Raw genomic sequence first — 72089 nt, 5'->3', positions numbered from 1 at the left:
ACAACCGCTGGATTATAGTCTGCGTCGACCACCTGACGCGTTATGCGGAAACCGCAGCGATGCCAACGGCCACGGCTCTTGATGTTTCGAGCTTCCTCCTGTCCTCCGTTATACTGCGTCATGGACCCCCTCGTGTTATTGTGAGCGATCGCGGTCGCCAGTTCGTGGCCGACGTAGTCGAAGAGCTGTTGCGTCTCTGTGCTTGCCACTTTCGCCACGCGACCCCGTATCATCCGCAGACAAATGGTCTAGTCGAGCGCACTAACAGAACTTTGACCAACATGCTTTCGATGTACGTGGATTCCAGGCACAAAAATTGGGATGACATCTTGCCTTTTATCACATACGCCTACAACACCGCAAAGCATGAAACTACAGGCTACAGCCCTTTCTATCTTCTTTATGTTAGATCACCCCGCAACTTCCTTGACACCATTCTACCTTTTACTCCTCATGCGGACTCTTCTCTTGCCCAGACTCTCTGCCGCGCTGAGGAAGCACGCCGCATAGCTCAGCTCCGTACATTGGCATCCCAGGACCACTCCAAGATCCGCTATGATGCACGACATAAGAATGTGTCCTATGACAAAGGGGACATTGTATGGCTTTGGACACCACTTCGCAAGCGCGGCCTGTGCCAGAAGTTTCTGGCTCGTTACACCGGGCCTTTCGTCATCACCGATCGCCTCAGTGATGTAACCTACTTGATTGCTCGCCTCGTGTCCAATGGCTACCGGTCTAAGAAGACGCAGCTTGCTCACGTCGCTCGCCTGAAACGCTGTCATCCACGTGACTCAGAGTGGACGTAACAGTTACTCGCCCAGCGGGCTTCGTCTGTGAAGGGAGGAATGTTACGCAAAAGCTACGGAAGGACAGAAGAGGAGAACGAAGTGCGCTTGTCTTTGGAGCGGCTCGGTGTCGGCGCGGCAACCCTTTGTCCTTTTTCATCGGTTCATCTTTAAATAAACGCACCCCATCGTAACAATATAATTACATTTTATTTTGTCACCTTAGATTAAAAGGCAATATGGAAGATTAAAGTTTCTTACTCCTTCGCGTTTATTTCATGACTGCTGATAGCAATAAATAGATGTGGCGACAAAAACACGCGTACGCGCCGAAGCACATGTGGAGGCTTTCCAATATAGCTTATGCAAGCAGCGCTTAATGTATTTGGCTCCATTAGCGGTAGCGGTGTGCCGTACTGTATAGCCATACTAGTCATCGCTGTCCAGAAGTGCCGAAAGTTCGCATGAATACGCCGAAGACGGCAACGCTCCTAGGTATTTCTTCGTCCGTGGTGCGGTGCGTGGTGCACAGCGTTGCAAAAAGCCGCTTTTAGACCCACTGCTCTTAAGCCGCGTTTACATAAACGCGACAACTGGCGCATCGCATCACATTAACTTTCTAGCGCATCGCATCCATGTAAACGGGGATAATGCGCTGGGAAAGCGCGTCGCATTAATGCGCGTCAGACAGGGGCGGATTGAGACGAGCAGTTCGACTTTCGCAGTGCATCTAAACGCGATCGCATCGCAGTAACAGGCAATTTGGTGTGGATCTGCTGCGCTCGCCGAACTGCGGCGTGGCGAGACGCCGGATGCGTCTGCAAGCGCTGCTTTCGATGTGCGCCCCCGCTACCTTCGCACCAGGGGTGATGCGCTGCATGTTAAGCGCATCGCATTACTCCTGATGCGCTAGGAAATGTGATGCGCTACTGTCGCATTCATGTAAACACGGCTATAAGACGCCCGTTCCTACACTCCTTCTCACAAGCTGTTGTCAGCACGGTGGAAGCTGCACAAGCTCTTAGCCAATATAGGAAGGTCGAATGCTCCTCGAGATGTGCTCTTCCGCGCCGTGCCGTCTGCTCGGCGTCGGCTTGCCATCCATTTACATGCTCCATGGTTGGTGGATTGACGCCGTAACCATAACCTGCGTTTGCATGCATGTCACTGCGGGGCTTCGCTTTACCAGCCCGCTTTCCAGGCCTGCAGTTACCTTGGAGCCTCCTTAGCAAGTAATAAGGACGAACGTCCTCATAAATGTTGACCTGCGGCACCACGCCTGTTCGGCATCTATACTTGGCGTTTGCTCGCTACCGTCATTCAGTACCATGCTAGAGCGGGGTAATAAATCAGTCATGCAGTGAATAATTAGGCTTTTATAGCGTTCCGCATCGTCAACGCATCGTCAACGCATTACCAATGCTAATGCTGTGGCGCCATCTGCTAACTAGAAATAAAACCAGTTTGACGGCTGGGTGCCGTGTCTGTAGCCCTAGCGGCGTGAAAACAAACAGCCGATCTCAATAATTACGACATAACATACCTAATGTTTTGACCTCAGCTTGAGATTAGACTTCGCGATGACGGATATTTCCAATTATTTCTCGCTGACATGGCGAAGAGTCAAGAAAAAGCGCGGATTCGGATCGAAGCGGATGGTCGGCGCTGCATATGGGTGCTGCCATGTTTCTATAAGTTATCACGGTTAGGGTGGCTATTACGGTCACCGGCGGTAACTGCCACAGTAATTCTTCGTATACGACGTGCATGCGCAAAGGCCATAACATGTCACGTATGGCTGTACCGTATCATGTAGCGAGCAAAACTAAAACTCTCTAGTGTGGGGAATAATCAGCCAGTTACTCCCGGAGCTATATATACCGCTGCGCAAGAATGCGGCCTGTGTACACCTCGTACCTTCGACAGTGCTGACAACAGCTGGTGACATGGAGTATAGGATGAGCGTCGGCGTCCGTCACCGTAACGGCGCGAAGGCGCTCGTGCCACTGCTCGTGCGTTCATCTTCTTACACAGCTGGCTCCGATGCCGCTCATTATGCCAGCGTTTTCATATCACCTCTCCCTCTGCGATGGCGCTGAGGGCACTGGATCACGGCCAGTGGATGCGGTGATTTCTAGCTCAAATACCTTGCCTAAATAAATTACGAAATGAAAAAAACGTATACACCTGCGCTCAAATTTTGCATGAGGGAGTATCGTAATCGTTTTGGTGCATTTCGCCTGAGATATTGGATGTGTGGAATGAGGGTCAGTTTTGGGTCCTACACGAAGCCTAAAAACGTGTGCTTCTTGTTCACAGGCATTCGTTGTGCAGACAGTTCGATACTAGGATCTGCAACTAGCCCTCTCTTTCTTGAGGAAAGAACGCGGCCATTTTTCTGGGGTTCCATTTGAAGCAGTTTTCTTCTGCCCGTTTAGATCATGCTGTACTTGTCGCCAGGTTATAAGATTCAATAGCTAATTCTACATTGTCTACGTAGACAGAATAGAGAATTGTTGGAGGTAACGACGCACGGAGTGAGGACATCTTAATAATGAAGAGCGTGCATCTGAGCACGCCTCCTTGAGGTACGCAAGTTTCTTGCGTAAATGAGCGCGACCATACATTGTCGATTCTGACTCGGAAAGTGCAGTTGGACAGGTAGGTTTTTATATTGTTAAGCATAATTTTTTCCAATGCCCATCTTCGACACGCCTGGCAATATCCTGTCGTGTCGTATGCCTGTTCCATATCGAGATATATGGTCAAGAAGTATTGCTTGTGGAAAGATGCATACCGGATGTTTGCCTCGATGCACACGAGATGGTCGGTTGTCGGCCGACCTTGTCTAAGGCCACATTGAACTGGCTCAAGCATTTTATTGGACTCGAGGAAATGTACGAGACTGCGATTGATTTTTTTTTTCAGAAAGCTTAGAAAGGCCACTCGTGAGTACTTTAGGTCGCTAACTGGCCACCGAAGAAAAATATTCAGTGTGCTTCAACACAGGGATAAGAACAGCCTCCTTTCATTTGGATGGCGGATACGCAGCATCCCAGATAGTATTTAAAAGTGTGAGTAGCGTTATTTCTGTGTCCGGGTGGAGGCGTTTAATCATGACGTGCATGATTCTGTCAGGTACCGGTGCAGAGCTATGACTTAAGGGCAAGAAAACTCTAACTCTAAGCTTTAAGCTCGGAAACGCTGAAAAGACGATTATAAGGTTCGTTGGGCTACATTTACGATTTTGTGGCTTCCATTCTACTAATTCTTTGTATTTATGAAAGGACCCCGAATAGTGGATAGAACTATGCACGCGCTCGTAGTGTTCACCAAGAGCGTCATCTTGCTCTTACAACTTGTTTTCTTCTTCCGACACCAAAACAAAATGCTCCAAAACAAAATGCTGGTGAAAATGATAAACGTATTCTGAAATTGGAAAAGAAAAACGCGCGACTAAGAGAACAGCTCTCAGGAAAAGAACGCAAACGAAAATCACTTGAGAAACAAATGTCAGAGTTAGAGGCACGCCTCAATAGCACAATACAAGAGCTGGAAACGCCGCGTCAGTCTAAAGAAATAGCCAAAACAAAGGCGGCGGCAGATATAACCTCGGTCTCCGCGCAGTCTCCAACAACCCAAATCTCAAATAGCGCACAGATAAGGGCAACGCAGATCCAAACAATGATCGCGGAAAACCTGAAAATATTCATGCATGATATGATAATGTTAGTTAACCAAAAGGTAACGAAATTTCAGCAACTATGCAGAAATTGCGATGGGATCGTCCTACGCGACGAGACAATACCCTAAATTAGACGAAGAAATAACGTACGCGGAAGTGTATGAGGCGGCACAATCCGCAGTTAAAAACTCGGCACCGGGCCCAGACTCGATCACAAATTCTATGATTCGAAACATGGATTCGGTAACCCTAGCGAAAATAACAAAGGTTTTTAATAGCGAGTGCTGGGCCAAGGGAGACTTGCCCCAAGAGTAGAAATTGGCTAAAATAATCATGATCCCCAAACCAAAAAAGAATCCCTTGATCGATACGCTCCGGGCGGTAACGCTCACGTCCTCCCTGGGTAAGCTCTATGAAAGAGTGATCCATAGCAGATTGCAGCGATACCTGGAAGAGCGGAGCTGGTTCCCGACTCCATGATAGGATTTCGCACGGGTTTATCTTGCCAGGACGCGTTCCTCCTACTTAGAGACGAAATTCTAACTAATATACCGTACGGCGACGAGAGATTAGTCCTAGCACTAGACCTCAAAGGAGCCTTCGACAACGTCTCTCACGCCGCAACATTGGAGGAACTCGAACTCGCGGGTTGTGGTAAGCGCACATATAATTACTTAAGAGCGTTTCTTTCCAACCGCGAGGCGAGCATCAGTATTGGCCAAATCACATCGGATTTATTTAAAATGCCTAACAAAGTAACACCTCAAGGAGCGATAATATCTCCTCTGCTCTTCAACATGGCGATGTGTCGTCTCGCGCGAGATCTGGATCGGATACACGACCTAGGTTACACGCTCTACGCGGACGACATCACGCTGTGGACGAGCAGAGGTTCACTAGGGGCTAAGGAATATACGCTCCAAAGCGCAGTATTAGCAGTGCAGAAATTTTCCAGATGGAGCGGCCTGAAGTACGTGCCCGAAAAATCTGAGGTCATCCGGATACACGCGAAAGGCTACAAATCCAGAGGATCCATTAACATCGTAGTTGAGGGCCAATGAGTCCGAGAGGTACCCACGACGCGAGTCCTGGGTTTGTGGCTGCAGAGCGATGGGAGAGCAGTACAGACGCTCCAAAACCCTAAAATGCACAACCCACAACATAGCTCAAATGTTACGTCGCGTGACGTATCGAAAAGTAGGAATGCGAGAAGACGATACCCTAAGGCTCGTACAGGCCTTAGTGGTTAGTCGAATCACGTACGGCTTACCGTACCAAATCCTGAACAGGGAGGAGGAAAGGCAGGACCAACACAATAATCCGAACCGCTTTCAAAGCTGCTGTGAGCCTGCCTAAATGTACTTCCACGGAGCGCATGTTAGCTTTGGGAGTGTACAATACTTTCGACGAACTGAGGCAGGCCACTCTGATGCGACAGAGGGAACGCCTCAGCTTCACAAAAACTGGTAGAGCAATATTGGCTAGACTCCATATACCAGCATACCCCATGTAGCTCACCGAACAGGCCGTACCTCTCCATCCTTCAGTGAGATCCAAAATTACAGTAGCACCAATTCCGAAGAATATGCATCCCGAGTACAACAAAGAAAGGCGCAAAGCACGATCACAACAGATTCAATCAACGTACTCTAATAACCATAGGTACAACACGTACTACACGGACGCAGCTGTGTATGCAGAGGCGACCGGCCAGCGCTATCAAAGGAGGTACGTACTGGCAGTCGTGAACGTGATCTGCCAGCAGCAAATAACCGCATCGGCCACGGCGGGATCCCCCACCTCGGCCGAAATATTAGCAGTGGCGATCGCACTCGCTTATGCGGAGCGTTCGCAAAGGGGCTCGGTCGTTGTTACGGACTCGCAGGAGACGTGTCGCATATTTCTTAAAGGGCATGTGACTGCGGCTAGCCCTCGCGATAATCCCCAAATCCTTCAACCACCGTCATCGCCTACTCTGGTGCCCGGGCCACGCGGGTGTACAGGGGAACGAAAAGGCTAACGCGTTAGCTCGAGGGTTTACTAACCGAGCGACGACGTCCTCTTCTAACCCCAACCACTCGCACTATCCCTCACAAAATCCTACCAAGCATGCCAAAGACATGCTTGCTCATCAGCGCGGAGTCCGCAGAAAATACCACCCGCCTCACCCACAACTTAGCGGGGAAGAGGCTGCCGATTGGCGTAAAATACAGACTGGGGTATTCCCCCATTTAAAATTGCTAAACGCCATGTATCTCACTCGTTATAGGGCCAACTGTCCTTGGTGCGGTGGCATACCTACCCTAATTAATCTAACTTGGGAGTGCACTAAGCACCCTCATAGACCAAATACCAGTGACACAATAGAGCAGTGGGAGGCACAGCTCGCCCGCTCCGACCTGGCAAGGCAAAAGTCTTTAATTAGCCAGGTCAGGCAGGCGGCAGAGGCCAGTGGGGCCCTGGACTGAGTGGCTCCGACCACCCCTCCTTAATATCTTTTCCATTACAATAAAGTTTCTATTAAAGTTTCTATTTCTTCCGACACCAGGGACAACGAATGGATCTGCTGCCCCTTAATGCTTCGTAACCCATATCATACTTTTGCCTCCTATTTATTAGAATTATTGTCGGAGATGAACCTCTCGGAGCGCTGGCCCTCCTAGTTTGCCGTCGCGTCCGCCTTCGCTGTGATTTAGTATGTTTGAGCCGAAAGATTTTAGCAGTTGGCGATCGACGGAGTATGCCCCATGGTTCATTATGTTTCTTTTGCGCCTGCTTGCAGTCGTTATTCTACCAAGGCACTCATCTTTTGCATGCGCTACTACTTGTTTGTGTAATGCATTTCTCTGCTGCGTCAAAGCTAAAAGCGGTAAAATAAGCTATTGCGTCGTCTATACCAAATTCGCTGATACAATCTAGTGCTTAAAAAGTCGACATTCTTTTTATTTATTTTATTTTATTATTTATTTATTAGTTATTGATTATTTATTTATTTAGTTAATTTATTATTATTTATTTATTTATTATTATTTATTATTTAGTTATTTACAAATACTGTGCAGCCCCTGGAGGGCTATTGCAGGAGTGGGGGAATACAATGTGACAAATACAAATTCACAAAAAGAACATATAGAAAACAAGGGTTAAGGGATTCTCAATAGCATCTCCAAATTCTTTAGGTGGTAAACAACGGAGAGAACCAGGCAGATCATATTCCAGAGTTCAATAGTCCTAGGAAAGAAACTGTATTTAAAAGTGTGGTGCGAGCAAAAAAAGACTGATAAGTTTAATTTATTGCTGTTTCTCCGGAGTCAGGGGCTTTGCACGGGTCAGATATGTGTTAGGGGAGGCATAGTACGGAGAGTGAAATAAAGAGTGCAGAAGTTTCAGGGAATTGATGTGACGCCGGTGGGAGAAAGGGGTTAAACCAAGCATATGCAGATGAGATGAGGGTGAAAACATTCTGTCGTAGCGGCGGTATATGAAACGAACCGCCTTTTTCTGAACAGATTCAATTTTCTGATTGTCCGAAATTTTGTAAGGGTTCCATATGGTAGCCGCATATTCAAGAATAGGTCTTACAAGTGATTTGTATGTAAGGAGTTTAGTTTCTTTCGGGGCAACACGTAGGGTTCGGGTCAGGTAACCAAGTTTTTTCAATGCTTTGTTGCAAGTTGTTAGAATATGATCTGACCAGGATAACCTTGGAGTGAAAAGGAGGCCTAAATACTTATATTCATATGCGCGCGGCACAAAAGTGGATTTATAGGAGTAATTAAAAAATGAGCAATTAGCATGCTTGTGAAAGGACATGACGACTGTTTCCTATCGGCGGAGGCTAGTTTCCGCCTAGGGACATGCGGGGGAGAGTCATGTTGTGTTAGTAAGTTTAGAATTACGGGAAAGTGGTCACATCCGAATGGATTTTTCATTACAATCCATTTTAAGTCAAGGAAATGTGAAGCTTGTTCTCCAGAGATGATACTATGGGGTATATATATATACAGGGTGTCCCAGCTATCACGCAGCACGATTTAAAAAAAGAGGAACGGCGTTACGCGAAGCACACCTAGTGCGTATTGCTTCCAGTGCAGTGGAGTAGCCGCCAGTACTTTTTTCGTTACCGAGATTTAATTAGTTAATTGTAGGTAAGTATCTAACACGAGAAGTAATGTCCTAATTATCAAAGTGTCAATGAGAAAATTGTAGAGAAACATGAAAAACTCCCGATACAGCTTTCTGTTCCTCAATACGTGCTACATAAATGTGTGTTTTCCTAGTGTCAAAGGAGCCCTCGAATACACCCAGAATTGCCGCGCGACTGGCCGCTTGAGGTGCTTTGCGTGTATTCGCGGGCAACTAGAATATCGGTTATCCCTGTTTGTTCTCTGATCCACACCGCTCACCTCCTGCCTCTTAACGTTAGGCCTATCATTTTTCGTTCCATCGCTCATTGTGCGGTCCTTAACTTGTTCTCGAGCTTCTTTGTTAACCTGCAAGTTTCTGCCCCATATGTTAGCAACGGTAGAATGCAATGATTGTACACTTTTCTTTTCAACGACAGTGGTAAGCTCCCAGTCAGGATTTGGTAAAGCCTGCCATATGCACTCCAACCCAATTTTATTCTTCTGCAAATTTCGTTCTCATGATCAGGGCCCCCTGTGAGTAACTGACATAGATAAATGTACTCCTTTACACACTCCAGAGACTGACTGGCGATCCTGATCATTCTTGTTTTCTTGCCAGGCTACTGATCATTGCCTTTGTTTTATGCATACTAATGTTCAACCCCACTGGTGGTGGTGGCGTGGAGCAGAGGTAGAACACCCGGTTTCTAATCTGAAGGTCGTAAGCTCGAATCCTTCTCCAGTCCACCATATTTTCAGGCATGGAGTGGCGCCTGACACCGGCAAAAAATATTGCCAAGAGTTAGTGGGGCTATACTATTCCAGGTGCAACCAAACTAGGAAGGCCCACTGAAGCTACCACAAAGATACTCCCTCACCAGAACAGAAATTGGCCTCCCTGATGCAGTATTCGGCCACTACCTCCCTCATGACTCCTACAATAAACAGTTAAGCCCTTGCAATCAGCGTCACATCCCTTGCCTACTGTAATGGGACTTCGCAACATCCACAACACCTTCACGTTTCCCTCATCGACATCGAGGCGAATAACAACTCGTGCTGAATGAATGAATGAATGTTGCTTAGGGGCGCAGGGGCCAGGTATAGTCAAAAAACACCATGCCAGGGTTAGTAAATTTGCAGTGGAACGATGAATTCTGAGAAGTAGATGAGACGTAGCTGTAAAGAGGCCTAAAAATGGTCGCTGTAAAGTGCGTAAAATCTACATGTAATAAAATCGTGGCAATGACAAATGAGGTCTACTACGAACGATCTACTACTACGCCTCCTCTGGAGAGAGGATGCGCTACGAACTTATTGGGCTAATAACCTGTTGGACATCGTTCAAGAAACCTAGGCCTGCTTTGGCGTTGAAGAACGGTTCTTCACCAATAAACATAATTGGGTGGAGAAGGATATGATAGTGGTGTGCTAGGGGAAAATGTTTTTTTCTCTCTCTTTCGGCTTCCCGACACTCCAGGAGGACGCGGAAGACGGTGAACCTCTCACCACATCTACAACAGGTTGGTGGTTCATCGCCAGTCAGCAGACAAATGTGGGTGTCATATGTGTGTCCTATTCTGAGACGACTAAATAGGACACCAGTTCGACGTGTCTTCGTTGCAGAGGGCCAGAAACCTAACTTTGGCTTAATCAAGTGAAGCTTGTTATTTCTTTCGGCGTCCTCCAAGCGTTTCCAGTGGCTTCGCCGTTTCTTTCGCAAGAAAGGTTTCAAATTTGCTGCAAGGACAGCAGCTGTAGGATTACTAGTGTGCGATGTAACTGACGTGGCCATTCGGTCTGCTAGCACATTAGCCTCGATGCGACTATGGCCAGGCACCCAGCCGTTGGACACAGATTCGGCGTAGATTCGGCTAAGAGAAAGAAGCCTAAATTGTAAGATCACTGTAACTCTTGACTCGTAGTCTTTGATGTCTGTGTAAATTGTTTCCTTCTATAGCTACCCTATTCCATGTTTAATAAACAGTTAACCCCTTGCAATCAGCGTCACTCCTTGCCTGCTGTAATGAAACTTCGCGACATCCAGAACACCTTCAAGTTGCCCTCACCGACATCGAGGTGAATAACAACTCGTGCTATCGCTCGACAAACTAGGTTCAACCGCGTTCAGCCACGGCAATTTTTTTCATGGCCTCCGCTCTGTCGACGTGCTACAACGGAAGTGGCTGCATGTATTTTTTTTCTTTCAGACCCCATAAGGTCAGTGGGACAAATGAGTCACCCTTTTATAGAAAAAAAAAGCCATGTATTGTCAGTGGGACAAAAAACGTCCCACTTTTTTACAAATAAACCTTGTATAAAGGTGAAATCAGTTGCGAATTACTTTTAAGTTCTTGATTTCTCGTACCACACACAAAATTTCAAAACGATTTGTTTCGTAAGGGAAGTATTCGAAAATAATTCTGCGTTGAGACTGCATAGGGTTAATAGGACATTTGCGTGCCAATTTGGTGAAAAAACATTTAGTGCCCCGCAGCGAAAAATATGCCCAGCTTACTAAAATAAAGGACTTGTTTTAGAGAACTGAAATTTCTTGTAAACAATTCATAAGCGCCTAATTTACTCGTACCACGAAAAAAAATTAACGTTTTTGTAAAAATAGATCCATGCTGCAAGGGCTAAGCAGCTTTTAAAAATCGCCTGTGGCAGATAGCACAATTCTGATCCCTGAGCTGGTATACTCGAAGAGGGGAACATTACTATCACGAGCAATCCAAATGCATGCTCGGCTAATAAGCCAGAAATCACTAAATATGTTCTAACTAAATACTTTAGAGCACGTATTGATAATTAAAAATTGTATCCCTAACACTTATTTCCAATTCTTAACATATCCTACCGCCTACACCTAGGTTCTATGAAGGAATGCTCATTTAGATTTATTTACGCTTACGAAAGTGTAAATTTCTTCACACCTGTCTATAATTATAACCTATGAATGATAATGCGCGGTCCTGTATACTTCACAGCTCATTCTCAACGGCAGTAACTCATAAAAATCGTCCTGTGGCATCTCCATGCTTAGAAGCAGAGGCCATAGACTATTTTAATGAGTTATTACCGTTGATGATAAGCTGTGTTTTAAAGTATTCGAACTATTAGAATAGGAAGGCTTAAGATTAACGTCGATTATCTCAGAAACCTTAGGTTGGCAGATGACATTGTCCGGTTCAGCGACACTGAGGATGAATTACAACAAATGATTAAGGACCTTAACCGAGAAAGTGTAAGAGTGGGGTTGAAGATGAATATGCAGAAAAAAAAGATTATGTGCAATTGCCTGGCAAGGGAGCAAGAATTCAGGATTGCCAGCCAGCCTCTAGAGTCTGTAAAGGAGTACGTTTATCTAGGTCAATTACTCAAAGGGGACCCTGATCATGAGAAGAAAACATTACACAAGAATAAAAATGGGTTGGAGTGCAAACAGCAGGCATTACCAAATCCGGACTTCGACATTACCACTGTCGTTGAAAATAAAAGTGTACAATGATTACATTCTGCCGGTGCAATATATGCGATAGAAAGTTGGAGGTTATCAAAGCAAGTCGAGAATATTAAGCAGATCGAGAATAAGTTAATTAAGGTCCGCGCAAAGAGCGATGGTAGGAAAATTATTAGGCGTAACGCTAAGAGATAGAAAGTGAACAAATGTGGATAGCCGATATTCTAGTTGACATTAAGAGAAAAAAATGGAGCTGGGCAGGCCACGTAATGCGTAGGGTAGATAACCGGCGGACCATTAGAGTTACAGAAAGGGTGCCCACGGAAGGGAAGAGTAGTCGAGGACGGAAGAAAACCAGGAGGGGTGATTAGATTAGGCAATCTGAATCAGCTATCAGCTATTAGGTTAGAATCAGCTATCGCAACACAATTGAGATCACTGGGAGAGGCCTTCGTCCTGCAGTGGTAACATTATTCATAAACATAGAATGATGATGATGGTGATGGCATCTGGAATTTCGGCTTCTCTCACTGACAATAAATATCTATCGCATCAAATTGTGGTGCTCGTCAATAAATACGGCAATCATACAGATTTCTACTGTGAATTTAACTGTAACCAATGCTACGACCAGTGATGTATATTTTATCTTGTAGACATTCGGAAGTCATAAATCCCAGCTATAACAGTGTCGTAGAACCCCCTACCAAGGTAATAACGAAGGGCAAGATATAATTGAAAACGAACGGGATCATTAAAAATACGGTACCAGGAGAGCGTCACGCATGTTCATCCGATACTGCACAACGACTAAAATATAATCAGTACTATGGAGGTGAACGATGCAATGTTGAAATTTTCAGAAAGTTTCAAATATGGACAGAGTATAGCGAAATATTAGGAGAGCCGCAGAGCGGTCTTAGAAATGCTAATGGCATCTGCAGTAGCCTGTTTAAATCGTACACTGTGTAGCTATAGCCAAGAAAGTGTTTGTGGATATAAAGGACACCCTATAAATCCACATATATGTCATCCGACATAGTGATGTACTCAACAGCCAGGCAGCCGCGCCAATCGCGGGGAAGGAGGCAAAGAAAACTTCGCTTTAGTAAATAAATAAATAATGTCTTCCTGTCACTGTACAATAATCGACCTTCTTATGCATGGCGTCTCAGGTATTGACCCTTTTCGGGGAGGAATTTGTTCTTAAGAAACGAGATGGCGCTTTCGGCGGCGTGGAGCACTTTTCCTCAGCGAAAGCGCACGAATACGAAACCATTGCCGCATCTGCCCTGTTTCTATGCGATCAGCTGTCGGAAATGCAACTGCGTTTTCGATCACGCACTGCGCTGCATTCATGCAGCAAAATATGGAGTGGTTGAATGAAGACGTGTGCAGTAATTTGCTGCAGAACTAGTGACTAGCATATTAAGGCATGGGATGAATATGTGTGACCAAGTTCACAGACCGTTGCTACACACGGACAGCTTGTGTTGCCGGCCCTTCACGATCGATGCACGACTTTCCCCGGGCATAATAAAAATTTCCCTCATCCGCCAGCGTTGTTTCACTAACATTTGAAGAAAAGACTTCAACCTCGTAACGTCGGCAAGAGTGAGTACCGCTCGTTAAACAATGACAAAGGGAGTAGCGCCGCTTCCTGGCATATAGTAAGCTTCGCGCACAATATCTACACACATCTACCCCAACTGGTACGGAAACTTACGCATACTCTATCGCCAACGTATTAAGAATATGTGAATCAGCTCACACTTGAATCTGTGCACCAAAACATGGGTGACAGCGACTACACCGACAGCTCACGAATGGTCGAAGCTGAATGTTTCGTGACGGTCCACTGGAATAAGCGAGTTACTAGCGATAATACATCTTTGCTACAAGCTATTACAAAGTACAGAACAGCAACGTTCCAAGCCTTGTGTGCGGCAAGAACAAATGTATTGCAACTGAGCACACCCGCGAGCAATTGGGCAGAAACTAATCGAAACGTGACAAGCCGCTGCCTCAACGTATTTTCCAAATAAAGAACAAAAAGTGAAAATTTTGGATAGCATTTCTAGCCTCGCTTTTAGAACAAGCCCATATACCCTGCTCGCGCCATTTGGACAAAGCCTAATGAGCTCCCAAAGCGCATTTACGAGTACATGTCTTCTGAAGCTGTCGCCAAACTTTCGTGCCGTCCTCCAAGTCAGCGTCTACCATATCTCCCGAAACGGAGGTTTCCTGAGCCGTACCGGGTGTCATGTACAACCATTGCAAACATTGAGGCAACGGATGCAGTTGACGCAAGCGATGGACACGCCACCACGTGATCCAGCATGACAGCTCCCACGAGATCGCCGCTAAAAGGGTCAATACTAGTTGACTCCATAGGCGTATATTGCGAGTTGTAAGCCACAATTACCACTTATTCTTCGATCACAACGAATCGTTTAGGTTCCGCTGCGCCACCACCACAAGACTACTGTGTCAGTCCGTAAATAAACGAATACGAATTCCTATTTTCCCGGTACTCTGTTATATTCTTGTAGTGCCCGCTTATTAGGCCTTCACACCAGAAAGCGACGAAGGTGCTACTGAAAGTTCCTCCGGCGAAGCGACCTAGTTGAATTACTCTGACACTCAGCCTTACACTCTTTATAGTGCGGTCATATGTATGTTTTTTTTTCTCTCTCTCTCTCTATTTCTGTGCCTCTAAGTGTGCTTTCTTTTTTATCTCTTTTTGTACGCTTCCCCGATGCAGGGTAGCAAACGGATCTTCGGGATAACCTCCCTGCCTTTCGCATCTTATATATAAATATATCTCTCTACTTGCTGTTCCTATTCGAACTATGTGACATCTCTCGAATGGGAATTTTACCGTAATCGAATGTAACGGTTATGGCAAAAGAATAACAGAATTTATTTGAGCAAAAATTTGGTTCTGTCTGTGAAAGAGCTGTGAACTTATAATGTATGTTCCATATATGTTTTCAGTTTATGTTGATTTTAGATTGAATTTATATTGTTTTTAATTTGTCTCACGCCTATTTTTTTTCTTTGCAGTATTTAGTATCGGGCCGGCAACTTACCACATTACTGATCGGTGCAAATACTCGTTTTATCTAACTGTCGAAAATATAGTTATGTTGCTTGTTTGCTTGCTTGCTTGATTGATTGATTGCCAACTGAAAATAACAAGGAAGGCTCACCGCGTGTCTTCTTGGGATCGGCTGTGTCCTCCGGGATCTCCATGTAGCTATCGAGATCCGCGTTGCCTCACCCGGTCGCCGTGGTTTCCGCTGCTCCCGGTGCTGCTTTTGTAGCCAGATCTAGCCGAGCCAACAAAGCAACAGTGTCACGCATCCGTCTCTTGTGGTTTCACAAGTATCTGTTTTCTCCCAGCTCATACACAAACAGGCTGACCCGTTTATAAGCTATGTACCAAATGAAAGCGCGGTGGCTTATCCGGAGCATTAAACAAACCAGCACTAATAGAGCTATCAATGCATTGCCCTGAAGACCCGAAACAAGCGAGTGTGCTCGACGGTACCTGACGTAAAGCAGCTTACAGTGAAACGACGCGTCGGCACTACTAACATATGTAACATTATTCGCGAAACCACTGTTTTATAGCAATGGTGACGTCAAGGACAAAGGTAGCGTTTCTGAACAGTCTCGGTGGTCTCATACGACGGCGATGGTAAAACTAAGTAAATGTAACATTTTTGCAAAAAAAATGGTTGAAGTACACTTTGTAAAAGGAACGCGAAATTTAATTACAGTTTGTACAAACAATCAACGAAGTGGGGTAAATAATAATAAAATTGCTCTGCAGGTGAACGAAACGAAAATTATCCAAAATATTACAAGAACAACAAATATGGTATACTTCGCAGATGACAGTACACCAATTTTTTAACTAATATCGTGCGATCGTCGACAATTCTAGCACGGTGCGAACCGGCGAAATTGGTGAGAGGTTGTGCGCAGTAAACATCAGTCGGAACGTCGTCAGCTCGTAGGAGTGACCGATTGCTTACCGGGCTTTATACGCAAGCGATAATTCTTGAGAGATCTCGCCGGTTGGCGCCGTCATCACGTGCTGAGAATTGTCGAAACTCGCGCTATAATATTTAAAAAATTACGAAGCTGTACACGTCAAGTTTAAACGAAAAATGAGCGAGAGACAGCTAGGGATTGCGAACGAAAACAGAAAGAACAATTTAATAAGTAGGGGTAAGAGTCTGTAAGACTATCCGCAAGTGGCTCACTCAGGGTAAAACAAAGCACGAAACAATCCTCAGCGAAACAAAGCTGACACCAGCAATGTTAAACCAAAAATGGTAAAACTTCTAAAATCACGAAAAGTCTAGATCGTCATTCGTGTAAAGTCCCCGAAGAAGAAATCGTCATGGTGTAAAGTCCCCGAAGAAGAAACGAACGAAATAAAAGTAGTACAAGCTTGCCTGCAAAGCAGAGTCAGAGCGAGTCCAGACGAGGGGAGTCTCAGATCCCTTTTCAATATTGATGGGTGGCATGGAACCCTCCAGCGACCCCACTGACTTTAAGTACTGGGCTTAACAGAAACATCTTTGCGAACTTTGGAATCTCTAAGTGCTTGGATAGCGAAGTAGCTGCTATGGCGCATCGAGAACAGCCACTGTGCTAAGTTTAACGGTTGTTTCAAGGAAGCGCACATTTTTGCGAAAACAGAAAGAAGAGTGTGGCAATTCTAGCCACATAATGTTTAGGTTTCTTTCGTTATCTGCACTGCTACCTAATTATTATGTTGAAGTTGTTTTCTTCTATATGAAAAAAACAAAGCGTGTTATATAATTCAGCCTTATGGGAGTTGAAAAAGTTCTCTTCTCTTGACGGGAGTGTTTAGGGAGTACGAAAGTGATTTAGTGGAGGGTCTAAATCTTTCCGGGAGTTCGAGACATATTTAGTGGAGTTAATGAGAGTTTTTGGGAGTACTAGCGTTTTTCAGTGGAATTTAGTTTTTAAATGCGAATCATTTCTTGGCGAACATTTGCTACTTTGACAGTATCTATCTATCTAACTATCGATCTATCTATCTATCCATCTATCTACCTAGCCACCTGCGTCTTGGTGGTCTCATGGTCGTTTCATTAACTTGGTATGTACCAAAATAGGCATACTATGACAAGAGCATATGACGAACATAAATTATATGTCATGAGATGCGTGTCACGTAGGTCATGAAACAGCCGCCTACTTCTTGACGCTCTCATGGTCGTTTCGTTAACTTGGTAGGTACCAAAATTGACATAGTATGACAGGAGTGTATGGCGAACATAAGTGAATTGTCATGACACACATGTCATGACATGCATGCCATGTAGGTCATGAAAACGACCAAGCGAAAAAGATTAACACTCAAAAACGACTGAAATGGGTTCGAACGTGGCTACAAACTGAAGGCAAACACTAAAACGCTGGTAGAAGTCATAGTCATAAGCATGACTCAGCAAAAATGACAATGACTCAGCGAAAAAAGATTAACACTCAAAAACCACTGAAATTGGTTCGGACCGGGGCATTAAGTGAAGGAAATACTAAAGGATGATGGTAGAAATCATAGTCAAGAGCATGACTCAGCATAAATGACAATGACTCAGCGAAAAAAGATTACCACTCAAAAGCCACTGAAATGGGTTGTGACGCGGGCACTAAGTGAAGGTTTTTTCACTAAAGAATGATGGTAGAAGTCATAGTCATGAACATGACTGAGCAAAAATGACAGTGACTCAGCGAAAAAAAAACATTAACATACAAAAGCCACTGAAATGGGTTCTCACGCGCTTGCCTATGTTTACTGCGGCCACTACTGCAGAAAATGCTTACATCATTGTAGAGTGCAATTGTTGTAATTGGCTCGCATTTTCTTGAAGAGGCAAGTTTCTCAAAAATGGTCATGTAACAAGGTCGTACTATATCGCGAACCATGCCTTGAGCGTTTAGGCGTGGCACGTTTCCGAACAACTCGAAGATGGCGCAAGAAGGAGCTTAAAGAAAACAGATATCAAATTTTTGGCGGGAACAATTAGTTTTCAGGCGACTTCTTGCCAATTGAACTTAATGATACGATATGTCACAGTGTAGCGACTCGCAACAAGCAGAAGCACTATTGTGAGAGGCAGTGATGAATGAACAAAAATTAGAGACGTAAAGTTGGAGTATTTGCTGCGTATTCAAGGACACAAGCATTTTTATCTAGCCTTAAAATGACACAGGACCGAAGAGCACATGCTTTAGAGAGCTGTTCGCGCATATTTAAGCTATCGGGCATGTCGCTTCCTGCCTGCCGGAATGCTTCTATTAGTGTACCAACTGGCATCAGTGAATTCTTCGGCTTTCTTGGAGTTTACTCTGCTTCTGCGTGTATTAATTACTACTGCGCGATTCTCTAAACTCCCTGAAGCGAAGCACGACTAATGTTTCAACCATTCTTCTTTCTGGGGTTTTACGTGCCAAAACCAGTTCTGATTATTAGGCACGCCGTAGTGGAGGACTCCGGATTAATTTTGACCCCCTCAGGACCCAAAAGAATCGGTCATTGTCAAATATACGTACTCGGCTCAATTGTGTCCGCTGTTCATTGCTGGAACGCCCAACCTATCTTACTTGATCCGCTGTTTTTGTAACGCCAATAAAAAAAGAAAAAGAAAATTAACTTTGGGGCTTTACGTGCCAAAACCACGACATTGATTATGAGGCAAGCAAGAGTGGGGAATTCTGAATTATTATTCACCACCTGGGGTTGTTCAATGTGCACCCAACGCACGGCGTTTTTTCATTTCTATCCCTTGGAAATGCGGCCGCCGCGGCAGGGATTCAAACCCGCGACCTCGGGCTTAGGAGCGCGCAACGCCAATGCCACTACGACACCGCGGCGGGTGATAAGTAAACATTTTGAACCGGAAACTTGACGCGTAGGTAATTGTAGTGTTTTTTTAATGCTTAAACGAGTCGTCAGCAGTGTATGATTCAGCAGACTAATTACTAGTTAGTTAATTACTAAAGTAATTAGGTCAAATGAGATTTCAGTGTTTAGTTTTTCCAAATGCATTTTCGATGACCCGAAATTGAGGTGACCAAGGTATTTTAATTTTGCCCGATATAGAACAGGGCTTGGGTGAGAGAAAGAGAGAGCTTTTCATTGAAAACCAGAATGGTTTGCAGAAAGATTGAAAAGCGGGCCGAGTTAGTCTGGGAATTACAAGGATGCACACGCGACACCGTACATTTCGAGGCAGTCAAAGGTACCCGCACATATTGAAAATTGTGCAGCATCATTCGCGTTGTGCATGCAATCTGATTAGACTGTCGCTATCATATTGGCGTCAACGTTCGCGAAGAATGCGATACACGAAGAGCGTCTTGCGGAGAGTTATAACCTGATAAGAGCGACAATCCAGAGAAAACGGCCGCCGGAAGAAACCGAAAAAAAAATGCACGCGTAATAATATTCGTACCTCCAAAAAAATATTTTGATGTATTCTTATGACGCCGCAGGGTGGCCCCGGCTAACGTTAGAAAATCTGATAAAAATAATAAACGATACAATCTACGGTTATTGGACCAGCCTTTTTCGGTCGCCAGTTCTCTTCGGCCACAGGGACAACGTTTGCTCTTATTGCCAGTCTAATTAGAGAAGACACATTAAACAAGACTTAACTGCTGAATTGAGGGCGTGACTTCTGATGGGAAAGCGTTAGCCAAGCTGAAACGTACGGCCCCGGTTTTTATGGTTAACCATCTGCACACGAAGTGCTTGGGCGATGATTTTTTTTTTCTTTTGCACAGCTTGGTTAACGGTAGACGAAACACTGTATGAATAAGTGTATACATCATTTTGGTGCCTCGTTTTATTAATGCTCACCGGCGCTAAGCACCCTGGCCAGTATACTATCTTTTACGGCTGCACTAAAGACAACTGGAAATGTTGAAGACTCCAGGGCCACGCTAACCGCTTGAAATTAAGCATCGCTGATAGTAGACGCTATAGATAGGCATCTTGCTCTAGACGGAATCGCGTAATAGACATCGTGTCTCAATTCCGTTGGGCTGCCACAAGTTACACTAAAAGTAACAGTAAAGGTTACACTAAAGTTTCACATGACGAGCAGACAGCTACAACTGCATCTATGAACCTTGGTGTTGCGATTCTTGACCGGGGACAGGGAGGGTTGAGGGATGCAGGGTGGGGGAAAGGAGAGGGGGGGGGGGGGTTCAAAACCTTTCGGTTTCGCCACTGCTCATCAGTATTCAAGTCAGCAGAGTTTCCACAGTTCTACTTCACGAGAAAAAAATGTGTGCCTAATGCGAGGCCTAGCGAAATATTAGTCCTCTAAATTTCGTGCTAGACTACCGCTGCTGTGATTGTCTTGAATACAAACGAGGTGTTTCCCAAAAGATTTCCCGACCCTGTAGCCGCACCGCTGGTAACCGATGTAGTGTGAATACGCCCTGAAACACTGATCCCCTGCTACTTCGAAGAAAAGAATTTCAGTGCCACTTACCACACTTGCTGCCGTGCCATCCGCAGCCACGTCTCACAGCATTCTGCCACATTGAGCAGCGCACTGCGCATGCTCAGCCATTGCCTAGGCGACCGAGCGCAGTGGCCCTGCGTAGCATAGGTCGAGTCACATTTTTTTTTCTATATTTTTGTGCGCGGTCTGCACTTATCGCTGTCATTTATCTGATTTACTACAGCGAACAATTCCTCCAGTTCGTACGAGTGAAGTTCGTATTAAGGCCACTCCCGAGATTAACTGGTGAAAAGAGCGGGACTGAAACGTCCGGCGATTGGTGTAACTTGCAATGTTGCGTCCACTATATGCGATTTTTTTTTCGAGACACGCTGCATGTTCAAAATGCGCTCATGCGTTCAATTGATGCGTTCAATGCTGGACTTTTAAAGGACAAACGATAAAATAATATAGCCACAACTTATCACGCTTGTATCGCGAACAAAGTGTGATGCCGATATCACAGTGTTTCAATGATCCTGCAGCTCGAGCAGACAGTAAGGCGACTGCATACTGCTTCCGCATGCGCATGCGTTAAAAATGCCTTAACAAAATAAAGACTGCGTGTCTTAGGTATAGAGACACAATCAGGGTGCACGCAAGTTATACAAACGCAGGGGTTATGCCAATGAAGAAATGCTGACACCCGTGAAGCACGAAAATATGTGCGTACACGTCTCAGCTCTCGTGTTGCAGGTGAACACCTTTCACCCCCTTTGCGGTATTTTAGCATTTCACATATTGCAGAGTCGTACTTCACGCCTTCCGCGAATCGCTGCGTGATGCGGCCATTTCTCCCGGCCGAGGCCATCGTCATTAAAGGAAAGTACCACCATCTACTCTTTCCTCCGCCGTCTCCTCTCCTAAAGCGCTTGTTTTTTTTTCTTTACTTTTTGCTTGCGAAAGCACGTCGACGGTGGCGCACCTAGAAAGTCCACGTTGAAACTTTCAGGCCAGGCGCGCGCCGCCGCCGCCACCGCCGGCGACTGCGGCTGCGCAGAGGACTTTCAACATGGCTCTGAGGCGGTAAAAAAGAAAATATAAATAAGTGAAAAATGCGCGCTATCATCGTCCAATCGGAGATACGGGAGAGAAGTGGCGTTTATCAAAGTATGGCGATAGTTTTCTTAGATAGGGACTTTAACCATCATGCGTTTCTTGCGCCGCCTGTTGGCGACTCCCCGGCCAGTTCAGCAAAGGGTCATTTGGACATTACTCCTGGCACGGTCCAGGGCATACTAACTACTTACGAGCTGTGAACATTGTTGGTAATTGCTGGGCAGCAACATGTGGGAAATAAAATAAAAATATTCTGATCTAACGCACGTGTTGGAACCTATATGGCAAGGTAATCTTTAGCGAAGCGTTTACTTATAAATGCTATACAACCAAATGCAATGTGCTGTCGTTATCGCTATTCTATGCAACGTTTGATCTCATGGAACGTTTATGCACCGCAGAGGTCACAGATTTAATATCGTGCTATGAACCATTGGCAAAGTGTGCCGAAATGCAAACAGGAGTTCATTTTAATGCACACTAGGCGTCAACGCAGTGAAGTTTCCATGACGAAGGCGATATTTCATGTTTGCCCAGAGAAGAACAGCGAGAAAAGGTACACGCAGAAAGGAGACCGGCATGAAAGACTATAGATAGTTTACACCGACGTCATCGGGGTCGCCATATCAGGTGGGTGCTAGCGCGTCGAGAAGCTGCAAGAAAGGCGGAACAGCGAAACGGGGGCTGCGCGCTGGCGCGCACACGCGCCTTGCGTACGTCGCCACGTGGGCTCAGGGCTTCATTCCACATCGCTATGGGTCCAGCTCGGCTTTCGCCTCCACATTCTTAGAAAGCTCTAAGAATCCCCCGTAATTTTTCTTATTGATTAGTACCAGCATGAACAGCTTGACTCAGGAGTGGGTTACAAGTACATTGTGCAATCATTTCAGCTTAATCAATCACTTTATTATATTTCTTTCGTTTATTATTTCAAGCTGGAACGTCCATTCTATTTTTGCCTGTGCCGTCCTATTCTCGGCCGACACCCGATAACGGCCATGGTCCACAGTCTTTGAGGTCACCATCATAATTGTCATCAGGCTATAGTCGCTAAGATGCTTGTTGCACAGTGGTTGATTCTTTAGCTGAAACAAGACGATTATCCTGCTAATTACTGTAGTTTTATTCTAGCTATCAGATCATTCATTTCACTGAAATCGGTTTCTCCAAATTCTTTATCAACAATGTATTTATTCTCACCTTGATTGTAACCTCATTTAAAGCTCACCCTTCAGTTAGTCCGACTGCTCGCTGTACCCATAGGGGGCCGGGCGCCAAGGACGTCTGGCAACAATGCCGCACGAGAAAAATACATAATGGCGAACGCCTAATAAAGAATGTTTTTCTCACAGTTGCAACCTTGTGTGAGTGTCGCTGCTTGATACACTCGCTGCCATACTAGTCTAGTTATTCCAAAATCTTCCTTGGTTTTTTTTTTCTTTTACTTCGCGTTTCTAATTTTCAAGTAAGAATTTTCTTTAGCTATCTACTGCCGCCCGACTCTTGGCCTATCACCCTTAGTGGGTACGAGCCATGATAGAGGTTCATCATCATCAGGACCCGCGACTCGCGCGACCCGCGCGCCCACGATCCAGAAGAAGAACGGTCTGATCGTCGCATAGTCGTGCCCTTCGCTCCGAGCTGCGATTTTCTCAAACGTTTCTTCACAGTAAGCTCGCCGAGTACAGCCAGGACGATGCACAGTCGCAGCGCACGGAAGAAGATGGAGCGGGAGGTAGGCGTCCTCGCTGATGACGGCTAGAAATTTCTATAGTCTTGCGATCCAGAATCGGGGAAGCAATGCCCGGTGTGAGGCATAGTTCCCTAAAATAACCGCTAGAGAGAACGCTGGTGCTGCGGTCGTTCAGCCATCATGGGAATGGTGGTTAGATGTGGATTTCTCCGATCTTCGTGCTTGTAGGTTCAGACGTTCTTGTGGATTCGTTGATTACGCTCAGAGTAATATACACTTTTCGAAGTACGGAATACGCTGCGAACACGCACAGTCGCTTCCTAATTGCAACGGTTCAGCTTATCGAGGTGGCCAAATCGAAACGCGCCAAGCGTCTCAAAGCGCTGGCTTACCCCGCGATAAATTCATAAGGGCGCTTTATGTCGCTTGTCGACGCATGCGTCCGTGACGTAGTGGTTTCAATATCGGACCTCATGTTAGAGGTCCGGTGTTCGAATCTATGTCGCGTTCGCATCGGACACACATATCACACAACGTTTTATTGAAAAATGAAGAACAATGCCAAGAATCTCTAACTGTCAATCACATTTTAATAACATCTCCCGCGTTGGAGGAAAAAAGAGAAATATTTTTATGAGCTTTACAAAACACTCTTTAGGTGAGGTCTCCGGGTCCGCTTGTCTGCGTCGCCGTGCTGCAGCAGCTTTGCGAGCCCTCGACTCCGCTTGCAGTTGAGCCGCCACTCTCGCCTTTTCATCCATAGCGGGTGCGCCGTTATCAGAAGCGACGGTTATCACCCATGGCTGAAGCGGGAAAGAGAGCGCGCGTCGGGAACGAACGCCCTTGTGCACCGCAGCGCCCCTAGCGGACTACATGCAAACCAGAGCTACGGACGACAGAGAAAGAGCGCGCGTCGAGAACGAGAGAGAAAGAGCGCGCGTCGGGAACGAACGCCCTTGTGCACCGCAGCGCCCCTAGCGGTCTCCATGAACACCACTTCATCCCTCCCTGATTCTAGCTGAAAACGCACTTGTATCTCTAGACGATGTTTTTAAGTTTTTAGATGAAACAGGTTTCTTAAACAAATTTTAATGATCTTTGTTGCTTGAAGCTCTTTCATCAAATTATATATTTTCATCTTGTGCATGGCGCATCATAGCCTTAGTTGCTTTTGCGCCATAAAACCTTACATAACTATCTTGCTGTCGGACATATTTAATAATGTTTACTTAATTATTTATTACGCAGTACTTTCTTTACAATTACGAGTTTACAAAGCCACGAAGCCGTTTGAAGCGAGAAGGAAGAAGTTTCGGCAAATTCATGTACTTCCTATAATTTCCACGCTTGCTGGACCGCCCCCATTGCAGCTTCCGTAGACACTAGAGCCACAGTTACCTCTAGTGATCATTTCATGAAACTTTCGCACCGCTGGTACATGCTGCCTACCGACTCTATCGGAAACCAGCGCTGGCCAGGAGGCGTTGCGGCAGTTTGAGTGTGCAACTAAAATACGCTGACACCGTCTGGTAGGGAGGCCACGAATGGAGGGCTCGTAGTGGAGGGTTCCGGATTCATTTTCACCACCTGGGGTTCTTTAACGTGCACTACAACGCAAGCGCACGGGTGTTTTTGCATTTCGCCTCCATCAAAATACGGCCGCTGCGGCCGGGATTCGATGGCGGCCGCATTTCGATGGAGGCGAAATGCAAGAAAAAAAAAAACACCCCATATCCACAAAGTGAATGATGATGAGTGGGCGAGGCACCGGGGGATCATTGGGGTAACCGTGAATCCCCCGTACGTGTGAGAGCGCGGGAAGCGACGCCAAAACGCCGGAAGCGTTCTCTACCTGAGGTTGGTGGCGCTGATGCTCGGTTCAAGCGCGACGCCGGCAAGCGGACCCAGAGTCGTTGAGAGCGCGGGAAGCGGTGGCAAAACACCGGAAGCGCTCTCTACCTGAGGTTCGTGGTGTCGGTGCTCGGTTCAAGCGCGACCTTCGCGAGCCCTCAGCTCCGGGTCCGCTTGCCGGCGTTGCCATTTTGCTGCAACTTCCCGCGCCCTAGACTCCGGGTCCGCTTGTCTGCGTCGCCGTGCTGCAGCAGCTTTGTGAGCCCTCGACTCCGCTTACAGTTGAGCCGCCACTCTCGCCTTTTCATCAATAGCGGGTGCGCCGTTATCAGAAGCGACGGTTATTATCCATGGCTGAAGCGGAAAAGAGAGCGCGCGTCGGGAACGAACGCCCTTGTGCACCGCAGCGCCCCTAGCGGTCTCCATGAAAACCAGAGCTACGGACGACGACGAGGGACAAGGCTCGGCCCTAAGGTGCTTCGCCCCTAAAACGCCCGTGTGCTTGCGTTGTAGTGAACGTTAAAGAACCCCAGGTGTCAAGATCAATCCGGAGCCCTCCACTACGGCGTGCCTCATAATCAGAACTGGTTTTGGCGCGTAAAACCCCAGAAAGAAGAATTGCTATCGCACTAAAAGACTTGAAGGGAAGCACACTGAAAGGTCCCGCGAAGATGCTTGCATCTAACGTACATAAGGCGACGACCGCTTTGTAAACATGTCTATCTTCTCCAGACAAATATCGGGGCTCTGGCTGCCTCAGACAGATACGAAACGATGTGTACGAAGGCGGAAATGTGAGCCAAGTGGACGCGCGCAGGCGCGCGTCTTGTAGATTCAAACCACCATTCCTCGCGAGGCGCGGCAGACGACAAGTGCACTGGCGCGAGCTTTAGCGCGCCGGCAAGCGTACGTGTAAATTGACCTTAAAGCTAACCTTTCAGAGGCACACGGCGAAACGCAGCGCAAATTGAACACGGAAAGAGGAAACAAGCGGGCGAGCGCTATCTTGCAAATGATAGCGAGACAGCAACTGCGAGATAGTAGCCGTATACGACGTGCTGTCGGTACAAGTAAAGAACATAGTTTCTTTCTTCCGATGTTCTGGAAAAAAATAACGGCGCTTGGTAGACAAGTACACGAGGAAGAACACGACACTGGCGCTGAGACAGTGTCGTGTTCTTGCTTGTCCTTGTCTAGCCAGCGCTGTTTTTTTTTTTTTCCAAAACATGAATTCCCACCAACTCGCCCAAGTTTCCCTTCTAGTACCGTTAATTTCGATGTTAATCCGCCTATTCGGGTGTTCTTTACCTTAATCTCTCTCACGTGACGTTCTCTTCTCTCTATTACAGGAAAAGAAGGTGCATGCTGCGTTGGTAAGACCGCTCGCTCTATTACCACCAGTTATCGGCAAGCAGCAGACTTAGTGGTCATAACGGGTTTTGAGGATGGCACCAGCTTCGATATATATGCGTCGTAAACTTGACGTAAAAATGCGCAGTTGTTCCACCTACGTTTTCATGAAAACACTGTTTTATGCAATGAAGCACAAAAGTAAAAGGAGCGCCAATGTATTTCGTCTGAGAATTTGGATTCGCTCCTTCAGCAGTGGTTCGTACCTTGCGAGGAGGCGTCACAACGTGTACCGAAGAGTAAACGCAGGTATCCAAACTACGTGGCGCACCTCTCACATCCCTTGACACGGGGCACATGATACGACGTAAATGCTACATGTCGTGATACCTACTGGTGGAATACAATGCAATTGCAATGCAGAGTTTGCACGTATCGACGCTACGCGGCGCGCATCTCACATAGCATAATAAGGGGCACGCTACGATGCTGTTGGTGATGATGATTTATTGGCATCTTTGAAACGGGGCGGTGAAAAAAAGTTAGCCTGGTTGATTTAATCAGGTATGCTATGAGCGTTTTTAATTCTAGCATTTTTGTATGCATCTCCTAATGTTCTTTTTCTTCCTCAAAGCTTAACTTTGGACCTTGCGCCGCCACCTACGGAAGAACTACATGGCGTGCCACCTGGTGCAATAATACGCAACTGCAATGCAAAGTGTACACGTATCGACGCTACGCGGCGCGCACCTCGCATCGCGTGACTCCTCGCGCGCTAGGACTGCGTGTATGGGGCAGTGGCGCACCGACGGGGGGGCGGGGGGGGGGGGGGGGTTTACAACCCCCCTCCTCCACGCGTCCAGCCCCACCAGTCCAACGTGTACCTCCAGTGCTTCACTGTTAAATTACTTTGAGTAACACGCTGAAGAAATAAACATCGTCATCATCCCTGGTGTCATTATATTATTATAATTATTAGGCATTTTATTTGCTGTTGGATTCCTCTATACCTAAAGCAAGGAAATTGCATATTATGCAACGTGCTTTTATCCCCCCCCCCCCCACCCGACCACAAAAATTCACCCCCCCTCCCCCCCTGGCAGAGATCCTGGGTGCGCCACTGGTATGGGGCATGTTTCCGCAGCAACTCGCAAGCGCTGGCCTGGCGCAGTGATAGAGTAATTAACTCCCGCGCAGAGGGCTCGGGTCCGATCCTATCGGGAACTGTATTTTTACAGCGAAGCTGTTAAGGGCTATGTACCCGAGGATCGTGTCCGCGTGTAGAAAACGAACCGTCATCATCATCATTGGCTCGAGCAGTGCCGTGTTGAGCGCATGGCCCCTCCTCCCTCTCGGCCGGCTGAGCCTCAGCTATCATTCTCTTGCGCCAGTCGACCTCCTTTTACGTCGCGTTCCCCCCGTGAGTAGAGTTGGGCCTGGCTGCGAGGCTAGAGCGGCAAGCCTGCTGGAAGCTGGGCCCGACGGGAGTTGAGGCCTGCTGGGCGGCTAGGAAGGCGGCGCTACTCGGCTGCTGACGCGCGCTCTTTCCTTGGTGCATCCGGCTGCTCCACGTGCGTCTATTGACAGGACCGCTGATAAAAATTGGAGGTCGCTCAAGCTTCGCCTTTAAGAGTAGAACGCGATAGCGTTATCGGGACCCGTTCGCATCGCATCGTTCGCATACGGCAAGTAGGCTTCATTCACTGCAGCACTCAACGTGGGAAAGCCAGCTTACAAAGACCAAGCCTACACCGATCCCCTTAAAAGTCGGCTTCGCTTTTGAACTGAAAAGCATTGCTGGAAAGACGTTTTCCCAGGGGCAATATAAGTGGTCTTATACTAAAATGTGAAGGCCATAGCACCTTTTTTATTATTTTAATAATTGTTTGCTATTGCCCCGGCGCACGCAGGTCTGGTAGAAAAGCTAAAAAAGGGGTTCGTGTTTGTGTTTCCTCGTAGCAGGTTTCTCGTACATTCAAATTACAATCCGACGCCGATTGGTAAACAATACCACGGCGAATCCGACACCGAATGGTAAAGTCGTACTTTACCATTTTTCTGACGGATTTCACTGAGAAATTTAATTTTTGTTCACCAAAACCTTGCACCACGCGGAGGGCCTGCACGGTCGATGTGGTTGGACGATTTTCTCCGCTACCCGCGATCACACGCCGGTTGCCGACGCTGAATTTTCTGCGACACAGGGGCCCTAAACGCTATCGTGTTAATAGAAGGAAGGCGAGGAGGGCGCGGCGCGGCGGTCTGGTGGCGGGGAAGAGGGAGGCGGCTGCCACGCATGACTGTGCGTGTGTGTGCCCACTCTCCGACTGCGGCGCATGCGCGTAGCCCTGCAGGCCTCGGCCGCCTGTGCCGCCGGCTCTTTCTGGGCTCCTGCCCGTCTGCGAAAAAAGTAGGTCAACGGAGGAGTGGGGTGTAAGAGGAGTTGGAGTTAGCGTTCGTTATATGTACGGAGCATTTTTTTTTTGGGGGGGGGGATGGGATATTCTGTAAGAGTCCACCTAGTAGACTGTTCATTTCGGCTGTCGCGATTGGCTGCAGCTGCACGAGCGAGGAGGAGACTGGTTGGCTCTTTCTAGCTCGTGCTGCTAGGTGGACTCTTACAGAATACCCCCGCTGGGCAACGAATCTTGTCTGGGAACATCGTACAAAAGCGTGAGGAAAGCGCTAGGAACGCCGTCGCCCGTGGACGCCGACGCGTCCCATCACCCGCAGCGCGCTAGGAACGCCGTCGCCCGTAGACAGCGAGCCAATTCTTTCAGAGCAGGGCATTGTGTAGCCATCGTCTAAGTGTTAAAGATACTTCATTGTGCTACTCAGATCCGGCACCGAAGCCTCTTTCCCGAGTACGTAGCGAAGGGGTATTGTTTACCACTTTGTAGCCAAATTAAACGTACCAAAGCCCCCGTATGCGCTAAGCCCCATATAGCAAATCCCACCAGAGCGCCAGCGTCGCTGGACTACCCTCTTCACAGGGTGGAAGGACTGACTCCTTTTTTTCTTTCGCTCCCGGAGATAGCTGCGACGGACACCGGTGGCGGCAGTGGTGGACAACATCGCCAACTGAAACGGCTATTGGAATGAGCCCATAATAGCTTACGTTGTAACACCTTGCATGATGCATAGGGCAGTTGCAGGGTTAGGATCGCCCTAGACATATGAGTCATGGTACGCCCCCGTAATTGTTGCGTCTTGTTATAACAGCGCCAGTCGTAATAAGACTGCTTTATAAATGTATAGTGTAGCACTGTTGTAGCGTTGAGATAATGAACCCTGCTGCCGTTGTTCTTGCATAGCGTGGCTTGGCCTTTCAGGCGCTTGTGGCGCTTTTAGCGAAATTTCCTATAGGGAAATGTATGTAAACTGTCTGAAATAAACTAATCAAGAACCAATTTATTGTATCTCGATAGCGCTGTAGTGATACGAAGGCAGAAGTTATTAGAAGCAGGAGAGGCGCAGACATTCAACTAATCTTTCATTGGAAAGGTAAAAAAGGTTTCATATAGTACACCTAAAAATGAAAAAAAAATGATAATGTACGACGGCATCATTATCGCCTTTGCGCGACAAAAAAAAAAGTTTGACTGCCGGTACTGCGCGCTTGCTGGCTAGATGTTACAATTATTTCCCCCTGAGAGCAATGGACGCTTGGCTCATTGAATCAAACGTTGTATTTTTAATTCAAAGTTATTTCACAGCCAGTGCATGTCTTGTATCTACTTCCTTTTATCTTCGTCTCATTAGCGCTGCCGCAGCACTATGAACGTTCGCCAACTACTATATCTACTTTCTGGAACTCGTTTCTGAAACACTTCTTCCCCGATTCATCGTGGCTTATTTAATTCCGCAGGCCGCGGTCCCTTCAGGGCGGTCGCACATTACCCGTGCCTCGACGGACGCATGAGAGGTCATCGACGTCGCCGAAGTTGCCCAAGTCGCTGGAGTCAGCGACTAGTCGCGACAACAAGGCGGGCGCCAAGCCAGGCACATCGCGCAAGTAAGGAACCACAGAAGAATAACCAAAACCGAGAAGCCCGTTTTTGTTTCTTTTTTAGAGGGGGGAGAGGGGTGGAGGGGGATGTTCGTGAGTGAGTGACAATCGCACTAATCCGGCAGACAATGAAGTTGGGAAAGGAGTAGGTAAAGTTAAGCAAGGGGGGTCGTTTGGCCGAGTTGGTATGCCGCATGTTGTAAGTATCTGAGCACAAAACATTACCCAATTCTATAGAAAGTCGAGGTGTATATATCCACCTCTTAGCCCAAAATTTGACAGGTATCAGGCGGTTGACTGGAGGAGACTTCAAACCGGAACTGACCCGGTACATCTTAACCGCGTGTTTCCGGAATCATACCCTGAGGCCTGTAAAATAGGTCATGATAGAGGAGCCACCCTAGAGCTCTGGGAGTGCGAAATAGTTCGGATGAGAATTGCAGTCGCCCCGGATGAACTAAGGGCGCGGTAGGGAGCCGCACTGACTAGCTCAAATGTCCAGGACCAACTTTGGGCCATCCAGCAAGCCCGGGAAGCTACTCTCTGATGCCCCCGGCGCAGCCTAGACCCAGGCCATCAATTTGCAGGATTGTCAATAAAGTTGTTTGACTCATTCACTCAAAACAAATGCCGAAAGGCACGCACGCTGTCGAGTGAGAGCATGACTAATCGCTTTCCCGTTTTTTTTTTTTTGTTTTTTTAGTTCTGGAGCTTTACCCACGATATCATTATGAGACACGTCGCAGTGGGAGACCCCAAAGTACTATCAACCCTCTGGTATATTCTTTAACGTGCACCCAGTGCATGGTAGGCGGGAGTTTTAGCATTTCGCCGCCATCTGAAGGTGGCCACCACGGTCGGCACTCGATCCCACGACCTCGTGCTTAGCAGCGCCACGGCAAAGCCACTAAGCAGACCACGACGGGTCGGCATCTCTCTTCGCTATCTGTTTCTCGTTGATTTACATTCAAAGATAATGTTAACTGCTCTCGTTGAAATGTTGAAGTAATAACGAAATATAAAGTAGACGAAAAGGCAGCTTTCCCGTTGGTGGGAGCCAAACCCGCATAGAGTGTTATCGCACGCGTAATTCAGAGTATCAGTTAAGCTACCGCAGCGAGCGTCATCCCGCCCACTTCTTTGAAGGATTTGTGTGCGTGTGTACTGCAGTACGTACCGGGCGTTTAACAAAATAGCATCCGAAATATTTCAAGAATGCGGGAAATAATTATATGACACTCTCGATTGCTTTTAATGCAGAGCCATACGTTTAACAGTTACTCGATGAACCAATTATACAATTCATTCTGCAAGTTAAACTGGTGAACTTTTTAACCAAGACAGCCATGCGATGAGAGCCACACGTAGCCTACGGTTCTTGTTGGGTGAATATGTTGATCTAACTAAGCGTCGTCCTTTCGTGTGTGACCCGCGTGCGGTGGTGTTTTTAACTTCGGAAATGCGGACATCTAGTGCTTGACCAAAACTCGTTTGGTCGGGGATGATCACGGCACAGAATACGAACACCGACACCAGACAAAGAATTAAAAGTGTAAAAGAAGCGAACGACGTTTCGGCTCCTGTGCGCGAGCCTTGTACTCAGAGATTACAGGTGAAGTTTGCATGCAACATAAACCTATAAGTACTAAACGTTGGCCGAGTTGGTAGCTATTCATCTTGAAACTGACAGTGCACGCACAAGAGCAACACACTGAGTTGCGAGTCAGCGCCTGTGTGTTGCATTTGCCTTGTGTCCCCGTTTCTTGTGTGTGCGGTATACACTTTCAGGATGAATAAACCTATAAGAAAAAAAAAATGTGGCGCCGTCGGAAGTAGGACGCTCAACCACAATGACGTCATACTTCCGACTGCTGACGCGCGGTGTATGCGCCACCTTTTTATTCCATGGCTACAAGGTACAGACAAGGTATGAACCAAGGTAGTGAAAACCAAAACTTCGTTTGTCTGTCCGGTGCTCGTCATTCGTGTCCAACTAGAAAATAAGCGTCAGTGATCTTTTTAGTCTAAAGCTTAACAGCTGACGCTTCGCGCGCGGTCGTTGCAGGAGTCTTTCCAGAAGTCAAACGCTCGGCTCCGCGGCTAAAGGCAGTCGCCAGAGCTTGAAGTCGCGTGACCCAGGTAAGCAACCTCACCTCAGCGGCTTTGAAACTGTAGGGCTGTATCGCTTGCGCAATTGCACTTGATTGGGTCCGGGTAAATAGAAAAAAAATTGAATTTGTAGTAGGACACAGCCCCTAGGGAACCGGAACTATACAATTGCAAGCAGCTGTGTTCGTTGTTAACCTATATCAACTATCAGAATCGCCCACCCGAAATACTAAAAGGAAAAAGGCCGGCCCATCACCCTTGAAAACACGTGCAAATCGGCAAGCTTAAAGTTTGTGTAATAGCTTGCTCACAAGCAGGTACGTATTACTAAATGGTGCGTTTCATATCGAAAACAGCGCTTATACGAAACAGGAGCTCATAGATATTCGAGGAATACACGTTTTAAGAGCCTCAAGCGGCCATTTTTTTCCGACAACAAGAGACTGGAATAAGCTTGATAATTCAACTGCTGGCACCAATTTATAATCATACTCGTAGATCTTCTTGCATCGCACGAATAGGTCACATCAGTCTTAAAAAAATTTAGAACTAACTCCTGTTCAATGATCAATCTATTTATTCTTCTATATGTAGTACCATATATTTGTAGCTTCCGTGCTGGAGAAGCTCCGTTGCTCACTGTGTTCAAAGCAGTAAAGAAATTACGAAAATAAATGTTAACTTGCGGGTTAACAGTTTGTAGTTTGAGTATTATGACTGATTACGGCCGATTTTGTCGGGAACGCACACAGGTTTATTTATATCGCATTGCAGCCATCTTGGAAGCTCTCCACCGCAGGGTTGCCTTCCTACATTCCAAAAAGCGTTATGCGTGGACACTACATTTACCCAATGGAATTTATCCGAGAAGCACAGCAGTATAACAATAGCGCAACCCTGAACTGAGGGCTTTGATTTCCTTTTTTTTTTCATAAGTAAAGTCTCTTCTGTCTCTTCCTCTCTGTCTCTGCAGAAGTGCCTCCCGCCAACATCGATCTCTCGTTGCCGTCGCATTTAGACACGGCGAAGTCACCCCCGCCATCGTCACGCAAGCACGCGGTCGTCTGCGCCTGCTGCAGCGTCGCCCTGGTGGTCGTCGCCGCCATGGCGGTGTCGTCCGCCTGGTTCGGGCACAAGGCCTGGATCGCGCACGCGCACTGCCGCACCAAGGAATGCGCGCGCGTCAACGCCATGCTGATGGAGGCTCGAAACGCGAGCGTTCCGCCGTGCATCAACTTCTACCAGCACGTGTGCGGCCGCTGGTCGCTCAACCACAGCGGCTACTCGGTCTACGACAGGCACGCCAACGAGTTCCTCAACAAACTCAGCCGACACCCTGATAAAGGTCAGGGATTGCGGAAGCCCACATCCTCTCAATCGCGGTGTGCTGCAACATGGAGACGCAACTTTTCTTCGAACATTGCGACTCCACTCTTAACGTCGTTGCGCATAAGTTACATTAAGTGTGTGTAACGCGTTTGCGGAGTGTTCCAACTAGCAAGTGCCACCTACGTGAAACTAATGTCCTTGGGCGTTGCCTCTTCCATCGGTGGTGAGTCTTGCCAGTGCCACTGTTGACTTCGTGATGAAAATTTTTGGAAGAACGCGTCTCAACATGAATGTAGACGTTAATGCGATTAGCATTGAAGGAACGTGGCGACACACCGTATTGGCACATACTACGTGGCACATAGTTAACCAAGTTGGCGTCCCGGAGAGTTACTAAAGAGCGGCGCATACCACGTGGTCCTTAATCAGTGAACCAAATTGGCGTCGAAGGGTTTCATTAAAGAGCGGCACGTACGCATTGGCCCATGTGTTTATGCCGTTCATCAAGAAGGAGTCATCGGAAAGAAAGTGAGAAAAAACAGCGACAGTGAATTGGATGCACAGAATGGACACAAAAAGGACCATGGTGATTTCCAAGAACGCGAAGAAATTAGAAGGGAAAATCTGTACGACAACACGAAGGGCAGTGCCTTGCCATTTGAGGCTCGAGCCGGTTGCCTAGGGACAAAAACATACCGCAGCTAATATTCGCAGCTAGATGAGGCATGTGTATGCTGCAGCAAAAATGCGGAGACCGCTCTGCACATCCTAATGGAATGCGAAGGGATCCACCCAGTGAGAGCAGTAGTAACGCGCACCTGCCAGAAGCGCTTGGGTTTAATGTGGACGGAAGCATCAACCGGTCAGCAGTCTAGACAAGCAAGAGTCGTTTTGAGTATTGGTGGAGAAAAACCAGGGAAGAGATTGATAAAGACCGCATCGGTTACAGTCATAGGCAGCAGTACAAGGTAGAATTTGAAGGCAAACAAAAAAGATTAATGGAGATGTATGCAAAAATGCTAGATAAAAAACATCTATAGCATACCTGATTAGATGAAGCAGGCTAGGTGACTTTTGTCACTGCCCTGTTTCAAAGGCGATGCTGTTAAATCATCATCATAATTATCATAGGTTGAGGCAACGAATTATCCGTGCCTATGTGCTGCAGCAAACAAAAGCCTCTTTTATATCGCCGAACTGGTGAAATGGACTCTTCGTCCACATATACATAAGTGCTGCTGTCTGCACCACACCTGGATAAATAAGCAGTCCTGGTTGTCAATACCGGTTGCCAATACTAATTGACTTTAAAATGTATTGTGTCAAGGCTTGAGTAGGTTGGAGTTATGCGGGAGCTGTTTTCGTTCACTTTCTCGCTTTTTCCCGTATATGTGCTCAAACGATGAACCTACTCTCGTTCATTGCACGTTCATTCGATTCGCCCTGCACACGGTGAACTAGTTCCCGTAAGTTCGAAGCCAGTTCATGCTGATACAGGACTGGCAGGGCACGACCTGGACGAGCCCTGCACAACGTCTGTCTGACGAGTGCACGGGAAACGCAGCGAACTCGTCCCACACGAAGCCTGCGCTGTGTGAAACGAATGGCGACGTGCATAGAGCTGCCATGTCGAGCCCGTGAAACGAATAGAGAAACGCCGGAGAATCTAATGAACCTCCACTCGCTGCTTTTTCTTTTTTTCTTTTTTGTCACGGCAGACTGTGGTGGGCAATCAGGAAAGCCCGACCGAGAAGGTGGCGCGCTTCTACCAGAGTTGCGTCGCCATCGTGGTGGAAGGGCGGGACCGGACTGCTGAGTACCACAAGGCCTTCGAGAGGGCGGGCGTTCTCTGGCCCCGAATGGGGACGGGCGGCGACGCCTACATGGTTGAAGCCAAGATCCACGCCTACTTTCACTTGAGCTCGATGCTCCAAATTCGCAGGGTCAAGGACTATGGTGGCGAGGTACTGTATCGCGCCGAACGTCGACGCGGTTATTGTTGTTGTGGAATCTTCTATAGCTGCGAGTAGGGCGAGAGGTGAGAGGAAGCTATCGCTCGGGGTAGAGGACAGGATCATATTTGAATATATTGGAAAAGAGGAATGAATTTTTCTCGGCAACCGCTGGGGCAGCGGTTTTATGATAATTGTTGCATTTCAATAAAGCAGTTAAACTCTATTAACTGCAGTGAAGTGGACCTTCAATTTGTCATAGATATTTTGGCACATTTCAAGAAGAACTGAAGTATGGGAGTTTACAAAACGAACTCAGCAAAAAGGAAGAAAGACAAAAGAAAAAACAAGGTATATCAATATTCTGTGAACTGCATCAAACTAAGCTAAAGTAACGAAGCTAAAGCGAAGAAAATTAACATAATATACGCTGCTCTCTAATCTAAGTGGGACTTTCCCAAACCCTCGTAGGCATTGCAACCACTTCAAGTAAACTGTAAAATCAAACATAAATTTGTCCGCTTTAATTTCTCAACAGATTCAGTTGGCAGAACTGCGATATCTGGTTTTGGCGCAACGCATTTTTGCGTTTTATATGTGTTTCAATGGGGAAATTGGAGCTGGCCCCACGCTGAAGCTCCCTATTAAGCTTGGTTCACATGCAATGATTACACAATCCATAATTCGCATCTGCGATGTTCTCTTCAGGAGCACTTAGTAAAACAAATAATTATTCCCGACGCAGACATATTTAGCCGGCTTCGGTAAAAATGAAGTAAAACAAACTAGGAGACACTTTCGTGAAATGGAATCCGTACATTAACTCACTGCTATATCAAAACCAAAAAGTCAGCAGGCACGTCACAGTGAGATGATACGGCGCCTTGCTTGTTATTGGGTACCCGTCACATGTGTGATTTAGCAGAGAGGCAGCCACCTCCGAACGTAAAAAAAAAAAAAAATGCACGAACGAAGGTGCCGATGGCACACTTGCCACACCTGCGAATTCGCGATGCTAATCGTGAGAAAAAAAAAATTGCACAGTCAGATGCAGGCCTTTGGGCGGCGTTCACACCGTACAAGACTCAGTGGTAGAGGCACGGTTCGGTCGCACGCCGTTCAGTTTTACAGCACCGCGACTGAAGTCGCAAAGTGCCTGGAGGCTGGACCAATCAGAGAAGCAGGAGCGGGACGTCGGTGTTCGCTGACGCTTATCATACGTGGCGACGGTGGTGCGTGCAGACTCTAGTAAACTCGAATCGCGAGATATTTTCGGTGTGGTGACAGCTACGCCGTGTTTGCCAGCGTAGTCATTCATCGCTGTGAGTAACTCCTCGGCTTCCTTGAGTCGCGGCCAGTTGGTCGCCATTTTTCAACTGTCAGGGCCAAATGCAGGCGTGAACGGACGTTATACTCCGTCTCCTTACATAGCAAGCAAGGCTATACAGCTGAGCAACGTTTCGAACCACCTCCATCCGCGACCAAAAAACAAAAAGTACCTGCCACATGATAGCAAGGAATAATTTCAAGAATGTGTAATTTGGCCTGGCGTTGACATCGCGCGCTAAAGTAGCAATCTTGGAAGTGCCACGTGGAAGACGTCTTATATATTAACCTATTATTCAGGGAAAGACGAGCGCATACGACACGTTAATACGGCCACCCTTATTGCATGGCTTCCACGGATCTCCCACCACCGTGCATTCGCGACCAAAGCAAAAGCACATCATATGCTGTAAGCGCAAGGCCATACGAACTTTTACCTTATTTGACGTAACATGAACTCCGTACGGTATAGCTTTATACATCGAGAAGTTATTCGGTTAGAGACGGTTAGATTCGGCTCCACGCAATTAAACCCCCACTATCAGTCACGACGATGTTATGTGATGCTCTTTTGTCGACTGAGAATAGGCCAAACATACGGTACCCATTCTTATCTTTTAACTGGTGCTGAACCTCCCAACTGTGGTAGATGCGGCGAGAGGCTGACCGTCCTCCACGTCTTGCTGGGAGCGTCGGGAAGCAGAACCTGAACGAAAAAAAAAGAACTTTCCCGTAGCAAACCGACGGCTTGTCCCTCTTCATCCCGCGCCCCTTCTCGGCGCAGAACCGTTCTTCGAGACCAAATCAATGCTCAATTCTTTAATCACGTTGTGTTGCACGTTATCAGTCCAAGAAATTTGTAGTGCGCGCCCTCTTTCTATAGAAGGTGCTGCTGCGATAGTACAGTGTCGTGCAAGGCAAATAAATGCATCTGGGCCTGTGCGCTCAAGGGCCGCGGTGAGGCGGTGGTCCAGAACTGGCAGTGACAGATTGTATTGTATTAGCCACCTGTGTAATATTTTTCATGCTCAGAGCCCACATCCCCGGTAACTGTCCGAATGATAATATTACGGAATGACGCCTGCTACAGCCAATGTTTTAGGCCTCTATACAGCCATGTTTTGTCATTTACTACTTTATCAACTCCTTCATGCCATCCTTTTCGTTGCTCTTTGGCGATCCCTGGCCCTTGCACCCATAAACCCCATATATCATCATCATCATCATCACCATCATCATCGGCTAGAGGCCTCGCAAATGAAAGACCAGTTCACTACGCACACTGATTGAGTAGCTTCCGCCACGTTTTCCGAACACCACAGAAGTCAGACTCGCCGTGAGCAGTCTGTGCTGCAAGTTATTCCATGATTCCGGCAAATTTTGCGAAGCCGGGCCCAAAAGCTACTAAAAATCCTAGTTACCTTGTCACGTGTCGTAGGCGCCGTCAGTGCTGGTGCGTAACTATATATAGCCATCATAAGCCATCCCTAAGCCCTGAGCGCTTGAGCGCTCTATCCTGTTTTCGAGACCCCAGAAAACGTCCGTTCATGCATTTTCTGATAGGCAAGTTAGGTAAACAAAAATAAGTATTTTGTCCTCTATGTAATTAAAAGTATCCCGGCCACAAAATATTACGCACCATGAAATCTGAGGAAAAGCTGAACATCTCCGCAGCTTCACAATGCAGCCTGGTATTTGCATTTCGGGCTCTACTACAATATGCTAACAACATTATAGTATACAGTTTTACTAGCTACTGTTACAGGCTGCTCGGGTATTTCCTGAGATGCCGTTGTCCGTAAACTTTTGTGGCCGGGTGTACAGGCTTTTGATGGATGTGTAGAGATAAAATGAATGTGCCCTGTGCGTCAAGCTCAATTGTATGGTGCTCTTGTACTTTGCAGTGAAAATTATTTGTCGAACAAAGTAACTCTGCAGTAAATCTGGTGCCAGCCGGAGAGTTCTATATATTGTCAGCCTACGGTAACTTGTGTTGTACATTTTATCCATCAAACTTAGCGGGCTCTTGCAGAGGCCTTAAGCGGAAGTCTTTAGCGTCTCGAGGGTGTAAACAGATAAAGTGGAGGCTTCACCTGAAGGGCGAAAATTTGTCACCCTTAATTGCTTAACCACGTAATGTAGGCCTATATATATATATATATATATATATATATATATATATATATATACAGGGTGTCCCAGCTATCATGCAGCACGATTTTAAAAAAAAGGAACGGCGTTCCGCGAAGCAAACCTAGTGCGTATTGTTTCCAGTACAGTGGAGTAGCCGCCAGTAATTTTTTGCGTTACTGAGATTTCATTAGGTAATTGTAAATAATTATCTAACTCGAGAAGTACTGTCCTAATTATCAAAGTGTCAATGAGAAAGTTCTAGAGCAACATCACAAACTCCCGATACAGCTCTCTGTTGCGTAATACGTGCTACATAAGTGCTTTCTTCCGAGTGTGAAAGAAGTCCGCTCATACACGCAGCTTTGCCGCGCGACTGGCCGCTCGAGGCACTTTGCGTGCATTCGCGGGCTTCTTTCATGCTTGGAAAGCACTTTTATGTAGCACGTATTGAGCAACACAAAGCTGTATCGGTAGTTTTTCATGTTGCTCTACAACTTTCTCATTGACACTTTGATAATTAGGACAGTACTTCTCGAGTTAGATAATTAATTACAATTACCTAATTAAATCTCAGTAACGAAAAAATTACTCGCGGCAACACCACTGTACGGGAAACAATACACACTAAGTTTGCTCCGCGTAAGGCCGTACCTCTTTTTTATAAATCGTGCTGCGTGATAGCTGGGACTCCCTGTATATATACAGGGCGTTTATTTTGAGGTTCTATGCAATTTTTAAAAATCGCCTGTGGCGGGTAGCATCATTCTTATCGTTGAGCTGGGTTATTCGCAGAGGCGGACATTAGCACGAGAGATCAAAACACACATGCAACTAATGAACAAAAAATTGACTAATGCACTTCTCAGTTAATTACTTTACGACACATATTGCAATTTACGATTTGGAGCCGGTGAGTGTGCAAGACACATGTACTTGAAATGAATTTCCAGTGTGACACTAGTTTGGAGATATTATTTCGCAAAGTGTGGGACGAAATACATGGACGTTCCAGTTACTTTTGCGTGTCAATGTATAAAACAGCATTTCGGTAAAAAAGTAAGTGGAACAACAGTGCATTTTTACGGCTTGTTTGATGTAACAGCGCAAAGCCATAGCCATTCCGTGGCGGGTAATAATTGAGGAGGATTTAACGAACTGTGCAATATACTGCGCTAAAGGGGGTCTTGTGTATGAGGCTAATTCTGAGCCATAATGTAATTTCGCAAACGCGACTGAACTTGAAAAATTAAGCGAATCTTTCAAGGCAAGTGAAATTGCTTGTAAGCTTTTGTAACATGGTATAGATACGAAATTTCATCATTTCATGCAACGATTAAATTCACAGTTGTTAATAGTAGCTTCCTCTTCGAGTTTATAATTTTTTTATCAAACATTTCATGCTGTTAGCGCTGTTATATTGCATTTGCATTAGTTTCAGACTTGAATAAGTTTGTATCATTTTCCTGTTACATTGTTTGTTTGCTTTACTTCACCATTTAGCCATTCTGCTATGTGAAATGTTTATTGAAGCGTACTACTGTTCTTGAATTTGCACATTATAGACATGCAGCTTGTTTTGAGCGGTCTCTTTGACAGTTCTCTGGGACAGCCTAAAGTAATTAGGCTCATTAATGAAGTCATGACGTAAACAGGAAGTCAATGAAACATGAACGTGAATAGCACCGTGGTGTGCAATCACTCGCAGGTGTACCTCCGCATTTCGCCGGCCAACGCCCAAGCCGTTTGGCGGCGGAACTTGCCCCTGCTCTTCCGACACAGCTCCGGCGACACAAGCACTTACCGCGACTACTACGACAGCGCGTGCCGGGCCTACGCCGCCGGGATGGCCGGAGTCGTTGGTTTCGACACCTTCTTCGACATCGAGAAGCAGGTGTATGAGAAAACACATTTCGACCAGAGCGAAGACCGCAAGAACCTGACCAGCCTGACCAGCCTGGCCGAACTGAGTGACGTGATGAGGAACGATAGCGCGCAGCAGCTGACCAACTTTGTAAATGCGACCTACGATATACCCGTCGAAACTAGCGTCACCGTGAAGGGACCAGAGTATTTGAAGCGCTTCGGGGAACTCGTCAGCGAACTTGGCGACGACAAGGTGATCTTGTACCTCGGCTGGCTGCTCCTGCAGGTGAATCGGTCAAGTGTGCTTCGCCCGTCGAATACTTTATCTGCCTCTTTGCGGCTACGTTTTTTTTTTTCTTTGTAACCTAACCTAATATCGACCAGTTACAAATTAGGACAACACGTTTTCAAGTCCTCAAAATTTTTACACTTTTTTTTTCTTTAAGCATGACGCGAACTTTGAAGAAAGAAAACTTTTTGAGACCTGTAGCACTAATATAGAAATCACATCATGCCGGTCGTCGTAACTGCAAAAATGTATCACGGATACTGTCCTTTTATACATAACGCGTTAAAAAATGAAGTAGTCGCTAGAACTAGATGCGCTGGTTACTCTTGAGCAGAGCGCGTTCTCACGTTTGAAACACTAAAGGACCAGCACTGACACAGAGCAGCACTTTGAGCAGTGGTCAAACAATGAATGCCACTGCAGTCAACGTTTCGACAAGGCAGTCAAGCCGTTGGAATTCTCGTCATACCACGTTGTGCCCATCTTAAAATAGCAATGTTTCATTGTTATTGTTATTAATATTATTCGAACTAAAGCGACTTACCGAGATTTTTCTTGGTTAGCTTAGGGTTACATATAGATACACTTAAACCTCGATATAACGAAATCGGTCAGATCGGCAATTGGCTTCGTTATATCCAAAAAATTATATTAAAATTCGTTACATCGAGGTTTTAACTGCAGCGCTAGCTTAAAGGTTTTAAATGCGATTAGCATTCTTAGGGTACTTCCGCCCCTTTCCGGTCGACGTGTCCACGTCTGTCCAACCATTTTCCCCGACCTTCAATTAAACAGAAAAATCCTGTATCGCCGGAGCTGGGCGCAATCAAACTCGCGTAATGCGGGTTCCTCAAGCACAGCACCCCAACGGCCTAGTATTTAACATCAGTAATCTAATATTCCTTTCTAATCTCTGTCTACTTGCTGCGAGCGCTTCACAGGTGCACGCCCGACTGGTGCCCGTGCCCGACTGGTGCCCGACTGGTGCCCGAGAATGCCCGTTCTCCTAGCTGACAACGAATAAACGCTGTACGCGTGAAACAGACAGCCATGCAATCGTGTCGTAGTTCACTCAATGTCAGATATGCTGAATTGTGCAGTTCCCTCGGGACACAACTGAATGGTGTTGGGAGGCCGCGTTTATTGAAGCTTTCTTTGTGGGGTCGGGAGGTCTACACGCTGTGGTCTAAGGTGGCACTGTGGTGCACTGGTGCCAATCTTAGCCTACTTCCCCTGCTACAATTTTCTTTTTTTAATTAACGAAGGGGGTCTTCAGTAACAGCGCTGCCGCGCCCATCCCCTGTGTGTAAAGTAAAGGAGCTGAATACAAACCAGGTGAAGGACGCGAGGAAGTGCATGCACTCGTACATTGTCTGCATTGATACGCCCCCCCTCCCCTGCACTGCTATGGTCAATGTAACGATTCCAGTATACCCTTGTCGCATTTTACACGTCATGGACAAATGTAGCCGTGTTATATATGCGGCAGGCACACGTGCTGACTAAGGCTGCATGCGCTACGTGTTTATTGCACGAGTAAATTTACAGTGGGAACAATGAATTGTGAAATTTCTGCATTGTCATGCTTAAAAAAAAATTTTATCCCCCATCATACTGCAAGAGCTCGCATTGCGTGGTGCGACATTGATTGCGCAAGTTAACCGAGATAACACTGGCGAACAGGTATCTTTCGGTGGGTAGAATCGAGACTTAAGCAACAAGAAAAATTCACAGGGTCTCATGTTATTCCTAAGACTACTTGAAGGCGAAAGCCCAAGTGCCGATGCATTAAAGACGAACACATGACGTACACGTCCCCCTTAATTCGCTTAGTCTACTTCGCTTAATTATCGTTCTTTATTCGCTTACTCATCCTCTTAAGTTGCTTAGTCATCCCCCTTAATTTGCTTAGTCTACTTCGCTGAGCCATCCGCCTAATTCGCTGAGTCGTCCTCTTAAATGGCTTAGTCATCCCTCTTAATCCGCTTTTCATCCATCTTGCTTGCTTATGGGAGTATGAGTGCTTACGGGGGTATGAGCCATTGACGATGATAGTTTGTGTACCTTTCGGACTTTGAAGATCGATTGAACGATGAGGCATATAAGGCTTTCGCCGTAATGATAACAGTGCCACTGCCAATTGGGTTTGGTCAGCCGGTTCCTGCGGAGTGTTGGCGTCACCTGTGTAGTGTTGGCTTTCCCGCAATGCAGTGGAGCCCGTTTTGACCACGTGGTGGCGCTCGGCGAATAGCGGCGCCAACCTCTATCACTATATATTGTATCAGTCCCTACGCCTGCAATGACGCCAGTTCTATGAATCACCTCCTAGCATTTCCTCCACCAATACTATAATTGTATCTTACTTATCTCGACTGCTGACCAGCTGTGGCAGCGCCAGAGTTCCCCCTAGTAGTTTTTGTAGGAACCTCATATGATGTAAGCTGAGCCTCCGAGATTGGGAGGCCCGCGCCGTACAGCTCGGAGGCCATTGGGTAAGCGACTGCCTAGTTAAGAAGCGAACATCCCGCAACTGAACGACACTTCACGTCCTGACGCAGCTGGTGTGGCGCGTGCTGGACCGACGCACGAACACGCTGTGGCACCAACACTTCGGTTCGAGAGTGTCCTCGCACATCCTGAGGCAGCAAGAGGTCGACTGCCTGGAGCTCACCGAGCAGATGCTCGGGTGGGCGCTCTTCTACCGCTTCACGTACGAAAACAGCGGCGAGAACACCACCGAAATGGTGGAACAAATGGCCGAGAATATCGGCCGGGCCTTCAAGCAGCAGCTCTCCTTCAACCTGATATTCAATGAATTGCATATGGCCGAAGAGAACATCACGGTGCGCACTCGTCGTCTTTTTCTTACGTTCTAATATGAAAAAAAAGAAAAAAGAAAACCGTTGAAAGCTACACATCGAGTGACTATAATGCGATGGCACTGAGATCCTGTCAAATAGACTGTTGTCTATCGACGAGTTCTCTTGGGTCATGGTCCTGTGAGTTCTAACATTATGACATGCACTGGCGCTGTCTACCTGCTTCACGTACAACGTAACTCTACGTCACTCTAACTACTATAAATCACCGCCCTAACACAAAAAATGAGAAAATAAAAGTGTCGAGTACTTCTGAGGTTGATCTCAACATGCTCAGCGCAAATATGTGCACGTAACTTTTGTGATTGCCCTATTCCGTGACGGGGCTCCACTTATTAGCAACAGCGCTATTATGATGCGCCCCCTCACCATAGTGACTGGCATTTTGTTTTGGTTCGGCTTGTTTTGTACTCTGTGTGATAAAATGATTCGTTTTTCTGCGCTAATTTATCAAACTTTACTGTGTACGTACTGATTGCACTGCAGTTACACTCTGCGGAAATTAACGGGGGCGCTAGCTTTTCCAAAACGTTGACGCTTATTAAAAAAAAAAAGAAAGTAAAGACAAAGAAGGAACATCGCGGCTTGGTTGGTAGCGGGACTTGGCCTTCAGTGGTGACGCATTCGCATGCGTAAATAGATTCGTGCTATTAAGCTGCACGGGGTAAACGATTGGCTGCACGAAAAGAGCACGTGACGAGCGCTGCGGCGGCTGCGGTAGGATTTTGGCTAGTGTGGTTTTTCGCTGGGCACACATCTAGTTACTCCATTGGTCGAGTAAATTTAGGCCATCGCATTTGCCCGTCGAATGCTGCACACCGTATCATCCCTGCATAATTTATTTATTTTATTTATTTATTTGTTATTACCTGCATCGCCCCGTAGGGCATTACAGCAGGGAGGTTACAAACTTCATTAAATACATGAACAAATTATTTCAATGCGTGGAAAAAAGCATCATTTTCTGTGATGTATACAATGCTTGATGGCAAACTTTCAATCTCGAACAGTTCTAACAAAAAAGGAATAACGGAAGACGTCACCCTTAAAAGAAAATTCCCTGACCTTCAAATCTCTAGTGTAGGTGATATTGTCACGTAGTAGTGACGGTAAAGAAAACATTCGTAAAACTGTGTATGACGAAACTGGTTGTTTATTGGGCGAACCTGTGCCCACAAAAGCAAGCTACACGCAAAGCACAACGATAGCGGCGAACACAGTCGGCGGTCGTCGAAAATCTGATCAGCGGCGAGACGCGTCGGCTTTTATACCTGAGTCATCGAAGGTTCCAGATTAATCCCTGATGCCCGCGTGTCTTCCAGAAAGTTCTAGACAATTCGCGTCGGTCACACAATCAGATAACATAAGCGTCGGTGAAAACAGGCAACGAAAAGAAGCATCGATAACGTTCTAGAAACTTCCGATACAGGCGCGTCCTGCGCCGAGCGATAACGTTTAACATTTGTTAGCCGGTGGAAAGTGGCCACCGGTGAAAGATAAACATGTATACGTGTCAATATCGTCACATTTATTACTTAACCGCAAACTGATTGGCCGGAAATATATTGTAAGGTGGCAATTTCGTAAATTTTATAGCGTGTATTTTTAAATAACAGTCCAGCCGAAACGTCAAATGAAATGTGTTTTACTTTTACACGTGCGGCCGCAACGTGATTGGTGAGAAAATGTTGCAGCGGGGAATACTGTAAATTTTATAGCGTACACATTAAAATAACTTCGTCACGTCTGCATAGTGCAAGGTTCTGGTATGTCTCATTCATTTCTTGCGCGTAGGCAGCGAACGGTTGCTGGAAATGGTGCGAGGTTGATGTTTCTCAGCACTCAGTGACACAGAGAAGGCGAATGAATGTATAGTCGGGTGCAACTTAAGAAGACAGGAGAGGCCCCGCCCTGATGACCGTAGTGCGGCAGCCGATTTCCTCCGCGACTAAAGAAATAGGCCCGCTGACGCGACTCACCCCGTCTTGAAGCGCGGGCTGCCATGTTCTCCGTCGGCGGGGACGTCCGGCTCATGACGCAAATCTTTAGTGCGCGCCCATGGGTGGAGGTTCATATGCGTCCGCCTTTGAGGGGGCAAATGCCGCTGCCTTATAAAGTTGTACCCGACTATAGTTTCCTGTTATAGTGCAGCGAAAGTCAGTATACGCAGTAAAATATCGCGAAAAATTTCATGGGTGCGTAAAGTAGTCGTAATGTTTTTTGCACAATGCCGTACTAATTGGAGTAATTTTATGTGGTGATAGTAGACCGCCGATCTAAGCATTTCTTATTCGATTAGCGTTTAAGAAACTAAGGACATTCCAAGGACTGTTAAAAGACTACCAAGAAGATTGTAGCCAGCGCGTCACGAATGCAGATCTTTCGAAGTTGACGAATACGACGCCGTGACTACGGATCTTGTAGCCTTACCACGTTCAGGACGGCAAATAACAATAACAACTTCGGCCATTTGTAATTGCCGCAGAGCAGTGCCTTTTTACACCCCGCACACAAGCGCCGACCAAAGTGAGCACTCGATCCTCCAGGGATCGACTGTCCCAGGAGCTCATGGGATGAGCCCCTCGATACTACAAAATGTAGCGTTCCGGGGGTTCTAAAATAGCCTCTCCGCTACACATACGATAGTTGGCGGTGGTCGAAGACAAGACACCAACTTGCTGGACAAACCCACAAAACCATATATCGCAAGCTGCGCGAGAAGACGGCGGCTCGCTGTAAGCCGTGCAAGCGCTATACCGAAACCAAGCGGTGTCACGTGATCCAACTTTCGACGCAAGGACGACAGTAGCGTCAGCGCCTCCAGCTCGCGCCCAATATTCTTGCCCCGTGCCCGATGCCTCGAAATTTATTGAAGGTCCCGCGATGGCCACAAGGACATAACCTGATTGCATGCAAGCCTAATTATAGCTACTTGCAGCGCAATGTCTTCGCTCAACTCGTTCTCCCTCGAGCACCTCTAACATTTGCAGTTATGGCTGCAGACAGAAACATATTTCTTGAGTAACCTAAAGTTGTTTTACGTAAAGAATAATGCTTTAGTGACAGTTGTCGTGCTGCCACCAGCTAAATAATTGTTATGGTACCATTGTAATTGAGCTCTCTGCAGCGATCATCCCTGCGGCGTTTTAAATTCTTATCAATGCGCGCGCAGACCCAACGTTACACTTAATCGGATGAAGAAGCTTAAATGGCATTAACATTGCCGGTGTGTGTCGCACGCATTAGCAGGAAATAGTAGGGAAGCTTGGGCAAGTTGTTGAAAGTTCGTATTTGACAAACAGCAGCCTAGCTAGCGCTGCTTTTTTTGTCGAAAATATGGCAATATTTTGTTCGGCATTACGTCGTTTTCGAAAACCTTGCGCCAGTGAGCGAGCACTCGAATACGTTTATGCGTGTATTGGTGTATTGGTGTACATATGAGGCTTGAGAACATGACGTCACCCGCAGGAGCTCCTGTTCTACCGCAAACGCTTCACCGAGGCCAATCTGCGCCAGCGGCTGGACCAAATGGGCCACATGACCGACTCGGCGGTGGAGAATTGGCGCATCGTGGCCAAGGCCAGGCTCATGATGTCCGAGGAAGACTGGAGCGACATGGCCACACACTACGTGTGGTGGCTACGCACCAAGCATATCTACACGCTGTACAGCGCTATACGAAAGACCCTGCGAGGCCCGCCGCTGTACGGAGAGCTGCCCCTGTTCGGCGAGCAGTCGACCGAGGCCGCCAACTACGGTGCGCTGGGCACGGTCATCGGAGAGGCCGCCGTGCGGATGATCGAACGAAAGGTGAGCAGCTATATCTATGGCCCGACGCCTATTATCATACTAAGCGTATGGGACGCGATTGCTTTCATGGGGACCTCGTTCGGCACAGCCTGGGCAAACGCGAGCCGTTTGTTCTTGCAAAAAAAAAAAAAAAGGGGGGGGGGGGGGGGGGCGCGGGTTCCACCGAAGGGCGAAGCAGTGAAAGAGATAGGAAAGTGTAACTTTGCGCTAGAACTCCCCGGACGATGTTCCAGCCAAACACGGCTGCTATTATACGTGGGTGCGCCAATATTTCTGACGCCATTATACGCTCCAACACATCTTGCAGGGTCTGTAATGGCACTTTCACCGGCGAAATTACATCACTTTCATATTGGGAGCACTAACATTGTTTCGCACTTTTTTCGTATTCTGAGAATCTGAGCAGGTTTAAGATACAAGGCGTGCGCCGTGAAAGAAATGTTTCACGACATTAACTTTCGCTCCCTGCAATTCTAAAAAAGACATATCTGAGGGATATACGGTAAGGAACACGAAACTGGTTTTAGCAACTTTTCCGGTTGAATAGTATAGCGTCTACCTCGTATATGAGGCATAGATAAACATACAAGATACGTATACACTAATATACACGGAACATCACGGCGACGGCAACGCCTACGGTCAAACTTTACCTGCAGTGTCCATATGACACGATATTGTCATCAGAGGGCGTAGAATGCAGCGTTTGCCGGGTACGACCGCATTCGGTTCAGACATATATATATATATATATATATATATATATATATATATATATAGCGGTACAAGGTAGATAGAGATGTTTTGAGGAAGAGAAAAAAAGATTAATGAGATGTATACAAAAATCCTACAATGACAAGCATTTATAGCATACCTGATTAACTCAAGCAGGCTAGGTGACTCACACCGCCCCGTTTCAAAAGCGATGCCAACAAATCATCATCACCATCAGCCGCGCGCTGGTGTTCTCACGTTTCATTCGTTGATACACTTCGAAAACAGCAAGCATCACCTGGCGTGTTGCGTCAGCGCGCTTTAGCATTATGTGCACGTGTTAAATTACATCAGCTGTCTTGTCCCACTGCTTTAGGATAGCATAGTCGTACTGGCGGATGCATTGTAGAAGGAATACGTGAAGATCTGGACGGCAGCAGGATAGAAGGCCTGCACGCAAGTCTCGTTCGCTTGCACGTAGGCTCCAAACGCGAGGCAGCCGCTACTGAGCAGCAAGGACAACGTCTTGCAGATACCAGGCGTCTGATAGGCTCGCAAGATAAGGCTCGCAAGATAAGAAGCGCCGGGCGCGTCACAGGCGTCCCACCTAGAATTTCTGTATGTGTTACTAGAGTCCCACCTACGGTGCCTCGACGTTAGGGAGCCTACATGCAAGCGCTGTTTTAGGGTGGTGACAAGCTCTGCAAGGGTACTTGCCGCCGCCAGCTAAATCGGCGGGTAAAATTTTCCGCCGAATATAGCATGTGGGAATCAAAATGGCGAAAAGACCAGCCGACAGACCACGTTTCCCGCAACCGTTGGGGACGTGAAACTAATTCAATTTTTCACATAAAGTTTGGCCTCAGCAGCCTAAGACCCATAGCGTGTCTGAGAGCAGTACATGGCACGTCTACGTTTTAGTTAAACAGGCTTCAAAGCACAGTTTTTATTACAGCACAGGAACGTGAGTCCGTAGCGCCAAGTGTTTGCAGAAATGGGTATCCACTAACCTACTAACACTAACACCAACCTATACGCAAACAAAACAAGTGAAAAGTCTAAATGTCTCTACTGGCTTACGTATTTCGATATTCACGTTTTACACTGGGAGTGATCGCCTTTTGGTGACTTACATGTGGCTGATTACTCTGTCTCTCTGCGCGGTTCAGTTTGTGGATGCGAACAAGACGGACCTGGCGGATCGCATGGACTGCGTCTACGCGGAAAATCCAGAGATTCCACGCTCGGCGAAGCAGCCCGTCTACCAGTCGTCCGCTGTCGACATCGTGTACGACGCGTTCAAGGAAGTGGCGTCCAAGCGAAAGCATCAGGATCTCAAGAATTTCGATAGCGACGAGACATTCTTCCAGGTTAGGGAGCTATCAGAGCCGCCCTTGCGCGCTTTAGAAATGATGCAGCTTCGCCGCTAATGCAAAGCAGTGACGCTATAGCTGGCGCAATATGTCCTTTTTATTCAAAGGTATCTTACGGGGACACTTCATGGGGGCATTAAGTAAGGCGAGTTTGTTTAGAACAAGCTATAGTTAACTTAAAAAGCATATAAGCCCCCCCCCCCCCCTTCGCGTGCATACACACACACACACACACACACACACACACACACACACACACACACACACACACACACACACACACACACACACACACACACACACTTCTTTCTTAAGAAAACGTCCTTTTATGCATGGAAGCACAAAAGGAACTGGAAAATCAATGCATTTCTCCGCAAAGTTCGGGAATTCATACCTCCAAACTGGTGTCACCCTGAGAATTCGTTCCAGGTGGATACTCCTTGTGAACGTACTCCTCGGCTAGAATTGCAAAATGGACCATAGGTATAATCAGAAAAAAAGTTATTGGTGATTTTTGATAATTAGTTAAAGAAAATTGCGAGCAAGACTACGCAGCCGTTGTTCAAGTATTGAAACGTACATGCAAGACTGCAGGACAGCGTAAAATGTTGCGAACGGAACGTATGAATGGGCTTCGATCACCACGACATACACTTGAGAAAGGTAGATAACGACATATGATCACTGGAGAAATGTCAAATGCACAAATTTGGAAGACATCTACATCCCACATCCAATGCGAAGCACAAGCAGCAATTTTATCATATATATATAGCCATGATTGTCTAGTTGCGGTATCATCGTCACCAGCAAGAAGCGGGGCTTGCTCGGGTCGTGACGCTCGAGCTATGAGCGACCCTGGGTTTGAACAGGTTCCGAGCAAACGTGGAATAGAGGAACGTAACACAAATGTACGACTGACCGGTGCCATGCGTCGCAGCAGTGGCGTCGAGGACAACAAGGATCTCAACCACTTCCGGACCCGCAAAGCCATCAGTGTGGGATGGCCACCAGTGTTCGAAGGGGCGTGGTCAACGTTACGAATTTGCCTCGAAGCCTACTTCGAAGCGCAAGACAACGGACGCGACGAAGCGACGAGCGGTGTTAGTGGCTTGGCTACCAGACAGGGCGATTCGAGTTGTCCAGGGACGTTGACATCGCGACGCAGATCAGCGTACTCAACTACGATGAAGCCGTAGTTGAAACAGCGGCAAGTTAGGCTTTTTTTTCCCGCGATCACAAAAAGGAGAGAGCGTACGGGAATTCATTGCCGAAAAAAGGCATCTGGCGGAAAAATTCGATTTTGGAACGTCTCTCGAACGCGTGCTGCGAGACTGAATCGTGTGTGGCGTATCGATGAAGTAAGGCGACAATTACTGACATTGCGGAGGTTAACGCAAACGGAAGCAGAGGATTTTGCCATCTCCGCTCAAAATGCTGCTGCTAATACGCGAAGTATGCAGCCAACGGATCAGAGTAGCATCCACTTCATGCGGCAGCAGACATGGCCCCGAAAACCGCAACCGAAGGCCGAAAAGACACTTTGCCATAGGTGTGGCAGTGAAGCTCACGCGGAGTAACAGTGCTACCACATTCGTAAAGTATGCCGCCGACATGTGTTAAGCGAGGATATCTCGCTCGAATGTCTGAATTACAAACTGGATGGAAGTCCAGAGGCACATACGCCCCATTGGCAGCATCCAGTGACAGCTCAAAGGATGAGACAACCCTCTAGATTATAGCAGCTCATCCGACCACGAACGGCCGCACAGTTCAGCCAATTAAGCAATGCTGTGGATGCGAGACACACGTCCTGCAGTGACTGCGTTCGCACCAACAAATTGCTCGGTGATCTTGCTAGCACTTAGCGGAAACTGTTCTTTTTTTAGATTCAGTATTAAGTAAAAAAATCACCGCATATCCACGAAGTGAATGATGATGAGTGGGCGAAGCACCGGGGAATCATTCGGTTAACCGTGAATCCCCCGACGCCGGCAAGTGGACCTCGAGGCGGCGAGAGCGCGGGAAGTGGCGGCAAAACGCCGGAAGCGTTCTCTACCTGAGGTTGGTGGCGCCGATGCTCGGTTCAAGCGCGAGCTTCGCGAGCCATCAGCTCCGGGTCCGCTTGCCGGCGTTGCCGTGCTACTGCAGCTTCGCGAGCCCTCAGCTCCGGGTCCGCTTGCCGGCGTTGCCGTTTTGCTGCAGCTTCCCGAGCCCTAGACACCGGGTCCGCTTGTTGTCTGCGTCACCGTGTTGCAGCAGCTTTGCGAGCCCTCGACTGCGCTCGCAGTTGAGCCGCTACTCTAGCCTTTTCATCCATAGCGGGCGCGCCGTTATCAGAAGCGACCGTTATCATCCATGGCCGAAGAGAGAAAGAGAGCGCGCGTCAGGAACCAACGCCCTTGTGCACCGACCGTTATCATCCATGGCCGAAGGAGAGAGCGTGCGTCGGGAACGAACGCCCTTGTGCACCGCAGTGCCCCTAGCGGACTCCATGCAAACCAGAGCTACGGACGACGGGCGACGACGAGGGAGGGACAAGGCTTGGCCTTAAGGTGCTTCGCCCCTAAAGACGTAACCCTCTGTATGTGCACGGATGCACATACTCTGCATGAAACTCTGTATGTGCACGGATCTTATGCGTTAATTGTCTTGGTTCGTATTGTTTTCTTGTTTTGTTCTTTTCGTTTTTTTTATTCGCAGCACGTCGCGGGCAGCCTCACTTGCATGCACGAGCGAGCAAACGCTGTTGGCGCGCAGCGAAGCGGGGACGGAATGCGCGGAGTGATGCATTTTTGCGACTTAACTTCTTGCGTAGCTTCCACAGCGTTTCACCAGATGTGTGAAACAGAGTACGGAGTATAAAAACCCTGTTGAGCAATTTTTCTTTCCACATTGCTATTATGTGCTGTGAATGTGTCTTTCAGGCACCTCCCTGTTTGTTCTGCTTACAAGGGATCGCACGGACACGTCGGAGTGGTCATTCGGTGAAGGAAGCCACGGACCAAGATGAAAGCGGCGCACTCAATACATTCGTTCAATCGTGTCGCAGATGATGTGCTACCTGATGTGCGAGGGCAGCTTGAAGGACGCCAAGGTGTCGGAGTTGAGCTGCAACCAAGCGGTCAAGGACAGCGACAACTTCGGCAAGGTTTTCGGTTGCCCGGTCGGGTCACCCATGAACCCGACATCCAAGTGTCGGTTGTTCTACTGAAACTTTCTCGACTCTTTTTGTGCATTGCGAAATCCTCTTGCGCGGTGTGTTTGACTGGCGCGCCACCTGCGTGGTTTTGACTATACTTCACCCACTATGGCCTGCTCATATCCTCGTTGTGCCTGTGCTTTTTTTTTGTGCGTATGTGTCGCTAGCTGTCCTTTCTTCATGTTATTTTTTACTTTCTTTACTAGCCACTGTGTTGTAAGGTGCTTTGAGCCACGCGCGTATGATAGCGTGCGATGTGTTTGCGCCTCAGTCGTCACCTCTTCGGCAAAGTGCGCAGTCGCGTATACGATCATGCGGCTTCTCGACTTTGTGGCGAACTCTACTCGATGCGACTGGTATCACACTACGTTTCAGTTCGCCGAGCTGGCCCCGATGGGAGAGTCCGGTGCATCGACAACTTCGAGTCAGCGACGTCAAAGCTTCGCCTCGAGTTTTCAGTTTGCAGTGTTGATTCTGCTGTTTCTAGGCTAGCTATCACGGCGCTTGATGTCGGACTCTCAAAAGTAACGTGACTGGAACGTTACGTGGCTGTCGTTTCTTTTTTATAACGTCAATTATTCCGCTTTCTTTTTTCTTTTTGTAGAGTTTCGGCGCATGAGCGTGGTGTCAGTGTCTCCGAGTGCTTGCTCCGTGCCTTTTCTTTATTCTTTTTATTTGTGCATAATTCTCGCCCTTGCACCACATCTCGTGACGTGCTCGTGGCCAACCTGCGCCACAATGTCCAATGAAACTCGCTGAAACCTCCTTGAAACTTATCTCGGGATTTGTATGCTCGCATATGCGTTCTGTAGAGCACGTTTTTTTTTTTTTCAGTTCTTTCCAGTTCGTAAAAGCGTCCATAAAGTTGATGAGCCTTTCTCTGCAATCTATTTCGCTTCTCGAGCCAATGAGCGCGGAGCGTATGCGCCTCCTTTTCTAGTAAGCCACACGATTCCTACGAGATACAAGTACGTGTGCATGCGAGTGTGACGACAATGGGATGTTCATATAACTCTCTAGTATCGCTTATTAAATACGCAACATTGCGCTCGTAGTACCGCCTGTCTGTCTCGCTTGTTTGCATGCATTTTTGGCAGACGTGCTGCGCGGCCAGTTGCCCGAAATTTTCGGGAGGCCATGCACGTTATAACGGTCAGCATAACCTCGCCAATCTGCTGTCCCGGACTACACTTCCTTTTCCTTGACATTTCGCTTGGTGATGACGACGCTGATGGTTCCAGCCACTGGCCCGTACCCACTTCGGGCGGATCGCCCAAGACGCGGGTAGCATGACCAAAAAGGAAAGGCAGACAAAAGGGTAGAATTAAAGCTGAAAATTAACTTTCCTGTGGATACTTACAAACTGAAGAGGTACGCAGTGGTCAGACTGCTATATTCTCCAGAAACCCGAACACCCTGTGATATAATCGCTCTTCAATATGGTTAAAAACTGTTTTTAAAATTTAAATATCCTAGCTCCCTGTACGTGAATATTTCCTCCTGTTCGCTAGGCTAAAAAACTGCATTTCGTCGTAAAAGTACTGAAAGTTGGGCGAGTTGGTAGCTATTCATCTTGAAACAGCAGCGCGCACACAAGAAACGAGGGCAATAAGGCGAAGGTGACAGACACGGTGTTGACGTTGTTTTCAGCGCCCCTGACAAGCTGCAACGAATATGTCAAGTGGTGTCTAAAAAGATCGATCAAATTAACAAGAATAAGTCTGTCTACGTCTTAAAAGAAAATTCCAGAGCTCGTAAAATGCGAAGTTGGTGTAGTATACAGGTTGCAACTAACTTGCGGTAATGTTTACATAGGCCAGACCGGCCGGTGTGTCTCGTCTAAAAGAGCATCAAAATTCACTCGACAAAGATAACCACTTACACCTAGCCAACCACTGCAAAAGCTGTCATTGTTAACCTGTCTATTCTGATACCATGATTTTGTTTACTCATAGAGACAAACTAACACGCGAAATAACCGAGGCCTTCCATATCAAAGAGCGTGCTGATATGTGCGTAAGTGAGCCATCTATAACCCTAACTGACAAAGAATTTGCCTTTTTGAGCGCCACCTGATAAGATACGTAGAAGTTCTGTGTATATATTTTTTTCAAAATGTCTTTATTATTTTTATTTCTATTCCGCATGCTCTTGCACATGCTCACTTTAGTCAGACTGTTTATGTATATGTGTGTAATTTCCCTCCAAAAATAAACTGAGTTGCGAGTCAGCGCCTGTCTGTCACCTTCGCCTTATTGTCCTCGTTTCTTGTGTGCGCATTGCAGTTTCAGGATGAACTGCGTGTCATCGCATAAACGTAGAGATGAAGATGAAACCACGTGTAGTACATTGCCAGGTTGCTGGCGGGTCCGGTATTTTCACGCAATCTCGGTGGTTTCGAAACACACCTCAAGGTTGCTTTCGGCCGTCTGGGACGACACAGTTCTAGAGCATCATCATTATCATCATCATCATCATCATTATCATCATCCTATAGTTAGTTATGACCACTGCCTAACGATAAGATCTAGATCAATTGAGTGTCAAATTTCTGAAACGCGGATAACAAGAATATGAGTTAACCACTTATTTCCCATCATACATGCACCGTACGTTATAACCGGAACGAATGTATTGCGTAATCGCTTCGCAGTGAAAGTGGTCTTGGGAAGACATATAATTTGTGGCACAGCCGTCTGCAGCAGTGCGCACATTATCAGGGTACTACGTAAGCCAATTTTGGTAAAGCGTTTTCAGCGGCTCGAGCAAACCAGCTTGGATAAACCTGATAAACAACTTCAAGGCCGAGAGCAGTCGCAGCTCGTATTATCGTGAACACGGGAGCGCGTGCCACTCAGAGTTCAGCAGCGAGCTCTGACACGCGGCTTGCGCACTTTTGGATAGTTTCTACTTTTAGCTCAGGCGCTACCTAATCGCGCTCGCGGGTCCTCTCCTACCGTCACAGCCGTACGACATCTGGAAATGACGTAATAAAGGGTTTCATGCGCATGCGCACTGACTTACGGACCTGCAGCTGAGAGTAACTGAAGACGTGCGAACGAGATCAATCATTGAATCAAATAAATCAGCAAACTACGCGAGGGCCCTATAGCTACTCGTCAGAATGAGTTAATCTGATGATAATTAGATTTTAATGGCGCAAGGGTGTCTAAGATCAAATAGCATCAGCACAAGTGTCATGTTTCCACAGAATTATAAGATTAAAACACTCGTTTGAAATAAAACCTGCGCGAAGGCACACGCGTAATGTTGATCTATATATGTTACTGCTCCAATTCTTAAATAATTTACTGCTTAATTGGACACGTACGTGATTTCACTCAAATGAATTGTGAGTGTCCTTATTCTCCAGGTATCCTATCCACTGCCCATTTACTTTCGGCGCTTTTAACGCGACAGCGTTAAGTTGGTAGCGTTCTCTAGTTACCAGTAGCTCCGTAATTAGCTAAACGGCGATATTCGGAGGGCCTGCGTGTCGCAGAAAATGTGGCGTCGGCAACCGGCCTCGGCATGCGATGTCGGCCGGTGGCGCAGAAAATCATCCCCAACCACGCAGGCCCTACGAATATATTTAGGTACATGTATATGCCACGCCTTCGTATATGACATGCGGTATATATGCGGGTTATATTGCCACACCATTTTATCATTAATGTTGCTCATGCCTTGTCGTGCATTCTTGGCAAAGCTATTCCTCGGAATTTTGAGAATGACAATCCACAGCGCATGCCTTTTATGTCAAATCTTCTCAGACTGAAATATTAAAAGTACGAAGCAGGCCCTCTTGCTTAGCTTCTCAGGACCTAAATAAAGTGCTTACTACTACTACTACTACTACTACTACTACTACTACTACGAAACAAAAAAAATATCGCAGTTTCACATGAAAGGTGAAGCATCAATTGCGATAGCAACTTAGTAGAGAGCTATACGGAGTAAGGATAGTAGTTTCATCAGCTGTATAAACTTGGACATGCAGCAGCACCTAGAGAACCTGCACGGGCCGATTTTTTTCAGCCCGGGCCCGGCCCGGGCCTGATTTTGCATCGGGTGGCTCGCCCGAGCCCGACCAAAAGTTTTATGGCGAGACCCGGGCCCGGCCCGGGCCCGGAAATAATCTAAATTAACCGCCCGGCCCGGCCCGCCACCTCTTTACCTTAGGCCCGAGCCCGGCGCGAGACCGAAAAAGACCACCGAGTGGCATTAAAAAAATAAAATAAAGAAGAGAATGAAAGGAATTTATTCTTAAGGCATATAAATACATGTAATATGCAATTATGAACACAATTTGAGCGGTCTGAACGCTAATACCAGTGTGCGAAGTAGTACGAATGACCCTGCCGAGCAGTATCACCAGCAGTTTCCAACGGCGCGACTTTCATACACAATCCACTTCTATCGGCACGCCGCCACAGTATTTTTTCCACGTCGGGCGCCTCAGTCCAAAGCATGCAACGCCCCAGCCGCTCGTCCCACTCAACCGTATTGTAGTACATTCTAGCCGAAGCGCAGCCACGACAGGCCGTGAGCGCAGCGCATGGACGGAGTAAATGGAGAAAGAAAGCTTCTCGTTCCTCCATGGTGCAGCTTAATGAGCTGCATGCTAGGCGGCTGGTTGAGAACATGCGTGCAATCATGGATGGACGCAGTGCCATATTTCAGCCGCGTGACGAATTATCTTACCAGTCATCGTTTTACCAATTCGCCTTTGAAGAATCAGCAAGTCGCGAACGCGCTTACAACGCGCTGAAAGAATTACATTGATTTAGGTAAGGAATACAATGGCATCCTTCGGTTTGAGGCGACTTCGGTCTTTCTGGACTTTTACAATCTGTTGAAACAGTGCAAAATATGATGGAAGAAGAAAAGGGAAGTACGCAGGAGTAGCACTGCTAGCTTCCAGCTGCGCCGGGGCAACATGTTTTTCAGAGTCGAGACTCGTGAGGATAACTCGCAGCAACATGCACCACCAGAAAGTCCGAGCCCGGCCCGGGCCAGAAAGCCCATGCCGTGCCCGAGCCCGGCCCGAGCCCGTGAAAAAACTGCCCTACCCGGCCCGACCCGGCCCACGGGCCGGGCCCGGGCTCGGGCAAGCCCGAGCCCGTGCAGTGCTCTAGCAGCACCAGCAACGCGCAGAACTATTGTCGACGCCGTCGGCGTTTTGCCCGCGTTCGCACCGAACGCGCGCGGCGTTGGTGACTTTTGCCAAGGCTTCTGGGGGCGGCTCGGAGGTTTTCGACGAGAACCGAACGGGAAACTCGTCGAGCAGCGTCGGAAGTCTTTACCACCTTCTCGCCTCGCAACGTTTTTATATAAATACACATTTGGTGCCGCAGCTAAACGTCGCCTCCCCTTCCTTCCTCCCTCCCGTCCCCCACGGCCTTTCGCGCGACGGAATAAGTCGCGTTTACGCTGTATATATGGTGATTGTAAAGGAGGGAAGAGACGCTTAATTTTGCAGTCCTTCAAGGAGCACGGCGTGGAACGCGCGTTTGCTCTCCGCCGTGCATTCGCTCCCTGCGAAAGCTCGCATTCCTCGCGCCCTTTCACTCACACATGCAGCACACGGCAGTCGGCGACGATTTCATCGCCGTTGACGTCATACGGAACTTCACGGCGACGCCGACGACAGAAATCTGCTATCGATTGCTAAATAATTGCTATCGATATAATAAAGACACATAACAAAAGGCAAGGAACCGAGGTAACAAAAAAACAAATGAGTGAGCAAGCAATTTGAAGTCTTCATATGTTAATTTAAACTGGAAATTCAAACTTTTTGAAAAATCTTAGCAAGCGGTCACGGTATTAAATAAAAGACCTAATTTTTATACTAAATTCTTCCTATATTCTTTACCGGCAAGGCAGCGACGCATTCGTGCTAGAAATTTCATTGAAAAATGTGACTGTGGAACGCAATCCGAGAGCGGGGTTTGCTTCAGACAACATGCACGTGTGAAAAAAGTGTCTTTGGCTCCCATAGCGCTACGTTGTTTTTCATGGCGCTGATATGCAATTTTTTGGCGCGATTGTGCAATATCTCCGGGATAGCCCCACGCAAGAGGCCGCGTTTCTACCAGAAAGCTCGCCTTCGTGCATAGCATTCGCCGCCAGTGTCAGTGTGGTATAGCCATGGAGAAGGAGAGCGCGAATGCTGCTCAACAGCGCAGAAGAACGGAGAGCTTGACTCATCGGATCCCGAAGTAGTTGCCTGGCAATTAGCGGTTGAGCGTAGGAGGAATGAATACATGTGCCACATACTACGTATACCGCGTGTGTGTCATTGGAGCAGCAGTAAGCATGACAATCAAGCTAATCCTTGATAATCTAGACAACCAGGAAAGCTAAGAATAATCAGCTGAACCTTTGCTAACGCTACGTATATCCTGGCATAGCCGAGCTAAGCCACTGCTAAGCCAACTTTTTAATATTTCCGCGCAATCTAGTCTTCCTCACAATTTTGTTCCGCTGGGACGAACGATGCTCCGTGCGCACAACTACTGTATAGTGTTTTTGGCGCGGTTTCAACTGACATTTGTAATTAATCCGTAGAATTTGCGTATCCTAATGGGTGGAGGAGCGCGCGTAAAAAGAGAAGATGAACGCCGGAAACCTGCACCGCCTGCCGAGAGCGCGCCTGTTACGGTTGGCCGAGTTGCGTTCCAAGCCGGCAGAAGAAGACGCCGGGAGAAGGAAGAACGTACTTTTAATGCGGCATGCTTGCCGAAAGAAGGTGTACAAAAGAAGCCGCCGACGGCGTGATCCGCAGTCCTTTATAACGGAACGCCGTGATCAAAGGGCGAGGGAAAACATATCAGCGCACATGCGCGAAACAGATTATCGTCCGGAACAGATGAGCCAGACTTTGGCACCGGCTGATAAGCGGTGCGCAACGCAACACTGTGTAGAATGTGCTAAAGTTTGGCGGCAACTCTTCCGCCCTGTCTCTTATCTGCCTAATCTTAACACTTCCTTCCGAGCGTCCGACTCGATCTCCTTGCCGGCAGGTAGGCCATGTCTCCTCGCAACTGAGATGTCGATCAGTCTCGTATTCATGCAGTCATTTGACTCGGCCCTTGCCATGCATGACGATTACCCTAACTTCTCATATGACGAGTGATGGCTTCTCCAGTCAAAAGCTATTCTGTATTGGTCTTGTATGCCTATCGAAGCTTCAAGATTGCCTATCGGACGCCGTGTTTGGTAGCTGAACTTGAACCTTCTGGCAGACACGAGTTATGAATGGATCGCTCTATATAGTCGTGATTCAAGATATGTACAGCTGAGCCTGCCTTCCGTGTACTGTAGAAATGAAAGGGTGTACACCCTTTCAACTGGCAACGCAGCCAGCTGTGGAAGACAACGAACGCGGGAGCAGTGGCACGAGCGCATGGCGAGCGCGACCACGAGCCGCTTGCTTACCGAGACTCTCAAGCTTCGTTGAAAGGTATCTGTAAGCTGTTAATTGGAAAGCTCGCAACAACCTCACAATAGACTATTGGTGTGATAATTTCACGACGTACAAAATTCATTTTCCCATTATAAACTGAAAGAAAAATCCTCGCATGCTCAGTCGGAACTAGAGATGGACGCACTGCAATGAACTCGCTCCTTTGCTCCTGTCTGACCTTTCCTAGTCTTCTTTTTACAATCGAACTGACAAAGTTATTAAGGTACAATGATGGCTTCATGTAAGCACAAAATTTATATAACCCGCAGCATCATCAGTAACGGCTCTCGACCTGCGTGGCCTCTTCACTCTGTATAAGGGCAATCTGTTCTGCGCATTCCTTTATATCAAAACACCCGCGCCTTCAAATGTCGCTTAAGCGTTGGATCACTTGACTTCCGTTTAGCTACTGGCGTTCTTTATTTTCTTGTTTTCTCCGCCCTTAACCTTTCTCGACCTCAAGTGTGCGCCGAAAACTGTCTCCCGATGGCGCACGCTACTATGGCGCCATCTCGTAGCGGGTCGCCGCCGTGGAGCACGTCTCGCGCGGCAGCACGCTTTCCTAATCACCCTATCGCCATACTCTCCTCCTCCGCTTTCCTCATCGTGCTTCAGCTGTACGCTCCTCTTCCGCTTCCCTCCTTGCACTCTCTTCGCTATCGGCGTCTTTCATCCTCCGCTGCGCTCCGCTCGTTCATTCTGCCGGTTACGCCGAGACAGACTCTCAACGCGGGAACGGGCGCCCAAGAGCTGCGCTCTAAAACACTGACAGAGCTTCGGGAATTGTCATACGTTGTTTTATGCCCATCGCTTCAACCATCAAGATATCTCGGCAAACTTGGAAGCCAAGATCATTGTATTTGATCCATCTCAGTTGCTCAAGAACTGTTTGTGCCTTCGGTCTGCGTCCAGCATCGATCATTCGTTCGTAGAAGGTTTTGGGGCACTAATGCCGCAGCGCGTAAGCGTGTACTTACGTGGTACTTTTTTTTTAATCTCGCGCGCTTTCTTTACAGCCCGCGAAAATTATCACAGCAGCTGTCATCACGGAAAAAAAAAAATTATATGTACATTTCTGGATAGGCTCTACAACGTGGGAACCACTGGGTTCCCATTGGGACAACGGAACGACTGGAGCAATGTGGGAACCACATTGAAGATTTTGCGCTTAAATTATTACATTAAAATTTGCCTAATCAATTATTGGTAATTGTTTACCTGCACTCATAGCAAAAGATACGTGGAGCTGCTCAAGAGGACAGCCAGCAATACTAAGTTGGTTGCATTCTCATAATTCAAGCGTGGCTTTTTATAGGGAAGCTGTTAGCCTAGCTCTACCGTAATATCCCTTCGCACTTAAAAGAAAAGTTGGTCAGCATTTTTCGTGGCCGGCGTCCATGGGCAAAAATGTGGGCTGATCCCTGAGGTTGTGCAAAACCTGGTCAACCCACGGCGGAGGTCAAGCAGGCTTTAAGCACTCAGCAAAGTGCAGCGAAAAGTGCATACATTCTTTGGAATCCCGCATGCAACCTGCAGAAGAGCCTACGTTTCTATTAATTACACGCTGGAAACAAGCATTTTACATCACATAATAATTGATGATACATAAGTGAAACTACATAATTGATGATAAGGCTCTCCTGATAACAATGCGAAGCAGACAGCGCTCCCCGCATAAGTTTCCCGGTAACGATTACGGTTGCACAAGCTGCCGCGGCGACGGCAGCTTGCGACGTGGGCGGTGACGTCACTAGCTATTCGTACATAAAATAACTAGCCTAGCAACTGATTTCATTGTTGTTGCAGCACCGTTATGGGCGGCGGCCTGCTATTAAAATTACCATTACTCCCATTACTGCCATACTCTAAATTACCATTTCTACTATTACTCTAAAGCAATAAAGCATTGCATACACACCTCATAAGTTGCAGCGTGGTTTTCAACAGCTTCACTGGACATCCACATTCGCAGTACATTTCTTTCAAAGTTTGGCCCGACTTAGCTGAAACAAACACCCTTTATATATTTCTATTTCTCAGTTTTCTTTTCTAGTTATTGTGTGTGTGTGTGTTTTTGCACTGTCTGCTGTGTTCGTGGCGCCAGGAGCCTACTCAGGCTTGCGTGGGCTCGCGTATTGCTCCGACGCCATGACAATCATGTATTGTCGCAAACTATGCTTCCAGCTACACCTCCCTCTGCGAATGCCGCGCACTGGGCTAAATATGGCTCTGGTTGCGCCATAGGTGGCGCGATAACGGGTCTATCTGCGCACGCGGTAATCGTGTGAGCGAGTAGTGGCTTCCTCCCTCTGCAAAACGATATCGAAGTAAGGTGCGCAGGCGGTACGCTTGCAAAGGTGTAAGCGATATTAGAGTGACATGCTTTTGTTGGATGCGGTTTTAGCAAGCCAGCCCCTATGCCGACCGAAATTAAAGAAGTTTCGCGGCGAAATCGTCAGCAAACCTGCTCACCTGAAACAAAAAAGAAGAAAAGAAGACTTGTTAAGGTGAACTGAAGTGTTGCGATCAATTTTATGAATGTTAATTCGGTTGTTTTAATAAGCAAATCTCGCCTTTACAAAGACACATAATCGAAGACATGTAGCGCCGTCTCACGTGTGTGTCTTCCTGTCTGCGTCCCCGTCTTCCGCCCTTAGCTCGTTCTGCATATGAAGGGTCGCAAAGTTTTCGTCCATAATATATCTGCCTTCTTCACCCAGCAGTACACCTGGACATATCGCGCAAAGCATTGCCAGCTTCACTGTTAGTTATGCTCGGGACTTGCCTGTCTTCTCTGCAACTACATCTAATCGTGGCTATGCGAGTGTCCTGGGGACCGTACAGTTCGCTCTATAATTATATTTCTGCCTGTATTATGTCCTTGAAATTGCCGATGACATTACCCTGCCTATCTTTGAGTTCATACATCTTCCTCCTGTCAACGGTACAATCCCTACTTTTCCCTGTTACAATTTCAATTGCCACTTATTCTTCTCTTGTTGAACGCTGTTAACAATTTAGCCACCCCGAAATTATCTATGAGCCACGAAGCTTTCACGCTCCCTATGGTCTTTGGCAGGTTCTCTGTGGCGTGTAACAGCTTCCCTGTTTCCTCACTTGTTGCTAAAGCCTCAACCCCGGCTTCATCTAAGCTCCAGAAATTATTTTCTTTCACTGCCTCTGTGTCACCCTCAACCTCCTGTTCTAAACCTGTGTGTGTGTTTGGGGGCAATAACCTGAATTTTTTTTCTTTTTCTTTTAGCCGAACCATCATCACATAGATTTGCCCTCGTTTTTCGTGAGAGCCCTTTCTCTTCAGATGGGGGGGTAATCCTAGAATTCACTGAATCGTTGATCTCTACGCCTAATACCTCTACTTCACGCACAATAAGTACTAAGATCTTGTAATGTTTACTGCATTTATTGTTTTCACTGAAGGCTTTCCCAAGTCCGCTACCGATGACATTTCTGCCACCAGGTATGCATTACTAGCAAGCGATTTCTTTCCGTGAACAGCGCCAACATATATCTCCTCCACTATTCCTAAAGTCGACGCTATAGTTGCCCAAGTGCCTGTTGCGCAGTCCACTTTTTCTTTGAAATAGCTTCCCTCAGAGCAGAGCAGTATAATTCTACAGAAATTTTACTTGAGGTTGACCTATGAGTCATTGCACAAATGAAGTTTATATATTTCTTCTTCTGCGAAGAAGCCAGCCTTCGCAACTCAGCTACATCATACAATTTATTGAACAATTTTTTATGGTACTCTTCAATTAATGATTAATACTATTACGTTGCGGAAATCACATATACAGGTGTATTTACAATATATACAAGAGAGGCAACGAGACATAGACAAGATGACTGTGGAGACCGATTCAACCTCAACACATCAAACCGTCGTGTTCTGACTGGCGCCACTGTTGGTGGCGCCGGCGCCTAACCTAACCCCCGCCTGCAAAGGCGCCATCTCGGCGCTAACTATAAGGGAGGTGAAGTCGCGGCAAAGTAAGGTTTCAGCCGGGACACATTCACAACGTCAGTCGGGACACGTGAGTCCATCGGAGCGATCTCGTAGGTCAAAATAAATCCGGAGCCCTCCACTACGGCGTGCCTTTATAATCAGTGCGGGTTTTGGCACGTAAAACCCCAGAAAGAAGAAATTGACATCGCCAAGCTGATGCAATATCGTGTACGGCCCGGTGTAGCGCGGCATCAGCTTTTCAGGCAAGCCGGCGTGGCAACATGGTGTCCATAGGAGGACTATGGAGCCAGGAGGAAATGGAACGTCCTGATGTCGGCTGTCGTACCCGATCTTCTGCGTGGCCTGAGACTCAGTGAGCAGGCAATTTGGCGTGCCGAGTCAGCCCGAGCAAAGACGTCTTCATCATATTCAATGGGAGTGTTCCTTGAGGCTGGAAGCAATGTGTCAAAGGGCAAAGTAGGGTAATTGCCGAACGGAACGTAAAATGGTGAAAAGCCAATGGTTTCGTGACGGGGCGAATTATAGGCGAAGGTCACGAAGGATAACGTGCTGGCCCAAACGCTGTGGTCGTCAGAAACGTACACAGACAGCATTTCTGTCAACGCGCGATTGAGCCGCCCCGCGAGTTCGTTTGTCTACGGGTGGTCGTCGGCGGAAAGCTTGTGCTCGGCAGAACAGGGGCGAAGTAGGCCATCAAAAACGTGGGACAGGAAGGTGCGCCGTGATGGAAGATGACGTCATGTAACAGGAAATCTGCCACCTCAGTTGCACAGCTTGCGCGCGAAGCTCGCGTGATCGCGTACCGAGTTGCGTAATCAGTCGCAAAAACGACCCACTTATTGCCAGATTTCGACTTCGGAGAAGGGCTGAGAAGATCGAGACCGACGCGAAAGAAAGGACGACGTGCCGTAACAATATCTTGGGCACGAGCTGGTGGCTACGATTCGGCAACTGCAACTGGTGTCAACAATTAAGGTGGACAGGCTCGGTCCAATGAAGCTCAGAACTGCATTTATCTTGAGGTCGTTTCGGACTTGCCTTGCGCGGTTAAACGATGTTAAACTTCACTTACCGCTTCGCCCTCTGATTGAACCGGAATGTGCCATCGTGTGATTCTCACTTAGGTGGCCATTCTCATGCGTTTGCCACGGACGGTCTGGATTCTCAGCTTTACGTACGTTCTATTTCGTTGGTCTTGAATCCGTGTCACGCGTAGATAAAGCAGCAAAGCGGCAAGAAACAGTCAAACGCTGTGTTGCAAATACAGCTCGAGGGCCGCAAGAGGAGCCAGTTTTCGACGACTATTATGTGGCAGCTGTCAAAATAGTCCGGGCGCTCTTTACCCCTCCCCTCTTCCCATCTTTATCTTGCGCGGAAGGTGAACATCGACAGTGGTAAATGCTATCACGCCGATCAGATCAGTGACGCAGTGTTATCGCACCCAACTATGATCCCGCAAGGCCGTTGTTTGAAACCGTAAAAACCTAACAGTGCGTTTAGCAAGTCGTACCATATGTACAGAGGGGCCCACTGTTAAAGGGAACACCGGAGCGCGTGGCGTCTGCTCGGCATCACCACCGGCAGGTGGCTGCAACAAGTTTCGCGCAGGCGCAGTGAGCGCTGTGGGCGGTGCTCTTTCGTCGTCTGCTACCGTCTGCCGCCGCGCTTCAGATAGTAGAGAAGCAAGCCGATCACACCTTTTTAATGTTGGCCGGTGAGGGCATGACCACACACTGATAGCCAGCCATTGCAAAGCTGAAAGAAAATTAGACGAGGCAAAATATTACCAAGCAGGTATTTTTTGCCGTTTCAGCTTACAAGGCAAACATGATCATTTCTTACGGATGTCTCTTTGTGGCACATATATATTAGAGAATACTTCTTCGTGTGTAGTGCCCATCTCATTTGTACTACTTCATATTCGAGTCGCTGCAGTGCGTAGGCTGCACAAAGAATCCACAAGCGCCTATATACCAAGCACATAAATTTATAAAGAGCTATCACACGAGTTATCGTTGAGTCATGGGAATCGACGTGCACAGTAAACATTTTTGAGGCGGGTAAATCTTTATGAAACAGAAGGCAAACAAAAGACGACATGGTCATTGCTGCTGATGTTAAAGGCATTTATCTTATTATACATCAATCGAGTCACTTTCCTTCAGTGGCTGCGTTCAAAGATGAATTACGCGAGCTGCTTGCTTCGCGACGATCCGAAGCACGGCAGCTGACCGTAGCAGACGACGAAAGAGCACCATCCACAGCGCTCACTGCGCCTGCGCGACACTCGTTGCGGCCGCCGACCAGCGATGGCGCCGAGTAGACGCCACGCCCTCCGGTGCTGCCTTTAACAGTGGACACCTCTGTACATGTGTTTTCTTTGTTCCTGCACTTAAATCTGTTCTTTATTTAATAACGCACCTCCTAAAGCCAGGTCATTCTTGTTAAAATTAAATTCTGGGCTTTCACATGCCGAAACCACAATCTGAATATAAGGGACGCCGTTTTGGGCAGCTACGAGTTAATTAGGACCACCTGAGGTTCTTTAACGTGCCTCGTGGTTGTTCGTGCCCTACGGTCATCATAACAATAACGTGGGCCAATCAGTTCTCCTAGGTTTATTTAACAGCGAAGCTGTTTAAGCTACCCGTAACTCCGTTTGTCATCCGCGAAAAGCTGCGCCGAGAAATGACGTCCCCTCGCGTTGCCTAGTAACCGCCAGCGCAGGTGCGCGCTCGCTTCGCCCGACACAGACACGGCTCCGCCGAGCCCCCGCCTGCTGCGTGCTACCCCACATGCGCCTTGACGTCATCCTGGCGCGCCTGCGATCACCGCCCGTACACCGCGCATAGCTTTCGCCCCACTTCCCCTACGACTTCGCCACCAGCTGCGTACTACTGCGCATGCGCCGCGAGTCATATGCGACGAAACGGCCAACTTTGCATGCGCTACTTCGTTCCGTATGAAAACCGGTGCGCGTCGGCGGCGCGCCAGACGTAGACATGGGGAGACCAAGGGAGGTTCGGTCTGCCGAAGAAGAAGACGCTTACCAAGAATCGCGATGCGCTGCTAAGCGAGACTGCCAGCGTCGACGCTTATCAGACCCAGCACGGTTAGCCGAAGAAGCAGCTGCAAAACGAGAACGGCGAGCCGGAGACCCTGAGTACGTTCAGCGGGAGAATGCTAGGGAACGGAAGAGAAAGCATCGGCTCCGAGAAGATCCCGACGTGAGAGAAGCCGAGAACGAACGATACCGATCAGCTCCGCATTGTCTTTAGCCTTACGCCACTAGTGCAAGCTACCGCGAATTTTTAGCAGTATCTTTAGCATGGATATGAAACACATTAGCCATGAAAAACGCTGTCCACTAGACAGCTCAGTATAAATTTTGTCTTGAATTTTGAGTAGCTAGCAATGCCATGACAGCACCAGCACAAATATTGGATTTTACCCCCAAGACATGAAAATAATTCTACGAAGTGACTAGGCAGGCCAAAACAGAAGCTCTTCTATGATCTGTTTATCCTACTATTTTTGGATAGCTAGTAACACTTCACTAATGTAAACAACCTTTACTGGCAACACTTTCTTTTTCTTTCCTTTATTGAAGAGTCAATCCAATCGGAGACGAAGCGCCATCCAGCTTAAGCTCACTTTCGTCACAGACAGCTCTGAAAATTGACCTCGGTCCCGTTAGTGGCACTGATAAATTAAGCGCGTTACCGTGAGACTACGACACTCTCATTTCATTCTCTGTTTCGTTCACGTCTTTTCTCCCTGTCTCTCGACACACCCCCTGGGGTTAACAATTCGAAGCAATCTTGATTCAATTCGATTGTGGCTACCACAATGTTTATTTAATGGGAAGCTTACGGACTGGGACAACACTGGTTCCCCTGTTTAAGCACACCTAAGAATTCAACGGTGATTTATTAGTAAATGCGAGAGAATTCGTTAGCATTACGTCCCACCTGTTTGATGCCTTGGGCCCATGATTTAAACTAGGTTGCCCACACTGCAAAGAGTTGTTCAGGAGCTCACTCGACAAATCCTGCCAATTCGAGGAGCGAAGTGCAACTGGCCGTGGTCCAGAGCAGACGACCGTCAACATATGTATAATCATGCGCGTGCGCCTAAATGTCGCACAAAAATCCCTCACGTGACCTGATCCTAGGGACAGGATCGTTTAGGGTCTTTTAAGAAGGCGCGATGGCGGCGTCAAATGATGCCGTGACGCGTTGGGTCTCTGGCCCATGCCGACCGCGCGTTGCTCAACGCTGGTTGTGTAATGTGTCAGCAGCGGGTTAGTGTTTCTTGGCGGAGTGTTTCTTGGTTAGTGTTTCCTGGCCTAGTATGAAGTTTACGATGCTAACACATAGCTTGTTCACGTTCTTTCGTTCTAGATGTCATTTGCGAGACGATCGAGTTGAAAACGAGACACATGTCTGTGTTCCTTGTGTGTGTGTGTTCTAAATTACTTTATATTGTTGAAGTTCTGGCAGTGTTATTACTAAGGGAGTACGAACGTAGCCCACGCGCAATAAAACTCTATTAATAATAAGTATATAAACATATTTCTGTGTATGTCTCAAATTTTGAACTGCACTTAAAATGACCATAACCACCCTTTACGTCTTATATCTGGGCTACGCCGCCTGTGTGAGTCAGCTACTTTAAGGCTGTTCCGTTTGTCAGACTGATGCATGGTGCCAGTTTATTTCCGTACTGTTGTAAAATAGCCAGTTATTGTGTTTATTCACTCAGTACAGATGTACTGTAGCTTCGCCGCAGTACAAGGGAGTTATGTGGTGAAGCATACTAAAATTGGTAGAGGGCCATTATCACCCGGCATATTATATCCACTTATTAGGTGTCCCAGTGTGCATAATGTGACAGTAGACGGCGTGTGCGCGCGTGTGTAATTAAGGAATGCTTATGTCCAGTGACAGTGGCCCATTTCAACTTTTAGTATGCTTCACCGCAAAACATTGGTGTACTGCGGGGAAGCTCATTTTAAAAAAGCCGAATTACGCAATTTTTGTAGTTTGTTACACCGCGATACAGTGGTGTAATGCGGCGAAGCGCATTAATAAGGGGGGGGGCATAACATCGTGCAGTGAAGCATACTAAGAGTGGAAAGGGTACATTTGCCCCATAGGGTTACAAGTGCTTATTATTTTCGATTATAATGTTATTTGCAAGTGCATTTGCACTCGCGGTGCGCTCTACTGCATGGCAATTCCTTGTAGCAATATGTTTCACCACAATGCGGATTCATGTGTTTCTGATTGCACTGCACATGTTCTTTATGAATTGATTCGTTGTTCATAAGTCCACAGGTACTTACTCTAAACTGGAGGGCTGAAGTTGATGTGGAAGCACAAATTTTATTAAGGGGACAAGAGGTTGTAAGAGGATTGCAGCACAGCTTTTTTTTTTTCACGCACCTTTTCTGCTAGAAGCTTCCATTGAAGTTCTTCCTACCTCTTTGAGCCAGCGCATAGCGTATATAAAAAGCAGACACTGATTGAGTTTGGAAACATCACCTATGCTCTGTGCAGTAAGCTGTGCACAGGACGAGTTCATGTCTATCTATAGCAAAAGAAAATATCGCAGTTTCGCCTGAAAGGCGAAACTGCGATATTTTATTTTCGTAGGTGTTTGACCTCAACCCGAAGGTACCCCCATCTCAATAGGTGCTTGGGGCGCCACATGGGAAATGACCGCCATGGGAGCGGCCCAGACACCACTTTATTTCCGTGCTCACGTTGGTTTCGACGGGAATTCAGGGCGCAGGCTCCTTTCCCAAGCGTATCACCCCTGAAGGAAGCCGAACGCCAGGCCGGGGTACGCTTGTAGCCTTTTGAACCAGTGGGTGCCCGGCGGCGGTGGGAATCGAACCCACAGCCTCCCGCAGCCGAGGCGGGCGTTCTACCACTAGGCCACGGCTGCGGTTGAGGCGACTCTCAACTGAAATTTATGTTGAAAAACATGAAGAAAGAAAAATCGCACGCAGAATAACGCATGGAAATTTACCATGAACCAACTCAATCTGTTTTCTATCCTAATGTTAAATGGTGCTTTATCATTTCGCTTGCGTTTTCTGTTTTAGTGCTTATTTTTATTATGCTTGTTGCACAGTAACCGCATGAGTGCCGAACTTGAACTTGAACTTGTTGGTATGAGATCTCATGGTTGTTACCAGCAGAAGAGAGGGAAAAAACGTATATGGACTCGGAGGCATGGAGTGACCTTGCTTGTAGTCTCATGGTGTTACTCCATGAAAACGCTATGAGCTTCCAGATCAACTAGGAAGGGAAGTTTGTTAGAATTGCTTCTGAACTGTATTGTTCTGAACTGAACCAAATCAACAGTGCTCTTAATGAAAAATTTTGGACAGCACTAGGCTTGCACTCAGCAAAGGCTAAGAAGGAAGCATTCAGGATATGCGAAGAAATGGGCCTTTTGAAGCTGGCAGCATCACTGAAGGGGCTTTGCCTGTCTGCCCTCTTTATGGATGCACAAAGATAATTCCGCCTTTGAGGGGATAGTTTCAGGGGTTGCTACCTGGTAACAGTGTTAGGTGTTTAGTAGCAGAGAAGTTTGGCTTTGCCTACTCTCACTATACTGTTCCTTCTCCAGGGCCCCCTGTGAAGTGCCCAGTTCTTGGACGCAGTGTGCTTTCCATGCATGCATGCATTTTATTGCGATAGCAATTATATGGACACTTCAACCGGATTTCTGCCGTCGTCGTCGCCGTCGTTGTTGCCGTCGCCGTGAAGTTCCCTATAGATAAAATCTTCGCCGCGCGCCGTATGCCCGAGCGGAAGCGTGTGGGGACGCGCGCTATCACGGAGAGCGAACACACTCAATCTCCCACGCGCAAGCAAGGAAGCAGGAAGCCAGCGCCGGAGGGAGCGGGGGGGGGGGGGAGGGGGCACTTCTACTTTGCCAACAACCGCGCTCGTCGCTCGCCGGCACCGTCTCTTATCTCCACACGGCTCTGACCTTTATGCGCCGTGCATTCGCCGCTCAGTTTCCGTTGAAGCGATAGACCGCACGTACAGC

The 72089-nt window shown here is 47.3% G+C and overlaps 1 protein-coding gene and 1 long non-coding RNA gene across 2 annotated transcripts; both read left to right on the top strand.

Annotated features, from left to right (window-relative positions):
- The first annotated feature begins 23296 nt into the window (after positions 1-23296).
- LOC125941439 (uncharacterized) lies at positions 23297-30580 on the top strand. Its single transcript, XR_007464291.1, has 3 exons — positions 23297-23418; positions 26577-26600; positions 30446-30580. It is a non-coding gene; the product is annotated as an uncharacterized LOC125941439 (long non-coding RNA).
- A 1856-nt stretch (positions 30581-32436) lies between these two features.
- LOC119432539 (neprilysin-11-like) lies at positions 32437-53577 on the top strand. Its single transcript, XM_049658285.1, has 11 exons — positions 32437-32513; positions 32652-32725; positions 33669-34040; positions 34536-34552; positions 35743-35988; positions 41141-41584; positions 44146-44430; positions 47935-48276; positions 50160-50360; positions 51236-51361; positions 53416-53577. Exons 1-11 carry the CDS (start codon positions 32437-32439, stop codon positions 53575-53577), a joined length of 2346 nt encoding a protein of 781 aa, XP_049514242.1.
- The last annotated feature ends 18512 nt before the right edge of the window (positions 53578-72089 follow it).

This window comes from Dermacentor silvarum, chromosome 11, assembly GCF_013339745.2.
Source record: "Dermacentor silvarum isolate Dsil-2018 chromosome 11, BIME_Dsil_1.4, whole genome shotgun sequence".
Classification (NCBI taxonomy): Eukaryota; Metazoa; Arthropoda; class Arachnida; order Ixodida; family Ixodidae; genus Dermacentor; species Dermacentor silvarum.
This window is presented reverse-complemented; position numbering and strand designations above follow the sequence as displayed.

What these genes read in the sequence shown, in the direction of transcription:
- LOC119432539 (XM_049658285.1), top strand. Translation starts at nt 32,437, where the DNA reads ATGACGTCATACTTCCGACTGCTGACGCGCGGTGTATGCGCCACCTTT. An exon ending in GGCTACAAGGTACAGACAAG is followed by an intron (nt 32,514 to 32,651) that starts GTATGAACCAAG and finishes CGGTCGTTGCAG; the next exon opens with GAGTCTTTCCAGAAGTCAAA. An exon ending in CTTGAAGTCGCGTGACCCAG is followed by an intron (nt 32,726 to 33,668) that starts GTAAGCAACCTC and finishes CTGTCTCTGCAG; the next exon opens with AAGTGCCTCCCGCCAACATC.